Consider the following 72,089-nt stretch of genomic DNA (forward strand, 5'->3'; position numbering starts at 1 on the left):
TGCTCCCACACCATACCCAGAGGCTGATAACTGCTCCCACACCATACCCAGAGGCTGATCACTGCTCCCACACCATACCCAGAGACTGATCACTGCTGCCACACCATACCCAAAGACTGATCACTGCTCTCACACCATACCCAGAGGCTGATCACTGCTCCCACACCAAACCCAGAGACTGATCACTGCTCCCACACCATACCCAGAGACTGATCACTGCTCCAACACCATGCCCAGAGACTGATCACTGCTCCCACACCATACCCAGAGACTGATCACTGCTCCCACAACATACCCAGAGACTGATCACTGCTCCCACACCATACCCAGAGACTGATCACTGCTCCCACACCATACCCAGAGACTGATCACTGCTCCCACACCATACCCAGAGACTGATCACTGCTCCCACACCATACCCAGAGACTGATCACTACTCCCACACCATGCCCAGAGACTGATCACTGCTCCCACACCATGCCCAGAGGCTGATCACTGCTCCCACACCATGCCCAGAGGCTGATCACTGCTCCCACACCATACCCAGAGACTGATCACTGCTCCCACACCATACCCAGAGACTGATCACTGCACCCACACCATACCCAGAGACTGATCACTGCTCCCACACCATACCCAGAGGCTGATCACTGCTCCCACACCATACCCAGAGACTGATCACTGCTCCCACACCATACCCAGAGACTGATCACTGCTCCCACACCATACCCAGAGACTGATTACTGCTCCCACACCATACCCAGAGACAGATCACTGCTCCCACACCATACCCAGAGACAGATCACTGCTCCCACACCATACCCAGAGACTGATCACTGCTCCCACACCATACCCAGAGACTGATCACTGCTCCCACACCATACCCAGAGACTGATCACTGCTCCCACACCATACCCAGAGGCTGATCACTGCTCCCACACCATACCCAGAGGCTGATCACTGCTCCCACACCATGCCCAGAGGCTGATCACTGCTCCCACACCATACCCAGAGACTGATCACTGCTCCCACACCATACCCAGAGACTGATCACTGCTCCCACACCAAGCCCAGAGACTGATCACTGCTCCCACACCATACCCAGAGACTGATCACTGCTCCCACACCATACCCAGAGACTGATCACTGCTCCCACACCAAGCCCAGAGACTGATCACTGCTCCCACACCATACCCAGAGACTGATCACTGCTCCCACACCATACCCAGAGACTGATCACTGCTGCCACACCATACCCAGAGACGGATCACTGCTCTCACATCATACCCAGAGGCTGATCACTGCTCCCACACCAAACCCAGAGACTGATCACTGCTCCCACACCATACCCAGAGACTGATCACTGCTCCAACACCATGCCCAGAGACTGATCACTGCTCCAACACCATGAGACTGATCACTGCTCCCACACCATACCCAGAGGCTGATCACTGCTCCCACACCATACCCAGAGACTGATCACTGCTCCCACATCATACCCAGAGACTGATCACTGCTCCCACACCATACCCAGAGACAGATCACTGCTCCCACACCATACCCAGAGACAGATCACTGCTCCCACACCATACCCAGAGACTGATCACTGCTCCCACACCATACCCAGAGACTGATCACTGCTCCCACACCATACTCAGAGACTGATCACTGCTCCGACACCACACCCAGAGGCTGATCACTGCTCCCACACCAAACCCAGAGACTGATCACTACTCCCACACCATACCCAGAGACTGATCACTGCTCCCACACCATACCCAGAGGCTGATAACTGCTCCCACACCATACCCAGAGGCTGATCACTGCTCCCACACCATACCCAGAGACTGATCACTGCTGCCACACCATACCCAAAGACTGATCACTGCTCTCACACCATACCCAGAGGCTGATCACTGCTCCCACACCAAACCCAGAGACTGATCACTGCTCCCACACCATACCCAGAGACTGATCACTGCTCCAACACCATGCCCAGAGACTGATCACTGCTCCAACACCATGAGACTGATCACTGCTCCCACACCATACCCAGAGGCTGATCACTGCTCCCACACCATACCCAGAGGCTGATCACTGCTCCCACACCATGCCCAGAGGCTGATCACTGCTCCCACACCATACCCAGAGACTGATCACTGCTCCCACACCATACCCAGAGACTGATCACTGCTCCCACACCAAGCCCAGAGACTGATCACTGCTCCCACACCATACCCAGAGACTGATCACTGCTCCCACACCATACCCAGAGACTGATCACTGCTCCCACACCAAGCCCAGAGACTGATCACTGCTCCCACACCATACCCAGAGACTGATCACTGCTCCCGCACCATACCCAGAGACTGATCACTGCTGCCACACCATACCCAGAGACTGATCACTGCTCTCACATCATACCCAGAGGCTGATCACTGCTCCCACACCAAACCCAGAGACTGATCACTGCTCCCACACCATACCCAGAGACTGATCACTGCTCCAACACCATGCCCAGAGACTGATCACTGCTCCAACACCATGAGACTGATCACTGCTCCCACACCATACCCAGAGGCTGATCACTGCTCCCACACCATACCCAGAGACTGATCACTGCTCCCACATCATACCCAGAGACTGATCACTGCTCCCACACCATACCCAGAGACAGATCACTGCTCCCACACCATACCCAGAGACAGATCACTGCTCCACACCATACCCAGAGACTGATCACTGCTCCCACACCATACCCAGAGACTGATCACTGCTCCCACACCATACCCAGAGACTCATCACTGCTCCCACACCATACTCAGAGACTGATCACTGCTCCGACACCACACCCAGAGGCTGATCACTGCTCCCACACCAAACCCAGAGACTGATCACTGCTCCCACACCATACCCAGAGACTGATCACTGCTCCCACACCATACCCAGAGGCTGATAACTGCTCCCACACCATACCCAGAGGCTGATCACTGCTCCCACACCATACCCAGAGACTGATCACTGCTGCCACACCATACCCAAAGACTGATCACTGCTCTCACACCATACCCAGAGGCTGATCACTGCTCCCACACCAAACCCAGAGACTGATCACTGCTCCCACACCATACCCAGAGACTGATCACTGCTCCAACACCATGCCCAGAGACTGATCACTGCTCCCACACCATACCCAGAGACTGATCACTGCTCCCACAACATACCCAGAGACTGATCACTGCTCCCACACCATACCCAGAGACTGATCACTGCTCCCACACCATACCCAGAGACTGATCACTGCTCCCACACCATACCCAGAGACTGATCACTGCTCCCACACCATACCCAGAGACTGATCACTACTCCCACACCATGCCCAGAGACTGATCACTGCTCCCACACCATGCCCAGAGGCTGATCACTGCTCCCACACCATGCCCAGAGGCTGATCACTGCTCCCACACCATACCCAGAGACTGATCACTGCTCCCACACCATACCCAGAGACTGATCACTGCTCCCACACCATACCCAGAGACTGATCACTGCTCCCACACCATACCCAGAGGCTGATCACTGCTCCCACACCATACCCAGAGACTGATCACTGCTCCCACACCATACCCAGAGACTGATCACTGCTCCCACACCATACCCAGAGACTGATTACTGCTCCCACACCATACCCAGAGACAGATCACTGCTCCCACACCATACCCAGAGACAGATCACTGCTCCCACACCATACCCAGAGACTGATCACTGCTCCCACACCATACCCAGAGACTGATCACTGCTCCCACACCATACCCAGAGACTGATCACTGCTCCCACACCATACCCAGAGGCTGATCACTGCTCCCACACCATACCCAGAGGCTGATCACTGCTCCCACACCATGCCCAGAGGCTGATCACTGCTCCCACACCATACCCAGAGACTGATCACTGCTCCCACACCATACCCAGAGACTGATCACTGCTCCCACACCAAGCCCAGAGACTGATCACTGCTCCCACACCATACCCAGAGACTGATCACTGCTCCCACACCATACCCAGAGACTGATCACTGCTCCCACACCATACCCAGAGACTGATCACTGCTCCCACACCATACTCAGAGACTGATCACTGCTCCGACACCACACCCAGAGGCTGATCACTGCTCCCACACCAAACCCAGAGACTGATCACTGCTCCCACACCATACCCAGAGACTGATCACTGCTCCCACACCATACCCAGAGGCTGATAACAGCTCCCACACCATACCCAGAGGCTGATCACTGCTCCCACACCATACCCAGAGACTGATCACTGCTGCCACACCATACCCAAAGACTGATCACTGCTCTCACACCATACCCAGAGGCTGATCACTGCTCCCACACCAAACCCAGAGACTGATCACTGCTCCCACACCATACCCAGAGACTGATCACTGCTCCAACACCATGCCCAGAGACTGATCACTGCTCTAACACCATGAGACTGATCACTGCTCCCACACCATACCCAGAGGCTGATCACTGCTCCAACACTATGAGACTGATCACTGCTCCCACACCATACCCAGAGGCTGATCACTGCTCCCACACCATACCCAGAGACTGATCACTGCTCCCACATCATACCCAGAGACTGATCACTGCTCCCACACCATACCCAGAGACAGATCACTGCTCCCACACCATACCCAGAGACTGATCACTGCTCCCACACCATACCCAGAGACCGATCACTGCTCCCACACCATACCCAGAGACAGATCACTGCTCCCACACCATACCCAGAGACTGATCACTGCTCCCACACCATACCCAGAGACTGATCACTGCTCCCACACCATACCCAGAGACTGATCACTGCTCCCACACCATACCCAGAGACTGATCACTGCTCCCACACCATACTCAGAGACTGATCACTGCTCCGACACCACACCCAGAGGCTGATCACTGCTCCCACACCAAACCCAGAGACTGATCACTGCTCCCACACCATACCCAGAGACTGATCACTGCTCCCACACCATACCCAGAGGCTGATAACTGCTCCCACACCATACCCAGAGGCTGATCACTGCTCCCACACCATACCCAGAGACTGATCACTGCTGCCACACCATACCCAAAGACTGATCACTGCTCTCACACCATACCCAGAGGCTGATCACTGCTCCCACACCAAACCCAGAGACTGATCACTGCTCCCACACCATACCCAGAGACTGATCACTGCTCCAACACCATGCCCAGAGACTGATCACTGCTCCAACACCATGAGACTGATCACTGCTCCCACACCATACCCAGAGGCTGATCACTGCTCCAACACTATGAGACTGATCACTGCTCCCACACCATACCCAGAGGCTGATCACTGCTCCCACACCATACCCAGAGACTGATCACTGCTCCCACATCATACCCAGAGACTGATCACTGCTCCCACACCATACCCAGAGACAGATCACTGCTCCCACACCATACCCAGAGACTGATCACTGCTCCCACACCATACCCAGAGACCGATCACTGCTCCCACTCCATACCCAGAGACAGATCACTGCTCCCACACCATACCCAGAGACTGATCACTGCTCCCACAACATGCCCAGAGACTGATCACTGCTCCCACACCATACCCAGAGACTGATCACTGCTCCCACACCATGCCCAGAGGCTGATCACTGCTCCCACACCACGCCCAGAGGCTGATCACTGCTCCCACACCACACCCAGAGGCTGAGCACTGCTCCCACACCACACCCAAAGCTGATCACTGCTCCCACACCATACCCAGAGGCTGATCACTGCTCCCACACCATACCCAGAGACTGATCACTGCTCCCACACCATACCCAGAGACTGATCACTGCTCCCACACCATACCCAGAGACTGATCACTGCTCCCACACCATACCCAGAGACTGATCACTGCTCCCACACCATACCCAGAGACTGATCACTGCTCCCACACCATACCCAGAGGCTGATCACTGCTCCCACACCATACCCAGAGACTGATCACTGCTCCCACACCATACCCAGAGGCTGAGCACTGCTCCCACACCATACCCAGAGACTGATCACTGCTCCCACACCATACCCAGAGGCTGATCACTGCTCCCACACCATACCCAGAGACAGATCACTGCTCCCACACCATACCCAGAGACTGATCACTGCTCCCACACCATACCCAGAGACTGATCACTGCTCCCACACCATACCCAGAGGCTGATCACTGCTCCCACACCATACCCAGAGACTGATCACTGCTCCCACACCATACCCAGAGGCTGAGCACTGCTCCCACACCATACCCAGAGACTGATCACTGCTCCCACACCATACCCAGAGGCTGATCACTGCTCCCACACCATACCCAGAGACAGATCACTGCTCCCACACCATACCCAGAGACAGATCACTGCTCCCACACCATACCCAGAGGCTGATCACTGCTCCCACACCATACCCAGAGACTGATCACTGCTCCCACACCATACCCAGAGACTGATCACTGCTCCCAAACCATACCCAGAGACTGATCACTGCTCCCACACCATACCCAGAGACTGATCACTGCTCCCACACCACACCCAGAGGCTGATCACTGCTCCCACACCATACCCAGAGACTGATCACTGCTCCCACACCATACCCAGAGACTGAGCACTGCTCCCACACCATACCCAGAGACTGATCACTGCTCCCACACCATACCCAGAGACTGATCACTGCTCCCACACCATACCCAGAGACTGATCACTGCTCCCACACCATACCCAGAGACTGATCACTGCTCCCACACCATACCCAGAGACTGATCACTGCTCCCACACCATACCCAGAGGCTGATCACTGCTCCCACACCATACCCAGAGACTGATCACTGCTCCCACACCATACCCAGAGACTGATCACTGCTCCCACACCATACCCAGAGACTGATCACTACTCCCACACCATACCCAGGCCATGATCACTGCTCCCACAACATACCCAGAGACTGATCACTGCTCCCACACCATACCCAGAGACTGGTCACTGCTCCCACACCATACCCAGAGACTGATCACTGCTCCCACACCATGCCCAGAGGCTGATCACTGCTCCCACACCATGCCCAGAGGCTGATCACTGCTCCCACACCATACCCAGAGACTGATCACTGCTCCCACACCATACCCAGAGGCTGATCACTGCTCCCACACCATACCCAGAGACAGATCACTGCTCCCACACCATACCCAGAGACTGATCACTGCTCCCACACCATACCCAGAGACTGATCACTGCTCCCACACCATACCCAGAGACTGATCACTGCTCCCACACCATACCGAGAGGCTGATCACTGCTCCCACACCATACCCAGAGGCTGATCACTGCTCCCACACCATGCCCAGAGGCTGATCACTGCTCCCACACCATACCCAGAGACTGATCACTGCTCCCACACCATACCCAGAGACAGATCACTGCTCCCACACCAAGCCCAGAGACTGATCACTGCTCCCACACCATACCCAGAGACTGATCACTGCTCCCACACCATACCCAGAGACTGATCACTGCTCCCACACCAAGCCCAGAGACTGATCACTGCTCCCACACCATACCCAGAGACTGATCACTGCTCCCACACCATACCCAGAGACTGATCACTGCTGCCACACCATACCCAGAGACTGATCACTGCTCTCACACCATACCCAGAGGCTGATCACTGCTCCCACACCAAACCCAGAGACTGATCACTGCTCCCACACCATACCCAGAGACTGATCACTGCTCCAACACCATGCCCAGAGACTGATCACTGCTCCAACACCATGAGACTGATCACTGCTCCCACACCATACCCAGAGGCTGATCACTGCTCCCACACCATACCCAGAGACTGATCACTGCTCCCACATCATACCCAGAGACTGATCACTGCTCCCACACCATACCCAGAGACAGATCACTGCTCCCACACCATACCCAGAGACAGATCACTGCTCCACACCATACCCAGAGACTGATCACTGCTCCCACACCATACCCAGAGACTGATCACTGCTCCCACACCATACCCAGAGACTGATCACTGCTCCCACACCATACTCAGAGACTGATCACTGCTCCCACACCACACCCAGAGGCTGATCACTGCTCCCACACCAAACCCAGAGACTGATCACTGCTCCCACACCATACCCAGAGACTGATCACTGCTCCCACACCATACCCAGAGGCTGATAACTGCTCCCACACCATACCCAGAGGCTGATCACTGCTCCCACACCATACCCAGAGACTGATCACTGCTGCCACACCATACCCAAAGACTGATCACTGCTCTCACACCATACCCAGAGGCTGATCACTGCTCCCACACCAAACCCAGAGACTGATCACTGCTCCCACACCATACCCAGAGACTGATCACTGCTCCCACACCATACCCAGAGACAGATCACTGCTCCCACACCATACCCAGAGACAGATCACTGCTCCCACACCATACCCAGAGACTGACCACTGCTCCCACACCATACCCAGAGACTGATCACTGCTCCCACACCATACCCAGAGACTGATCACTGCTCCCACACCATACTCAGAGACTGATCACTGCTCCCACACCACACCCAGAGGCTGATCACTGCTCCCACACCAAACCCAGAGACTGATCACTGCTCCCACACCATACCCAGAGACTGATCACTGCTCCCACACCATACCCAGAGGCTGATAACTGCTCCCACACCATACCCAGAGGCTGATCACTGCTCCCACACCATACCCATAGACTGATCACTGCTCCCACACCATACCCAGAGACTGATCACTGCTCCCACACCATACCCAGAGACTGATCACTGCTCCCACACCATACCCAGAGACTGATCACTGCTCCCACACCATACCCAGAGACTGATCACTGCTCCCACACCATACCCAGAGACTGATCACTGCTCCCACACCATACCCAGAGACAGATCACTGCTTCCACACCATACCCAGAGACTGATCACTGCTCCCACACCATGCCCAGAGACTGATCACTGCTCCCACACCATACCCAGAGACTGATCACTGCTCCCACACCATGCCCAGAGGCTGATCACTGCTCCCACACCACGCCCAGAGGCTGATCACTGCTCCCACACCACACCCAGAGGCTGAGCACTGCTCCCACACCACACCCAGAGGCTGATCACTGCTCCCACACCATACCCAGAGGCTGATCACTGCTCCCACACCATACCCAGAGACTGATCACTGCTCCCACACCATACCCAGAGACTGATCACTGCTCCCACACCATACCCAGAGACTGATCACTGCTCCCACACCATACCCAGAGACTGATCACTGCTCCCACACCATACCCAGAGACTGATCACTGCTCCCACACCATACCCAGAGGCTGATCACTGCTCCCACACCATACCCAGAGACTGATCACTGCTCCCACACCATACCCAGAGGCTGAGCACTGCTCCCACACCATACCCAGAGACTGATCACTGCTCCCACACCATACCCAGAGGCTGATCACTGCTCCCACACCATACCCAGAGACAGATCACTGCTCCCACACCATACCCAGAGACAGATCACTGCTCCCACACCATACCCAGAGTCTGATCACTGCTCCCACACCATACCCAGAGACTGATCACTGCTCCCACACCATGCCCAGAGACTGATCACTGCTCCCACACCATACCCAGAGGCTGATCACTGCTCCCACACCATACCCAGAGACAGATCACTGCTCCCACACCATACCCAGAGGCTGATCACTGCTCCTACACCATACCCAGAGGCTGAGCACTGCTCCCACACCACACCCAGAGGCTGATCACTGCTCCCACACCATACCCAGAGGCTGATCACTGCTCCCACACCATACCCAGAGGCTGAGCACTGCTCCCACACCACACCCAGAGGCTGATCCCTGCTCCCACACAACACCCAGAGACTGATCACTGCTCCCACACCATGCCCAGAGACTGATCACTGCTCCCAAACCATACCCAGAGACTGATCACTGCTCCCACACCATACCCAGAGACTGATCACTGCTCCCACACCACACCCAGAGGCTGATCACTGCTCCCACACCATACCCAGAGACTGATCACTGCTCCCACACCATACCCAGAGACTGATCACTGCTCCCACACCATACCCAGAGGCTGATCACTGCTCCCACACCATACCCAGAGACTGATCACTGCTCCCACACCATGCCCAGAGACTGATCACTGCTCCCACACCATACCCAGTGACTGATCACTGCTCCCACACCATACCCAGAGGCTGATCACTGCTCCCACACCATACCCAGTGACTGATCACTGCTCCCACACCATACCCAGAGGCTGATCACTGCTCCCACACCATACCCAGTGACTGATCACTGCTCCCACACCATACCCAGAGGCTGATCACTGCTCCCACACCATACCCAGAGACTGATCACTGCTCCCACACCATACCCAGTGACTGATCACTGCTCCCACACCACACCCAGACGCTGATCACTGCTCCCACACCATACCCAGAGACTGATCACTGCTCCCACACCATACCCAGAGACTGATCACTGCTCCCACACCAAGCCCAGAGACTGATCACTGCTCCCACACCATACCCAGAGACTGATCACTGCTCCCATACCACACCCAGAGGCTGATCACTGCTCCCACACCATACCCAGAGACTGATCACTGCTCCCACACCATACCCAGAGACGGATCACTGCTCCCACACCATACCCAGAGACTGATCACTGCTCCCACACCATACCCAGAGACTGATCAATGCTCCCACACCATACCCAGAGACTGATCACTGCTCCCACACCATACCCAGAGGCTGATCACTGCTCCCACACCATACCCAGAGGCTGATCACTGCTCCCACACCATGCCCAGAGGCTGATCACTGCTCCCACACCATACCCAGAGACTGATCACTGCTCCCACACCATACCCAGAGACTGATCACTGCTCCCACACCAAGCCCAGAGACTGATCACTGCTCCCACACCATACCGAGAGACTGATCACTGCTCCCACACCAAGCCCAGAGACTGATCACTGCTCCCACACCATACCCTGAGGCTGATCACTGCTCCCACACCATGCCCAGAGGCTGATCACTGCTCCCACACCATGCCCAGAGGCTGATCACTGCTCCCACACCATACCCAGAGACTGATCACTGCTCCCACACCATACCCAGAGACTGATCACTGCTCCCACACCATACCCAGAGACTGATCACTACTCCCACACCATACCCAGAGGCTGATCACTGCTCCCACACCATACCCAGAGGCTGATCACTGCTCCCACACCATGCCCAGAGGCTGATCACTGCTCCCACACCATACCCAGAGACTGATCACTGCTCCCACACCATACCCAGAGACTGATCACTGCTCCCACACCATACCCAGAGACTGATCACTGCTCCCACACCATACCCAGAGACTGATCACTGCTCCCACACCAAGCCCAGAGACTGATCACTGCTCCCACACCATACCCAGAGACTGATCACTGCTCCCACACCATACCCAGAGACTGATCACTGCTCCCACACCTTGCCCAGAGACTGATCACTGCTCCCACACCATGCCCAGAGACTGATCACTGCTCCAACACCATACCCAGAGACTGATCACTGCTCCCACACCATACCCAGAGACTGATCACTGCTCCCACACCATACCCAGAGACTGATCACTGCTCCCACACCTTGCCCAGAGACTGATCACTGCTCCCACACCAAGCCCAGAGGCTGATCACTGCTCCCACACCATACCCAGAGACTGATCACTGCTCCCACACCATGCCCAGAGACGGATCACTGCTCCAACACCATGCCCAGAGACTGATCACTGCTCCCACACCATGCCCAGAGACTGATCACTGCTCCCACACCATACCCAGAGACTGATCACTGCTCCCACACCATACCCAGAGACTGATCACTGCTCCCACACCACACCCAGAGGCTGATCACTGCTCCCACACCATACCCAGAGACTGATCACTGCTCCCACACCATACCCAGAGACTGATCACTGCTCCCACACCATGACCAGAGACTGATCACTGCTCCAACACCATGAGGCTGATCACTGCTCCCACACCATACCCAGAGACTGATCACTGCTCCCACACCATACCCAGAGACTGATCACTGCTCCCACACCACACCCAGAGGCTGATCACTGCTCTCACACCATACCCAGAGACTGATCACTGCTCCCACACCATACCCAGAGACTGATCCCTGCTCCCACACCATACCCAGAGACTGATCACTGCTCCCACACCATACCCAGAGACTGATCGCTGCTCCCATACCATACCCAGAGACTGATCACTGCTCCCACACCATACCCAGAGACTGATCACTGCTCCCACACCATACCCAGAGACTGATCACTGCTCCCACAACATACCCAGAGACTGATCACTGCTCCCACACCATACCCAGAGACTGATCACTTCTCCCACACCATACCCAGAGACTGATCACTGCTCCCACACCATACCCAGAGACTGATCACTACTCCCACACCATACCCAGGCCATGATCACTGCTCCCACAACATACCCAGAGACTGATCACTGCTCCCACACCATACCCAGAGACTGGTCACTGCTCCCACACCATACCCAGAGACTGATCACTGCTCCCACACCATGCCCAGAGGCTGATCACTGCTCCCACACCATGCCCAGAGGCTGATCACTGCTCCCACACCATACCCAGAGACTGATCACTGCTCCCACACCATACCCAGAGGCTGATCACTGCTCCCACACCATACCCAGAGACTGATCACTGCTCCCACACCATACCCAGAGACTGATCACTGCTCCCACACCATACCCAGAGACTGATCACTGCTCCCACACCATACCCAGAGACTGATCACTGCTCCCACACCATACCCAGAGACTGATCACTGCTCCCACACCATACCCAGAGACTGATCACTGCTCCCACACCATACCCAGAGACAGATCACTGCTCCCACACCATACCCAGAGACAGATCACTGCTCCCACACCATACCCAGAGACTGATCACTGCTCCCACACCATACCCAGAGACGGATCACTGCTCCCACACCATACCCAGAGACTGATCACTGCTCCCACACCATACCCAGAGGCTGATCACTGCTCCCACACCATACCCAGAGGCTGATCACTGCTCCCACACCATGCCCAGAGGCTGATCACTGCTCCCACACCATACCCAGAGACTGATCACTGCTCCCACACCATACCCAGAGACTGATCACTGCTCCCACACCAAGCCCAGAGACTGATCACTGCTCCCACACCATACCCAGAGACTGATCACTGCTCCCACACCATACCCAGAGACTGATCACTGCTCCCACACCAAGCCCAGAGACTGATCACTGCTCCCACACCATACCCAGAGACTGATCACTGCTCCCACACCATACCCAGAGACTGATCACTGCTGCCACACCATACCCAGAGACTGATCACTGCTCTCACACCATACCCAGAGGCTGATCACTGCTCCCACACCAAACCCAGAGACTGATCACTGCTCCCACACCATACCCAGAGACTGATCACTGCTCCAACACCATGCCCAGAGACTGATCACTGCTCCAACACCATGAGACTGATCACTGCTCCCACACCATACCCAGAGGCTGATCACTGCTCCCACACCATACCCAGAGACTGATCACTGCTCCCACATCATACCCAGAGACTGATCACTGCTCCCACACCATACCCAGAGACAGATCACTGCTCCCACACCATACCCAGAGACAGATCACTGCTCCCACACCATACCCAGAGACTGATCACTGCTCCCACACCATACCCAGAGACTGATCACTGCTCCCACACCATACCCAGAGACTGATCACTGCTCCCACACCATACTCAGAGACTGATCACTGCTCCCACACCACACCCAGAGGCTGATCACTGCTCCCACACCAAACCCAGAGACTGATCACTGCTCCCACACCATACCCAGAGACTGATCACTGCTCCCACACCATACCCAGAGGCTGATAACTGCTCCCACACCATACCCAGAGGCTGATTACTGCTCCCACACCATACCCAGAGACAGATCACTGCTCCCACACCATACCCAGAGACTGATCACTGCTCCCACACCATACCCAGAGACTGATCACTGCTCCCACACCATACCCAGAGACTGATCACTGCTCCCACACCATACTCAGAGACTGATCACTGCTCCCACACCACACCCAGAGGCTGATCACTGCTCCCACACCAAACCCAGAGACTGATCACTGCTCCCACACCATACCCAGAGACTGATCACTGCTCCCACACCATACCCAGAGGCTGATAACTGCTCCCACACCATACCCAGAGGCTGATTACTGCTCCCACACCATACCCAGAGACAGATCACTGCTCCCACACCATACCCAGAGACTGATCACTGCTCCCACACCATACCCAGAGACTGATCACTGCTCCCACACCATACCCAGCGACTGATCACTGCTCCCACACCATACCCAGAGACTGATCACTGCTCCCACACCATACCCAGAGACTGATCACTGCTCTCACACCATACCCAGAGACAGATCACTGCTCCCACACCATACCCAGAGACAGATCACTGCTCCCACACCATACCCAGAGACTGATCACTGCTCCCACACCATGCCCAGAGACTGATCACTGCTCCCACACCATACCCAGAGACTGATCACTGCTCCCACACCATGCCCAGAGGCTGATCACTGCTCCCACACCATACCCAGAGGCTGAGCACTGCTCCCACACCACACCCAGAGGCTGATCACTGCTCCCACACCATACCCAGAGGCTGATCACTGCTCCCACACCATACCCAGAGACTGATCACTGCTCCCACACCATACCCAGAGACTGATCACTGCTCCAACACCATACCCAGAGACTGATCACTGCTCCCACACCATACCCAGAGACTGATCACTGCTCCCACACCATACCCAGAGACTGATCACTGCTCCCACACCATACCCAGAGGCTGATCACTGCTCCCACACCATACCCAGAGACTGATCCCTGCTCCCACACCATACCCAGAGGCTGAGCACTGCTCCCACACCATACCCAGAGACTGATCACTGCTCCCACACCATACCCAGAGGCTGATCACTGCTCCCACACCATACCCAGAGACAGATCACTGCTCCCACACCATACCCAGAGACAGATCACTGCTCCCACACCATACCCAGAGACTGATCACTGCTCCCACACCATACCCAGAGACTGATCACTGCTCCCACACCATACCCAGAAACTGATCACTGCTCCCACACCATACCCAGAGACTGATCACTGCTCCCACACCATACCCAGAGACTGATCACTGCTCCCACACCTTGCCCAGAGACTGATCACTGCTCCCACACCATGCCCAGAGACTGATCACTGCTCCAACACCATACCCAGAGACTGATCACTGCTCCCACACCATACCCAGAGACTGATCACTGCTCCCACACCATAGCCAGAGACTGATCACTGCTCCCACACCTTGCCCAGAGACTGATCACTGCTCCCACACCAAGCCCAGAGGCTGATCACTGCTCCCACACCATACCCAGAGACTGATCACTGCTCCCACACCATGCCCAGAGACTGATCACTGCTCCAACACCATGCCCAGAGACTGATCACTGCTCCCACACCATGCCCAGAGACTGATCACTGCTCCCACACCATACCCAGAGACTGATCACTGCTCCAACACCATGAGGCTGATCACTGCTCCCACACCATACCCAGAGACTGATCACTGCTCCCACACCATACCCAGAGACTGATCACTGCTCCCACACCACACCCAGAGGCTGATCACTGCTCTCACACCATACCCAGAGACTGATCACTGCTCCCACACCATACCCAGAGACTGATCCCTGCTCCCACACCATACCCAGAGACTGATCACTGCTCCCACACCATACCCAGAGACTGATCACTGCTCCCATACCATACCCAGAGACTGATCACTGCTCCCACACCATACCCAGGCCATGATCACTGCTCCCACAACATACCCAGAGACTGATCACTGCTCCCACACCATACCCAGAGACTGGTCACTGCTCCCACACCATACCCAGATACTGATCACTGCTCCCACACCATGCCCAGAGACTGATCACTGCTCCCACACCATACCCAGAGACTGATCACTGCTCCCGCACCATACCCAGAGGCTGATCACTGCTCCCACACCATACCCAGAGACTGATCACTGCTCCCACACCATACCCAGAGACTGATCACTGCTCCCACACCATACCCAGAGACTGATCACTGCTCCCACACCATACCCAGAGACTGATCACTGCTCCCACACCATACCCAGAGACTGATCACTACTCGCACACCATACCCAGAGGCTGATCACTGCTCCCACACCATACCCAGAGGCTGATCACTGCTCCCACACCATGCCCAGAGGCTGATCACTGCTCCCACACCATACCCAGAGACTGATCACTGCTCCCACACCATACCCAGAGACTGATCACTGCTCCCGCACCATACCCAGAGACTGATCACTGCTCCCACACCATACCCAGAGACTGATCACTGCTCCCACACCAAGCCCAGAGACTGATCACTGCTCCCACACCATACCCAGAGACTGATCACTGCTCCCACACCATACCCAGAGACTGATCACTGCTCCCACACCTTGCCCAGAGACTGATCACTGCTCCCACACCATGCCCAGAGACTGATCACTGCTCCAACACCATACCCAGAGACTGATCACTGCTCCCACACCATGCCCAGAGACTGATCACTGCTCCCACACCATACCCAGAGACTGATCACTGCTCCCACACCTTGCCCAGAGACTGATCACTGCTCCCACACCAAGCCCAGAGGCTGATCACTGCTCCCACACCATACCCAGAGACTGATCACTGCTCCCACACCATGCCCAGAGACTGATCACTGCTCCAACACCATGCCCAGAGACTGATCACTGCTCCCACACCATGCCCAGAGACTGATCACTGCTCCCACACCATACCCAGAGACTGATCACTGCTCCCACACCATACCCAGAGACTGATCACTGCTCCCACACCACACCCAGAGGCTGATCACTGCTCCCACACCATACCCAGAGACTGATCACTGCTCCCACACCATACCCAGAGACTGATCACTGCTCCCACACCATGACCAGAGACTGATCACTGCTCCAACACCATGAGGCTGATCACTGCTCCCACACCATACCCAGAGACTGATCACTGCTCCCACACCATACCCAGAGACTGATCACTGCTCCCACACCACACCCAGAGGCTGATCACTGCTCTCACACCATACCCAGAGACTGATCACTGCTCCCACACCATACCCAGAGACTGATCCCTGCTCCCACACCATACCCAGAGACTGATCACTGCTCCCACACCATACCCAGAGACTGATCACTGCTCCCATACCATACCCAGAGACTGATCACTGCTCCCACACCATACCCAGAGACTGATCACTGCTCCCACAACATACCCAGAGACTGATCACTGCTCCCACACCATACCCAGAGACTGATCACTGCTCCCACACCATACCCAGAGACTGATCACTGCTCCCACACCATACCCAGAGACTGATCACTGCTCCCACACCATACCCAGAGACTGATCACTACTCCCACACCATACCCAGGCCATGATCACTGCTCCCACAACAGACCCAGAGACTGATCACTGCTCCCACACCATACCCAGAGACTGGTCACTGCTCCCACACCATACCCAGAGACTGATCACTGCTCCCACACCATGCCCAGAGGCTGATCACTGCTCCCACACCATGCCCAGAGGCTGATCACTGCTCCCACACCATACCCAGAGACTGATCACTGCTCCCACACCATACCCAGAGGCTGATAACTGCTCCCACACCATACCCAGAGACTGATCACTGCTCCCACACCATACCCAGAGACTGATCACTGCTCCCACACCATACCCAGAGACTGATCACTGCTCCCACACCATACCCAGAGGCTGATCACTGCTCCCACACCATACCCAGAGACTGATCACTGCTCCCACACCATACCCAGAGACTGATCACTGCTCCCACACCATACCCAGAGACTGATCACTGCTCCCACACCATGCCCAGAGACTGATCACTGCTCCAACACCATACCCAGAGACTGATCACTGCTCCCACACCATACCCAGAGACTGATCACTGCTCCCACACCATAGCCAGAGACTGATCACTGCTCCCACACCTTGCCCAGAGACTGATCACTGCTCCCACACCAAGCCCAGAGGCTGATCACTGCTCCCACACCATACCCAGAGACTGATCACTGCTCCCACACCATGCCCAGAGACTGATCACTGCTCCAACACCATGCCCAGAGACTGATCACTGCTCCCACACCATGCCCAGAGACTGATCACTGCTCCCACACCATACCCAGAGACTGATCACTGCTCCCACACCATACCCAGAGACTGATCACTGCTCCCACACCACACCCAGAGGCTGATCACTGCTCCCACACCATACCCAGAGACTGATCACTGCTCCCACACCATACCCAGAGACTGATCACTGCTCCCACACCATGACCAGAGACTGATCACTGCTCCAACACCATGAGGCTGATCACTGCTCCCACACCATACCCAGAGACTGATCACTGCTCCCACACCATACCCAGAGACTGATCACTGCTCCCACACCACACCCAGAGGCTGATCACTGCTCTCACACCATACCCAGAGACTGATCACTGCTCCCACACCATACCCAGAGACTGATCCCTGCTCCCACACCATACCCAGAGACTGATCACTGCTCCCACACCATACCCAGAGACTGATCACTGCTCCCATACCATACCCAGAGACTGATCACTGCTCCCACACCATACCCAGAGACTGATCACTACTCCCACACCATACCCAGGCCATGATCACTGCTCCCACAACATACCCAGAGACTGATCACTGCTCCCACACCATACCCAGAGACTGGTCACTGCTCCCACACCATACCCAGAGACTGATCACTGCTCCCACACCATACCCAGAGACTGATCACTGCTCCCACACCATACCCAGAGACTGATCACTGCTCCCACACCATACCCAGAGGCTGATCACTGCTCCCACACCATACCCAGAGGCTGATCACTGCTCCCACACCATGCCCAGAGGCTGATCACTGCTCCCACACCATACCCAGAGACTGATCACTGCTCCCACACCATACCCAGAGACTGATCACTGCTCCCACACCAAGCCCAGAGACTGATCACTGCTCCCACACCATACCCAGAGACTGATCACTGCTCCCACACCACACCCAGAGGCTGATCACTGCTCCCACACCATACCCAGAGACTGATCACTGCTCCCACACCATACCCAGAGACTGATCACTGCTCCCACACCATGACCAGAGACTGATCACTGCTCCAACACCATGAGGCTGATCACTGCTCCCACACCATACCCAGAGACTGATCACTGCTCCCACACCATACCCAGAGACTGATCACTGCTCCCACACCACACCCAGAGGCTGATCACTGCTCTCACACCATACCCAGAGACTGATCACTGCTCCCACACCATACCCAGAGACTGATCCCTGCTCCCACACCATACCCAGAGACTGATCACTGCTCCCACACCATACCCAGAGACTGATCACTGCTCCCATACCATACCCAGAGACTGATCACTGCTCCCACACCATACCCAGAGACTGATCACTGCTCCCACACCATACCCAGAGACTGATCACTGCTCCCACAACATACCCAGAGACTGATCACTGCTCCCACACCATACCCAGAGACTGATCACTGCTCCCACACCATACCCAGAGACTGATCACTGCTCCCACACCATACCCAGAGACTGATCACTGCTCCCACACCATACCCAGAGACTGATCACTACTCCCACACCATACCCAGGCCATGATCACTGCTCCCACAACAGACCCAGAGACTGATCACTGCTCCCACACCATACCCAGAGACTGGTCACTGCTCCCACACCATACCCAGAGACTGATCACTGCTCCCACACCATGCCCAGAGGCTGATCACTGCTCCCACACCATGCCCAGAGGCTGATCACTGCTCCCACACCATACCCAGAGACTGATCACTGCTCCCACACCATACCCAGAGGCTGATCACTGCTCCCACACCATACCCAGAGACTGATCACTGCTCCCACACCATACCCAGAGACTGATCACTGCTCCCACACCATACCCAGAGACTGATCACTGCTCCCACACCATACCCAGAGGCTGATCACTGCTCCCACACCATACCCAGAGACTGATCACTGCTCCCACACCATACCCAGAGACTGATCACTGCTCCCACACCATACCCAGAGACTGATCACTGCTCCCACACCATGCCCAGAGACTGATCACTGCTCCAACACCATACCCAGAGACTGATCACTGCTCCCACACCATACCCAGAGACTGATCACTGCTCCCACACCATAGCCAGAGACTGATCACTGCTCCCACACCTTGCCCAGAGGCTGATCACTGCTCCCACACCATACGCAGAGACTGATCACTGCTCCCACACCATGCCCAGAGACTGATCACTGCTCCAACACCATGCCCAGAGACTGATCACTGCTCCCACACCATGCCCAGAGACTGATCACTGCTCCCACACCATACCCAGAGACTGATCACTGCTCCCACACCATACCCAGAGACTGATCACTGCTCCCACACCACACCCAGAGGCTGATCACTGCTCCCACACCATACCCAGAGACTGATCACTGCTCCCACACCATACCCAGAGACTGATCACTGCTCCCACACCATGACCAGAGACTGATCACTGCTCCAACACCATGAGGCTGATCACTGCTCCCACACCACACCCAGAGACTGATCACTGCTCCCACACCATACCCAGAGACTGATCACTGCTCCCACACCACACCCAGAGGCTGATCACTGCTCTCACACCATACCCAGAGACTGATCACTGCTCCCACACCATACCCAGAGACTGATCCCTGCTCCCACACCATACCCAGAGACTGATCACTGCTCCCACACCATACCCAGAGACTGATCACTGCTCCCATACCATACCCAGAGACTGATCACTGCTCCCACACCATACCCAGAGACTGATCACTACTCCCACACCATACCCAGGCCATGATCACTGCTCCCACAACATACCCAGAGACTGATCACTGCTCCCACACCATACCCAGAGACTGGTCACTGCTCCCACACCATACCCAGAGACTGATCACTGCTCCCACACCATACCCAGAGACTGATCACTGCTCCCACACCATACCCAGAGACTGATCACTGCTCCCACACCATACCCAGAGGCTGATCACTGCTCCCACACCATACCCAGAGGCTGATCACTGCTCCCACACCATGCCCAGAGGCTGATCACTGCTCCCACACCATACCCAGAGACTGATCACTGCTCCCACACCATACCCAGAGACTGATCACTGCTCCCACACCAAGCCCAGAGACTGATCACTGCTCCCACACCATACCCAGAGACTGATCACTGCTCCCACACCATACCCAGAGACTGATCACTGCTCCCACACCAAGCCCAGAGACTGATCACTGCTCCCACACCATACCCAGAGACTGATCACTGCTCCCACACCATACCCAGAGACTGATCACTGCTGCCACACCATACCCAGAGACTGATCACTGCTCTCACACCATACCCAGAGGCTGATCACTGCTCCCACACCAAACCCAGAGACTGATCACTGCTCCCACACCATACCCAGAGACTGATCACTGCTCCAACACCATGCCCAGAGACTGATCACTGCTCCAACACCATGAGACTGATCACTGCTCCCACACCATACCCAGAGGCTGATCACTGCTCCCACACCATACCCAGAGACTGATCACTACTCCCACATCATACCCAGAGACTGATCACTGCTCCCACACCATACCCAGAGACAGATCATTGCTCCCACACCATACCCAGAGACAGATCACTGCTCCCACACCATACCCAGAGACTGATCACTGCTCCCACACCATACCCAGAGACTGATCACTGCTCCCACACCATACCCAGAGACTGATCACTGCTCCCACACCATACTCAGAGACTGATCACTGCTCCCACACCACACCCAGAGGCTGATCACTGCTCCCACACCAAACCCAGAGACTGATCACTGCTCCCACACCATACCCAGAGACTGATCACTGCTCCCACACCATACCCAGAGGCTGATAACTGCTCCCACACCATACCCAGAGGCTGATCACTGCTCCCACACCATACCCCGAGACTGATCACTGCTCCCACACCATACCCAGAGACTGATCACTGCTCCCACACCATACCCAGAGACTGATCACTGCTCCCACACCATACCCAGAGACTGATCACTGCTCCCACACCATACCCAGAGACTGATCACTGCTCCCACACCATACCCAGAGACTGATCACTGCTCCCACACCATACCCAGAGACAGATCACTGCTCCCACACCATACCCAGAGACAGATCACTGCTCCCACACCATACCCAGAGACTGATCACTGCTCCCACACCATGCCCAGAGACTGATCACTGCTCCCACACCATACCCAGAGACTGATCACTGCTCCCACACCATGCCCAGAGGCTGATCACTGCTCCCACACCATACCCGGAGACAGATCACTGCTCCCACACCATACCCAGAGACAGATCACTGCTCCCACACCATGCCCAGAGACTGATCACTGCTCCCACACCATACCCAGAGGCTGATCACTGCTCCGACACCATACCCAGAGGCTGATCACTGCTCCCACACCATACCCAGAGGCTGAGCACTGCTCCCACACCACACCCAGAGGCTGATCACTGCTCCCACACCATACCCAGAGGCTGATCACTGCTCCCACACCATACCCAGAGACAGATCACTGCTCCCACACCATACCCAGAGACAGATCACTGCTCCCACACCATACCCAGAGACTGATCACTGCTCCCACACCATGCCCAGAGACTGATCACTGCTCCCACACCATACCCAGAGACTGATCACTGCTCCCACACCATGCCCAGAGGCTGATCACTGCTCCCACACCACGCCCAGAGGCTGAGCACTGCTCCCACACCACACCCAGAGGCTGATCACTGCTCCCACACCATACCCAGAGGCTGATCACTGCTCCCACACCATACCCAGAGACTGATCACTGCTCCCACACCATACCCAGAGACTGATCACTGCTCCCACACCATACCCAGAGACTGATCACTGCTCCCACACCATACCCAGAGACTGATCACTGCTCCCACACCATACCCAGAGACTGATCACTGCTCCCACACCATACCCAGAGGCTGATCACTGCTCCCACACCATACCCAGAGACTGATCACTGCTCCCACACCATACCCAGAGGCTGAGCACTGCTCCCACACCAGACCCAGAGACTGATCACTGCTCCCACACCATACCCAGAGGCTGATCACTGCTCCCACACCATACCCAGAGACAGATCACTGCTCCCACACCATACCCAGAGATAGATCACTGCTCCCACACCATACCCAGAGACTGATCACTGCTCCCACACCATACCCAGAGACTGATCACTGCTCCCACACCATACCCAGAGACTGATCACTGCTCCCACACCATACCCAGAGACAGATCACTGCTCCCACACCATACCCAGAGACAGATGACTGCTCCCACACCATGCCCAGAGACTGATCACTGCTCCCACACCATACCCAGAGGCTGATCACTGCTCCCACACCATACCCAGAGGCTGATCACTGCTCCCACACCACACCCAGAGGCTGAGCACTGCTCCCACACCACACCCAGAGGCTGATCACTGCTCCCACACCATACCCAGAGGCTGATCACTGCTCCCACACCATACCCAGAGGCTGAGCACTGCTCCCACACCACACCCAGAGGCTGATCCCTGCTCCCACACCACACCCAGAGACTGATCACTGCTCCCACACCATGCCCAGAGACTGATCACTGCTCCCAAACCATACCCAGAGACTGATCACTGCTCCCACACCTTACCCAGAGACTGATCACTGCTCCCACACCATGCCCAGAGGCTGATCACTGCTCCCACACCATACCCAGAGACTGATCACTGCTCCCACACCATACCCAGAGACTGATCACTGCTCCCACACCATACCCAGAGGCTGATCACTGCTCCCACACCATACCCAGAGACTGATCACTGCTCCCACACCATGCCCAGAGACTGATCACTGCTCCCACACCATACCCAGTGACTGATCACTGCTCCCACTCCATACCCAGAGGCTGATCACTGCTCCCACACCATACCCAGTGACTGATCACTGCTCCCACACCATACCCAGAGGCTGATCACTGCTCCCACACCATACCCAGTGACTGATCACTGCTCCCACACCATACCCAGAGGCTGATCACTGCTCCCACACCTTGCCCAGAGACTGATCACTGCTCCCACACCATGCCCAGAGACTGATCACTGCTCCAACACCATACCCAGAGACTGATCACTGCTCCCACACCATACCCAGAGACTGATCACTGCTCCCACACCAGAGCCAGAGACTGATCACTGCTCCCACACCTTGCCCAGAGACTGATCACTGCTCCCACACCAAGCCCAGAGGCTGATCACTGCTCCCACACCATACCCAGAGACTGATCACTGCTCCCACACCATGCCCAGAGACTGATCACTGCTCCAACACCATGCCCAGAGACTGATCACTGCTCCCACACCATGCCCAGAGACTGATCACTGCTCCCACACCATACCCAGAGACTGATCACTGCTCCCACACCATACCCAGAGACTGATCACTGCTCCCACACCACACCCAGAGGCTGATCACTGCTCCCACACCATACCCAGAGACTGATCACTGCTCCCACACCATACCCAGAGACTGATCACTGCTCCCACACCATGACCAGAGACTGATCACTGCTCCAACACCATGAGGCTGATCACTGCTCCCACACCATACCCAGAAACTGATCACTGCTCCCACACCATACCCAGAGACTGATCACTGCTCCCACACCACACCCAGAGGCTGATCACTGCTCTCACACCATACCCAGAGACTGATCACTGCTCCCACACCATACCCAGAGACTGATCCCTGCTCCCACACCATACCCAGAGACTGATCACTGCTCCCACACCATGCCCAGAGACTGATCACTGCTCCCATACCATACCCAGAGACTGATCACTGCTCCCACACCATACCCAGAGACTGATCACTACTCCCACACCATACCCAGGCCATGATCACTGCTCCCACAACATACCCAGAGACTGATCACTGCTCCCACACCATACCCAGAGACTGGTCACTGCTCCCACACCATACCCAGAGACTGATCACTGCTCCCACACCATGCCCAGAGGCTGATCACTGCTCCCACACCATGCCCAGAGGCTGATCACTGCTCCCACACCATACCCAGAGACTGATCACTGCTCCCACACCATACCCAGAGGCTGATCACTGCTCCCACACCATACCCAGAGACTGATCACTGCTCCCACACCATACCCAGAGACTGATCACTGCTCCCACACCATACCCAGAGACTGATCACTGCTCCCGCACCATACCCAGAGGCTGATCACTGCTCCCACACCATACCCAGAGACTGATCACTGCTCCCACACCATACCCAGAGACTGATCACTGCTCCCACACCATACCCAGAGACTGATCACTGCTCCCACACCATACCCAGAGACAGATCACTGCTCCCACACCATACCCAGAGACAGATCACTGCTCCCACACCATACCCAGAGACTGATCACTGCTCCCACACCATACCCAGAGACTGATCATTGCTCCCACACCATACCCAGAGACTGATCACTGCTCCCACACCATACCCAGAGGCTGATCACTGCTCCCACACCATACCCAGAGGCTGATCACTGCTCCCACACCATGCCCAGAGGCTGATCACTGCTCCCACACCATACCCAGAGACTGATCACTGCTCCCACACCATACCCAGAGACTGATCACTGCTCCCACACCAAGCCCAGAGACTGATCACTGCTCCCACACCATACCCAGAGACTGATCACTGCTCCCACACCATACCCAGAGACTGATCACTGCTCCCACACCAAGCCCAGAGACTGATCACTGCTCCCACACCATACCCAGAGACTGATCACTGCTCCCACACCATACCCAGAGACTGATCACTGCTGCCACACCATACCCAGAGACTGATCACTGCTCTCACACCATACCCAGAGGCTGATCACTGCTCCCACACCAAACCCAGAGACTGATCACTGCTCCCACACCATACCCAGAGACTGATCACTGCTCCAACACCATGCCCAGAGACTGATCACTGCTCCAACACCATGAGACTGATCACTGCTCCCACACCATACCCAGAGGCTGATCACTGCTCCCACACCATACCCAGAGACTGATCACTACTCCCACATCATACCCAGAGACTGATCACTGCTCCCACACCATACCCAGAGACAGATCATTGCTCCCACACCATACCCAGAGACAGATCACTGCTCCCACACCATACCCAGAGACTGATCACTGCTCCCACACCATACCCAGAGACTGATCACTGCTCCCACACCATACCCAGAGACTGATCACTGCTCCCACACCATACTCAGAGACTGATCACTGCTCCCACACCACACCCAGAGGCTGATCACTGCTCCCACACCAAACCCAGAGACTGATCACTGCTCCCACACCATACCCAGAGACTGATCACTGCTCCCACACCATACCCAGAGGCTGATAACTGCTCCCACACCATACCCAGAGGCTGATCACTGCTTCCACACCACACCCAGAGACTGATCACTGCTCCCACACCATACCCAGAGACTGATCACTGCTCCCACACCATACCCAGAGACTGATCACTGCTCCCACACCATACCCAGAGACTGATCACTGCTCCCACACCATACCCAGAGACTGATCACTGCTCCCACACCATACCCAGAGACTGATCACTGCTCCCACACCATACCCAGAGACAGATCACTGCTCCCACACCATACCCAGAGACAGATCACTGCTCCCACACCATACCCAGAGACTGATCACTGCTCCCACACCATGCCCAGAGACTGATCACTGCTCCCACACCATACCCAGAGACTGATCACTGCTCCCACACCATGCCCAGAGGCTGATCACTGCTCCCACACCATACCCAGAGACAGATCACTGCTCCCACACCATACCCAGAGACAGATCACTGCTCCCACACCATGCCCAGAGACTGATCACTGCTCCCACACCATACCCAGAGGCTGATCACTGCTCCCACACCATACCCAGAGGCTGATCACTGCTCCCACACCATACCCAGAGGCTGAGCACTGCTCCCACACCACACCCAGAGGCTGATCACTGCTCCCACACCATACCCAGAGGCTGATCACTGCTCCCACACCATACCCAGAGACAGATCACTGCTCCCACACCATACCCAGAGACAGATCACTGCTCCCACACCATACCCAGAGACTGATCACTGCTCCCACACCATGCCCAGAGACTGATCACTGCTCCCACACCATACCCAGAGACTGATCACTGCTCCCACACCATGCCCAGAGGCTGATCACTGCTCCCACACCACGCCCAGAGGCTGAGCACTGCTCCCACACCACACCCAGAGGCTGATCACTGCTCCCACACCATACCCAGAGGCTGATCACTGCTCCCACACCATACCCAGAGACTGATCACTGCTCCCACACCATACCCAGAGACTGATCACTGCTCCCACACCATACCCAGAGACTGATCACTGCTCCCACACCATACCCAGAGACTGATCACTGCTCCCACACCATACCCAGAGACTGATCACTGCTCCCACACCATACCCAGAGGCTGATCACTGCTCCCACACCATACCCAGAGACTGATCACTGCTCCCACACCATACCCAGAGGCTGAGCACTGCTCCCACACCAGACCCAGAGACTGATCACTGCTCCCACACCATACCCAGAGGCTGATCACTGCTCCCACACCATACCCAGAGACAGATCACTGCTCCCACACCATACCCAGAGATAGATCACTGCTCCCACACCATACCCAGAGACTGATCACTGCTCCCACACCATACCCAGAGACTGATCACTGCTCCCACACCATACCCAGAGACTGATCACTGCTCCCACACCATACCCAGAGACAGATCACAGCTCCCACACCATACCCAGAGACAGATCACTGCTCCCACACCATGCCCAGAGACTGATCACTGCTCCCACACCATACCCAGAGGCTGATCACTGCTCCCACACCATACCCAGAGGCTGATCACTGCTCCCACACCACACCCAGAGGCTGAGCACTGCTCCCACACCACACCCAGAGGCTGATCACTGCTCCCACACCATACCCAGAGGCTGATCACTGCTCCCACACCATACCCAGAGGCTGAGCACTGCTCCCACACCACACCCAGAGGCTGATCCCTGCTCCCACACCACACCCAGAGACTGATCACTGCTCCCACACCATGCCCAGAGACTGATCACTGCTCCCAAACCATACCCAGAGACTGATCACTGCTCCCACACCATACCCAGAGACTGATCACTGCTCCCACACCATGCCCAGAGGCTGATCACTGCTCCCACACCATACCCAGAGACTGATCACTGCTCCCACACCATACCCAGAGACTGATCACTGCTCCCACACCAAGCCCAGATACTGATCACTGCTCCCACACCATACCCAGAGACTGATCACTGCTCCCATACCACACCCAGAGGCTGATCACTGCTCCCACACCAAACCCAGAGACTGATCACTGCTCCCACACCATACCCAGAGACTGATCACTGCTCCCACACCATACCCAGAGACTGATCACTGCTCCCACAGCATGCCCAGAGACTGATCACTGCTCCAACACCATGAGGCTGATCACTGCTCCCACACCATACCCAGAGACTGATCACTGCTGCCACACCATACCCAGAGGCTGATCACTGCTCCCGCACCATGCCCAGAGACTGATCACTGCTCCCACACCATACCCAGAGACTGATCTCTGCTCTCACACCATACCCAGAGACGGATCACTGCTCCCACACCATACCCAGAGACTGATCACTGCTCTCACACCATACCCAGAGACTGATCACTGCTCCCACACCATGCCCAGAGGCTGATCACTGCTCCCACACCATACCCAGAGGCTGATCACTGCTCCCACACCATGCCCAGAGGCTGATCACTGCTCTCACACCATACCCAGAGACTGATCACTGCTCCCACACCATACCCAGAGGCTGATCACTGCTCCCACACCATACCAACAGACTGATCACTGCTCCCACACCAAGCCCAGAGACTGATCACTGCTCCCAAACCATACCCAGAGGCTGATCACTGCTCCCACACCATACCCAGAGACTGATCACTGCTCCCACACCATACCCAGAGACTGATCACTGCTCCAAAACCATGAGGCTGATCACTGCTCCCACACCATACCCAGAGACTGATCACTGCTCCCACACCATACCCAGAGGCTGATCACTGCTCCCACACCAAACCCAGAGACTGATCACTGCTCCCACACCATACCCAGAGGCTGATCACTGCTCCCACACCATACCCAGAGACTGATCACTGCTCCCACACCATGCCCAGAGACTGATCACTGCTCCCACACCATACCCAGAGGCTGATCACTGCTCCCACACCATACCCAGAGACTGATCACTGCTCCCACACCATAGCCAGAGACTGATCACTGCTCCAACACCATGAGGCTGATCACTGCTCCCACACCATGCACAGAGTCTGATCACTGCTCCTACACCAAGCCCAGAGACTGATCACTGCTCCCACACCATACCCAGAGACTGATCACTGCTCCCACACCATATCCAGAGACTGATCACTGCTCCCACACCACACCCAGAGGCTGATCACTGCTCCCACACCATACCCAGAGACTGATCACTGCTCCCACACCATACCCAGAGGCTGATCACTGCTCCCACACCATACCCAGAGACTGATCACTGCTCCCACACCATACCCAGAGACTGATCCCTGCTCTCACACCATACCCAGAGACTGATCACTGCTCCCACACCATACCCAGAGGCTGATCACTGCTCCCACACCATACCCAGAGGCTGATCACTGCTCCCACACCATACCCAGAGACTGATCACTGCTCCCACACCATACCCAGAGGCTGATCACTGCTCCCACACCATACCCAGAGACAGATCACTGCTCCCACACCATACCCAGAGACTGATCCCTGCTCTCACACCATACCCAGAGACTGATCACTGCTCCCACACCATACCCAGAGGCTGATCACTGCTCCCACACCATACCCAGAGACTGATCACTGCTCCCACACCATACCCAGAGGCTGATCACTGCTCCCACACCATGCCCAGAGACTGATAACTGCTCCCACACCATGCCCAGAGACTGATCACTGCTCCCACACCATACCCAGAGACTGATCACTGCTCTCACACCATACCCAGAGGCTGATCACTGCTCCCACACCATACCCAGAGACTGATCACTGCTCCCACACCATACCCAGAGGCTGATCACTGCTCCCACACCATACCCAGAGACTGATCACTGCTCCCACACCATACCCAGAGGCTGATCACTGCTCCCACACCATACCCAGAGACTGATCACTGCTCCCACACCATACCCAGAGACTGATCACTGCTCCAATACCATGAGGCTGATCACTGCTCCCACACCATACCCAGAGACTGATCACTGCTCCCACACCATAGCCAGAGACTGATCACTGCTCCAACACCATGAGGCTGATCACTGCTCCCACACCATGCACAGAGGCTGATCACTGCTCCTACACCAAGCCCTGAGACTGATCACTGCTCCCACACCATACCCAGAGACTGATCACTGCTCCCACACCATATCCAGAGACTGATCACTGCTCCCACACCACACCCAGAGGCTGATCACTGCTCCCACACCATACCCAGAGACTGATCACTGCTCCCACACCATACCCAGAGGCTGATCACTGCTCCCACACCATACCCAGAGACTGATCACTGCTCCCACACCATACCCAGAGACTGATCCCTGCTCTCACACCATACCCAGAGACTGATCACTGCTCCCACACCATACCCAGAGGCTGATCACTGCTCCCACACCAAACCCAGAGGCTGACCACTGCTCCCACACCATACCCAGAGACTGATCACTGCTCCCACACCATACCCAGAGGCTGATCACTGCTCCAACACCATACCCAGAGACTGATCACTGCTCCCACACCATACCCAGAGACTGATCCCTGCTCTCACACCATACCCAGAGACTGATCACTGCTCCCACACCATACCCAGAGGCTGATCACTGCTCCCACACCAGACCCAGAGACTGATCACTGCTCCCACACCATACCCAGAGACTGATCACTGCTCCCACACCATACCCAGAGGCTGAGCACTGCTCCCACACCAGACCCAGAGACTGATCACTGCTCCCACACCATACCCAGAGGCTGATCACTGCTCCCACACCATACCCAGAGACAGATCACTGCTCCCACACCATACCCAGAGATAGATCACTGCTCCCACACCATACCCAGAGACTGATCACTGCTCCCACACCATACCCAGAGACTGATCACTGCTCCCACACCATACCCAGAGACTGATCACTGCTCCCACACCATACCCAGAGACAGATCACAGCTCCCACACCATACCCAGAGACAGATCACTGCTCCCACACCATGCCCAGAGACTGATCACTGCTCCCACACCATACCCAGAGGCTGATCACTGCTCCCACACCATACCCAGAGGCTGATCACTGCTCCCACACCACACCCAGAGGCTGAGCACTGCTCCCACACCACACCCAGAGGCTGATCACTGCTCCCACACCATACCCAGAGGCTGATCACTGCTCCCACACCATACCCAGAGACAGATCACTGCTCCCACACCATACCCAGAGACTGATCACTGCTCCCACACCATGCCCAGAGACTGATCACTGCTCCCACACCATACCCAGAGACTGATCACTGCTCCCACACCATGCCCAGAGGCTGATCACTGCTCCCACACCATACCCAGAGACAGATCACTGCTCCCACACCATACCCAGAGACAGATCACTGCTCCCACACCATGCCCAGAGACTGATCACTGCTCCCACACCATACCCAGAGGGTGATCACTGCTCCCACACCATACCCAGAGGCTGATCACTGCTCCCACACCATACCCAGAGGCTGAGCACTGCTCCCACACCACACCCAGAGGCTGATCACTGCTCCCACACCATACCCAGAGGCTGATCACTGCTCCCACACCATACCCAGAGACAGATCACTGCTCCCACACCATACCCAGAGACAGATCACTGCTCCCACACCATACCCAGAGACTGATCACTGCTCCCACACCATGCCCAGAGACTGATCACTGCTCCCACACCATACCCAGAGACTGATCACTGCTCCCACACCATGCCCAGAGGCTGATCACTGCTCCCACACCACGCCCAGAGGCTGAGCACTGCTCCCACACCACACCCAGAGGCTGATCACTGCTCCCACACCATACCCAGAGGCTGATCACTGCTCCCACACCATACCCAGAGACTGATCACTGCTCCCACACCATACCCAGAGACTGATCACTGCTCCCACACCATACCCAGAGACTGATCACTGCTCCCACACCATACCCAGAGACTGATCACTGCTCCCACACCATACCCAGAGACTGATCACTGCTCCCACACCATACCCAGAGGCTGATCACTGCTCCCACACCATACCCAGAGACTGATCACTGCTCCCACACCATACCCAGAGGCTGAGCACTGCTCCCACACCAGACCCAGAGACTGATCACTGCTCCCACACCATACCCAGAGGCTGATCACTGCTCCCACACCATACCCAGAGACAGATCACTGCTCCCACACCATACCCAGAGATAGATCACTGCTCCCACACCATACCCAGAGACTGATCACTGCTCCCACACCATACCCAGAGACTGATCACTGCTCCCACACCATACCCAGAGACTGATCACTGCTCCCACACCATACCCAGAGACAGATCACAGCTCCCACACCATACCCAGAGACAGATCACTGCTCCCACACCATGCCCAGAGACTGATCACTGCTCCCACACCATACCCAGAGGCTGATCACTGCTCCCACACCATACCCAGAGGCTGATCACTGCTCCCACACCACACCCAGAGGCTGAGCACTGCTCCCACACCACACCCAGAGGCTGATCACTGCTCCCACACCATACCCAGAGGCTGATCACTGCTCCCACACCATACCCAGAGGCTGAGCACTGCTCCCACACCACACCCAGAGGCTGATCCCTGCTCCCACACCACACCCAGAGACTGATCACTGCTCCCACACCATGCCCAGAGACTGATCACTGCTCCCAAACCATACCCAGAGACTGATCACTGCTCCCACACCATACCCAGAGACTGATCACTGCTCCCACACCATGCCCAGAGGCTGATCACTGCTCCCACACCATACCCAGAGACTGATCACTGCTCCCACACCATACCCAGAGACTGATCACTGCTCCCACACCAAGCCCAGATACTGATCACTGCTCCCACACCATACCCAGAGACTGATCACTGCTCCCATACCACACCCAGAGGCTGATCACTGCTCCCACACCAAACCCAGAGACTGATCACTGCTCCCACACCATACCCAGAGACTGATCACTGCTCCCACACCATACCCAGAGACTGATCACTGCTCCCACAGCATGCCCAGAGACTGATCACTGCTCCAACACCATGAGGCTGATCACTGCTCCCACACCATACCCAGAGACTGATCACTGCTGCCACACCATACCCAGAGGCTGATCACTGCTCCCGCACCATGCCCAGAGACTGATCACTGCTCCCACACCATACCCAGAGACTGATCTCTGCTCTCACACCATACCCAGAGACGGATCACTGCTCCCACACCATACCCAGAGACTGATCACTGCTCTCACACCATACCCAGAGACTGATCACTGCTCCCACACCATGCCCAGAGGCTGATCACTGCTCCCACACCATACCCAGAGGCTGATCACTGCTCCCACACCATGCCCAGAGGCTGATCACTGCTCTCACACCATACCCAGAGACTGATCACTGCTCCCACACCATACCCAGAGGCTGATCACTGCTCCCACACCATACCAACAGACTGATCACTGCTCCCACACCAAGCCCAGAGACTGATCACTGCTCCCAAACCATACCCAGAGGCTGATCACTGCTCCCACACCATACCCAGAGACTGATCACTGCTCCCACACCATACCCAGAGACTGATCACTGCTCCAAAACCATGAGGCTGATCACTGCTCCCACACCATACCCAGAGACTGATCACTGCTCCCACACCATACCCAGAGGCTGATCACTGCTCCCACACCAAACCCAGAGACTGATCACTGCTCCCACACCATACCCAGAGGCTGATCACTGCTCCCACACCATACCCAGAGACTGATCACTGCTCCCACACCATGCCCAGAGACTGATCACTGCTCCCACACCATACCCAGAGGCTGATCACTGCTCCCACACCATACCCAGAGACTGATCACTGCTCCCACACCATAGCCAGAGACTGATCACTGCTCCAACACCATGAGGCTGATCACTGCTCCCACACCATGCACAGAGGCTGATCACTGCTCCTACACCAAGCCCAGAGACTGATCACTGCTCCCACACCATACCCAGAGACTGATCACTGCTCCCACACCATATCCAGAGACTGATCACTGCTCCCACACCACACCCAGAGGCTGATCACTGCTCCCACACCATACCCAGAGACTGATCACTGCTCCCACACCATACCCAGAGGCTGATCACTGCTCCCACACCATACCCAGAGACTGATCACTGCTCCCACACCATACCCAGAGACTGATCCCTGCTCTCACACCATACCCAGAGACTGATCACTGCTCCCACACCATACCCAGAGGCTGATCACTGCTCCCACACCATACCCAGAGGCTGATCACTGCTCCCACACCATACCCAGAGACTGATCACTGCTCCCACACCATACCCAGAGGCTGATCACTGCTCCCACACCATACCCAGAGACAGATCACTGCTCCCACACCATACCCAGAGACTGATCCCTGCTCTCACACCATACCCAGAGACTGATCACTGCTCCCACACCATACCCAGAGGCTGATCACTGCTCCCACACCATACCCAGAGACTGATCACTGCTCCCACACCATACCCAGAGGCTGATCACTGCTCCCACACCATGCCCAGAGACTGATAACTGCTCCCACACCATGCCCAGAGACTGATCACTGCTCCCACACCATACCCAGAGACTGATCACTGCTCTCACACCATACCCAGAGGCTGATCACTGCTCCCACACCATACCCAGAGACTGATCACTGCTCCCACACCATACCCAGAGGCTGATCACTGCTCCCACACCATACCCAGAGACTGATCACTGCTCCCACACCATACCCAGAGGCTGATCACTGCTCCCACACCATACCCAGAGACTGATCACTGCTCCCACACCATACCCAGAGACTGATCACTGCTCCAATACCATGAGGCTGATCACTGCTCCCACACCATACCCAGAGACTGATCACTGCTCCCACACCATAGCCAGAGACTGATCACTGCTCCAACACCATGAGGCTGATCACTGCTCCCACACCATGCACAGAGGCTGATCACTGCTCCTACACCAAGCCCTGAGACTGATCACTGCTCCCACACCATACCCAGAGACTGATCACTGCTCCCACACCATATCCAGAGACTGATCACTGCTCCCACACCACACCCAGAGGCTGATCACTGCTCCCACACCATACCCAGAGACTGATCACTGCTCCCACACCATACCCAGAGGCTGATCACTGCTCCCACACCATACCCAGAGACTGATCACTGCTCCCACACCATACCCAGAGACTGATCCCTGCTCTCACACCATACCCAGAGACTGATCACTGCTCCCACACCATACCCAGAGGCTGATCACTGCTCCCACACCAAACCCAGAGGCTGATCACTGCTCCCACACCATACCCAGAGACTGATCACTGCTCCCACACCATACCCAGAGGCTGATCACTGCTCCCACACCATACCCAGAGACTGATCACTGCTCCCACACCATACCCAGAGACTGATCCCTGCTCTCACACCATACCCAGAGACTGATCACTGCTCCCACACCATACCCAGAGGCTGATCACTGCTCCCACACCAGACCCAGAGACTGATCACTGCTCCCACACCATACCCAGAGACTGATCACTGCTCCCACACCATACCCAGAGGCTGAGCACTGCTCCCACACCAGACCCAGAGACTGATCACTGCTCCCACACCATACCCAGAGGCTGATCACTGCTCCCACACCATACCCAGAGACAGATCACTGCTCCCACACCATACCCAGAGATAGATCACTGCTCCCACACCATACCCAGAGACTGATCACTGCTCCCACACCATACCCAGAGACTGATCACTGCTCCCACACCATACCCAGAGACTGATCACTGCTCCCACACCATACCCAGAGACAGATCACAGCTCCCACACCATACCCAGAGACAGATCACTGCTCCCACACCATGCCCAGAGACTGATCACTGCTCCCACACCATACCCAGAGGCTGATCACTGCTCCCACACCATACCCAGAGGCTGATCACTGCTCCCACACCACACCCAGAGGCTGAGCACTGCTCCCACACCACACCCAGAGGCTGATCACTGCTCCCACACCATACCCAGAGGCTGATCACTGCTCCCACACCATACCCAGAGACAGATCACTGCTCCCACACCATAGCCAGAGACTGATCACTGCTCCCACACCATGCCCAGAGACTGATCACTGCTCCCACACCATACCCAGAGACTGATCACTGCTCCCACACCATGCCCAGAGGCTGATCACTGCTCCCACACCATACCCAGAGACAGATCACTGCTCCCACACCATACCCAGAGACAGATCACTGCTCCCACACCATGCCCAGAGACTGATCACTGCTCCCACACCATACCCAGAGGCTGATCACTGCTCCCACACCATACCCAGAGGCTGATCACTGCTCCCACACCATACCCAGAGGCTGAGCACTGCTCCCACACCACACCCAGAGGCTGATCACTGCTCCCACACCATACCCAGAGGCTGATCACTGCTCCCACACCATACCCAGAGACAGATCACTGCTCCCACACCATACCCAGAGACAGATCACTGCTCCCACACCATACCCAGAGACTGATCACTGCTCCCACACCATGCCCAGAGACTGATCACTGCTCCCACACCATACCCAGAGACTGATCACTGCTCCCACACCATGCCCAGAGGCTGATCACTGCTCCCACACCACGCCCAGAGGCTGAGCACTGCTCCCACACCACACCCAGAGGCTGATCACTGCTCCCACACCATACCCAGAGGCTGATCACTGCTCCCACACCATACCCAGAGACTGATCACTGCTCCCACACCATACCCAGAGACTGATCACTGCTCCCACACCATACCCAGAGACTGATCACTGCTCCCACACCATACCCAGAGACTGATCACTGCTCCCACACCATACCCAGAGACTGATCACTGCTCCCACACCATACCCAGAGGCTGATCACTGCTCCCACACCATACCCAGAGACTGATCACTGCTCCCACACCATACCCAGAGGCTGAGCACTGCTCCCACACCAGACCCAGAGACTGATCACTGCTCCCACACCATACCCAGAGGCTGATCACTGCTCCCACACCATACCCAGAGACAGATCACTGCTCCCACACCATACCCAGAGATAGATCACTGCTCCCACACCATACCCAGAGACTGATCACTGCTCCCACACCATACCCAGAGACTGATCACTGCTCCCACACCATACCCAGAGACTGATCACTGCTCCCACACCATACCCAGAGACAGATCACAGCTCCCACACCATACCCAGAGACAGATCACTGCTCCCACACCATGCCCAGAGACTGATCACTGCTCCCACACCATACCCAGAGGCTGATCACTGCTCCCACACCATACCCAGAGGCTGATCACTGCTCCCACACCACACCCAGAGGCTGAGCACTGCTCCCACACCACACCCAGAGGCTGATCACTGCTCCCACACCATACCCAGAGGCTGATCACTGCTCCCACACCATACCCAGAGGCTGAGCACTGCTCCCACACCACACCCAGAGGCTGATCCCTGCTCCCACACCACACCCAGAGACTGATCACTGCTCCCACACCATGCCCAGAGACTGATCACTGCTCCCAAACCATACCCAGAGACTGATCACTGCTCCCACACCATACCCAGAGACTGATCACTGCTCCCACACCATGCCCAGAGGCTGATCACTGCTCCCACACCATACCCAGAGACTGATCACTGCTCCCACACCATACCCAGAGACTGATCACTGCTCCCACACCAAGCCCAGATACTGATCACTGCTCCCACACCATACCCAGAGACTGATCACTGCTCCCATACCACACCCAGAGGCTGATCACTGCTCCCACACCAAACCCAGAGACTGATCACTGCTCCCACACCATACCCAGAGACTGATCACTGCTCCCACACCATACCCAGAGACTGATCACTGCTCCCACAGCATGCCCAGAGACTGATCACTGCTCCAACACCATGAGGCTGATCACTGCTCCCACACCATACCCAGAGACTGATCACTGCTGCCACACCATACCCAGAGGCTGATCACTGCTCCCGCACCATGCCCAGAGACTGATCACTGCTCCCACACCATACCCAGAGACTGATCTCTGCTCTCACACCATACCCAGAGACGGATCACTGCTCCCACACCATACCCAGAGACTGATCACTGCTCTCACACCATACCCAGAGACTGATCACTGCTCCCACACCATGCCCAGAGGCTGATCACTGCTCCCACACCATACCCAGAGGCTGATCACTGCTCCCACACCATGCCCAGAGGCTGATCACTGCTCTCACACCATACCCAGAGACTGATCACTGCTCCCACACCATACCCAGAGGCTGATCACTGCTCCCACACCATACCAACAGACTGATCACTGCTCCCACACCAAGCCCAGAGACTGATCACTGCTCCCAAACCATACCCAGAGGCTGATCACTGCTCCCACACCATACCCAGAGACTGATCACTGCTCCCACACCATACCCAGAGACTGATCACTGCTCCAAAACCATGAGGCTGATCACTGCTCCCACACCATACCCAGAGACTGATCACTGCTCCCACACCATACCCAGAGGCTGATCACTGCTCCCACACCAAACCCAGAGACTGATCACTGCTCCCACACCATACCCAGAGGCTGATCACTGCTCCCACACCATACCCAGAGACTGATCACTGCTCCCACACCATGCCCAGAGACTGATCACTGCTCCCACACCATACCCAGAGGCTGATCACTGCTCCCACACCATACCCAGAGACTGATCACTGCTCCCACACCATAGCCAGAGACTGATCACTGCTCCAACACCATGAGGCTGATCACTGCTCCCACACCATGCACAGAGGCTGATCACTGCTCCTACACCAAGCCCAGAGACTGATCACTGCTCCCACACCATACCCAGAGACTGATCACTGCTCCCACACCATATCCAGAGACTGATCACTGCTCCCACACCACACCCAGAGGCTGATCACTGCTCCCACACCATACCCAGAGACTGATCACTGCTCCCACACCATACCCAGAGGCTGATCACTGCTCCCACACCATACCCAGAGACTGATCACTGCTCCCACACCATACCCAGAGACTGATCCCTGCTCTCACACCATACCCAGAGACTGATCACTGCTCCCACACCATACCCAGAGGCTGATCACTGCTCCCACACCATACCCAGAGGCTGATCACTGCTCCCACACCATACCCAGAGACTGATCACTGCTCCCACACCATACCCAGAGGCTGATCACTGCTCCCACACCATACCCAGAGACAGATCACTGCTCCCACACCATACCCAGAGACTGATCCCTGCTCTCACACCATACCCAGAGACTGATCACTGCTCCCACACCATACCCAGAGGCTGATCACTGCTCCCACACCATACCCAGAGACTGATCACTGCTCCCACACCATACCCAGAGGCTGATCACTGCTCCCACACCATGCCCAGAGACTGATAACTGCTCCCACACCATGCCCAGAGACTGATCACTGCTCCCACACCATACCCAGAGACTGATCACTGCTCTCACACCATACCCAGAGGCTGATCACTGCTCCCACACCATACCCAGAGACTGATCACTGCTCCCACACCATACCCAGAGGCTGATCACTGCTCCCACACCATACCCAGAGACTGATCACTGCTCCCACACCATACCCAGAGGCTGATCACTGCTCCCACACCATACCCAGAGACTGATCACTGCTCCCACACCATACCCAGAGACTGATCACTGCTCCAATACCATGAGGCTGATCACTGCTCCCACTCCATACCCAGAGACTGATCACTGCTCCCACACCATAGCCAGAGACTGATCACTGCTCCAACACCATGAGGCTGATCACTGCTCCCACACCATGCACAGAGGCTGATCACTGCTCCTACACCAAGCCCTGAGACTGATCACTGCTCCCACACCATACCCAGAGACTGATCACTGCTCCCACACCATATCCAGAGACTGATCACTGCTCCCACACCACACCCAGAGGCTGATCACTGCTCCCACACCATACCCAGAGACTGATCACTGCTCCCACACCATACCCAGAGGCTGATCACTGCTCCCACACCATACCCAGAGACTGATCACTGCTCCCACACCATACCCAGAGACTGATCCCTGCTCTCACACCATACCCAGAGACTGATCACTGCTCCCACACCATACCCAGAGGCTGATCACTGCTCCCACACCAAACCCAGAGGCTGATCACTGCTCCCACACCATACCCAGAGACTGATCACTGCTCCCACACCATACCCAGAGGCTGATCACTGCTCCCACACCATACCCAGAGGCTGATCACTGCTCCCACACCATACCCAGAGACTGATCACTGCTCCCACACCATACCCAGAGGCTGATCACTGCTCCCACACCATGCCCAGAGACTGATAACTGCTCCCACACCATGCCCAGAGACTGATCACTGCTCCCACACCATACCCAGAGACTGATCACTGCTCTCACACCATACCCAGAGGCTGATCACTGCTCCCACACCAGACCCAGAGACTGATCACTGCTCCCACACCATACCCAGAGGCTGATCACTGCTCCCACACCATACCCAGAGACTGATCACTGCTCCCACACCATACCCAGAGGCTGATCACTGCTCCCACACCATACCCAGAGACTGATCACTGCTCCCACACCATACCCAGAGACTGATCACTGCTCCAATACCATGAGGCTGATCACTGCTCCCACTCCATACCCAGAGACTGATCACTGCTCCCACACCATAGCCAGAGACTGATCACTGCTCCAACACCATGAGGCTGATCACTGCTCCCACACCATGCACAGAGGCTGATCACTGCTCCTACACCAAGCCCTGAGACTGATCACTGCTCCCACACCATACCCAGAGACTGATCACTGCTCCCACACCATATCCAGAGACTGATCACTGCTCCCACACCACACCCAGAGGCTGATCACTGCTCCCACACCATACCCAGAGACTGATCACTGCTCCCACACCATACCCAGAGGCTGATCACTGCTCCCACACCATACCCAGAGACTGATCACTGCTCCCACACCATACCCAGAGACTGATCCCTGCTCTCACACCATACCCAGAGACTGATCACTGCTCCCACACCATACCCAGAGGCTGATCACTGCTCCCACACCAAACCCAGAGGCTGATCACTGCTCCCACACCATACCCAGAGACTGATCACTGCTCCCACACCATACCCAGAGGCTGATCACTGCTCCCACACCATACCCAGAGACTGATCACTGCTCCCACACCATACCCAGAGACTGATCCCTGCTCTCACACCATACCCAGAGACTGATCACTGCTCCCACACCATACCCAGAGGCTGATCACTGCTCCCACACCAGACCCAGAGACTGATCACTGCTCCCACACCATACCCAGAGACTGATCACTGCTCCCACACCATACCCAGAGGCTGAGCACTGCTCCCACACCAGACCCAGAGACTGATCACTGCTCCCACACCATACCCAGAGGCTGATCACTGCTCCCACACCATACCCAGAGACAGATCACTGCTCCCACACCATACCCAGAGATAGATCACTGCTCCCACACCATACCCAGAGACTGATCACTGCTCCCACACCATACCCAGAGACTGATCACTGCTCCCACACCATACCCAGAGACTGATCACTGCTCCCACACCATGCCCAGAGACAGATCACAGCTCCCACACCATACCCAGAGACAGATCACTGCTCCCACACCATGCCCAGAGACTGATCACTGCTCCCACACCATACCCAGAGGCTGATCACTGCTCCCACACCATACCCAGAGGCTGATCACTGCTCCCACACCACACCCAGAGGCTGAGCACTGCTCCCACACCACACCCAGAGGCTGATCACTGCTCCCACACCATACCCAGAGGCTGATCACTGCTCCCACACCATACCCAGAGGCTGAGCACTGCTCCCACACCACACCCAGAGGCTGATCCCTGCTCCCACAACACACCCAGAGACTGATCACTGCTCCCACACCATGCCCAGAGACTGATCACTGCTCCCAAACCATACCCAGAGACTGATCACTGCTCCCACACCATACCCAGAAACTGATCACTGCTCCCACACCATGCCCAGAGGCTGATCACTGCTCCCACACCATACCCAGAGACTGATCACTGCTCCCACACCATACCCAGAGACTGATCACTGCTCCCACACCAAGCCCAGATACTGATCACTGCTCCCACACCATACCCAGAGACTGATCACTGCTCCCATACCACACCCAGAGGCTGATCACTGCTCCCACACCAAACCCAGAGACTGATCACTGCTCCCACACCATACCCAGAGACTGATCACTGCTCCCACACCATACCCAGAGACTGATCACTGCTCCCACAGCATGCCCAGAGACTGATCACTGCTCCAACACCATGAGGCTGATCACTGCTCCCACACCATACCCAGAGACTGATCACTGCTGCCACACCATACCCAGAGGCTGATCACTGCTCCCGCACCATGCCCAGAGACTGATCACTGCTCCCACACCATACCCAGAGACTGATCTCTGCTCTCACACCATACCCAGAGACTGATCACTGCTCCCACACCATGCCCAGAGGCTGATCACTGCTCCCACACCATACCCAGAGACTGATCACTGCTCCCACACCATACCCAGAGACTGATCACTGCTCCCACACCAAGCCCAGATACTGATCACTGCTCCCACACCATACCCAGAGACTGATCACTGCTCCCATACCACACCCAGAGGCTGATCACTGCTCCCACACCAAACCCAGAGGCTGATCACTGCTCCCACACCATACCCAGAGACTGATCACTGCTCCCACACCATACCCAGAGGCTGATCACTGCTCCCACACCATACCCAGAGACTGATCACTGCTCCCACACCATACCCAGAGACTGATCCCTGCTCTCACACCATACCCAGAGACTGATCCCTGCTCTCACACCATACCCAGAGACTGATCACTGCTCCCACACCATACCCAGAGGCTGATCACTGCTCCCACACCATACCCAGAGACTGATCACTGCTCCCACACCATACCCAGAGGCTGAGCACTGCTCCCACACCAGACCCAGAGACTGATCACTGCTCCCACACCATACCCAGAGGCTGATCACTGCTCCCACACCATACCCAGAGACAGATCACTGCTCCCACACCATACCCAGAGATAGATCACTGCTCCCACACCATACCCAGAGACTGATCACTGCTCCCACACCATACCCAGAGACTGATCACTGCTCCCACACCATACCCAGAGACTGATCACTGCTCCCACACCATACCCAGAGACAGATCACAGCTCCCACACCATACCCAGAGACAGATCACTGCTCCCACACCATGCCCAGAGACTGATCACTGCTCCCACACCATACCCAGAGGCTGATCACTGCTCCCACACCATACCCAGAGGCTGATCACTGCTCCCACACCACACCCAGAGGCTGAGCACTGCTCCCACACCACACCCAGAGGCTGATCACTGCTCCCACACCATACCCAGAGGCTGATCACTGCTCCCACACCATACCCAGAGGCTGAGCACTGCTCCCACACCACACCCAGAGGCTGATCCCTGCTCCCACAACACACCCAGAGACTGATCACTGCTCCCACACCATGCCCAGAGACTGATCACTGCTCCCAAACCATACCCAGAGACTGATCACTGCTCCCACACCATACCCAGAGACTGATCACTGCTCCCACACCATGCCCAGAGGCTGATCACTGCTCCCACACCATACCCAGAGACTGATCACTGCTCCCACACCATACCCAGAGACTGATCACTGCTCCCACACCAAGCCCAGATACTGATCACTGCTCCCACACCATACCCAGAGACTGATCACTGCTCCCATACCACACCCAGAGGCTGATCACTGCTCCCACACCAAACCCAGAGACTGATCACTGCTCCCACACCATACCCAGAGACTGATCACTGCTCCCACACCATACCCAGAGACTGATCACTGCTCCCACAGCATGCCCAGAGACTGATCACTGCTCCAACACCATGAGGCTGATCACTGCTCCCACACCATACCCAGAGACTGATCACTGCTGCCACACCATACCCAGAGGCTGATCACTGCTCCCGCACCATGCCCAGAGACTGATCACTGCTCCCACACCATACCCAGAGACTGATCTCTGCTCTCACACCATACCCAGAGACGGATCACTGCTCCCACACCATACCCAGAGATTGATCACTGCTCTCACACCATACCCAGAGACTGATCACTGCTCCCACACCATGCCCAGAGGCTGATCACTGCTCCCACACCATACCCAGAGGCTGATCACTGCTCCCACACCATGCCCAGAGGCTGATCACTGCTCTCACACCATACCCAGAGACTGATCACTGCTCCCACACCATACCCAGAGGCTGATCACTGCTCCCACACCATACCAACAGACTGATCACTGCTCCCACACCAAGCCCAGAGACTGATCACTGCTCCCAAACCATACCCAGAGGCTGATCACTGCTCCCACACCATACCCAGAGACTGATCACTGCTCCCACACCATACCCAGAGACTGATCACTGCTCCAATACCATGAGGCTGATCACTGCTCCCACACCATACCCAGAGACTGATCACTGCTCCCACACCATACCCAGAGGCTGATCACTGCTCCCACACCAAACCCAGAGACTGATCACTGCTCCCACACCATACCCAGAGGCTGATCACTGCTCCCACACCATACCCAGAGACTGATCACTGCTCCCACACCATGCCCAGAGACTGATCACTGCTCCCACACCATACCCAGAGGCTGATCACTGCTCCCACACCATACCCAGAGACTGATCACTGCTCCCACACCATAGCCAGAGACTGATCACTGCTCCAACACCATGAGGCTGATCACTGCTCCCACACCATGCACAGAGGCTGATCACTGCTCCTACACCAAGCCCAGAGACTGATCACTGCTCCCACACCATACCCAGAGACTGATCACTGCTCCCACACCATATCCAGAGACTGATCACTGCTCCCACACCACACCCAGAGGCTGATCACTGCTCCCACACCATACCCAGAGACTGATCACTGCTCCCACACCATACCCAGAGGCTGATCACTGCTCCCACACCATACCCAGAGACTGATCACTGCTCCCACACCATACCCAGAGACTGATCCCTGCTCTCACACCATACCCAGAGACTGATCACTGCTCCCACACCATACCCAGAGGCTGATCACTGCTCCCACACCATACCCAGAGGCTGATCACTGCTCCCACACCATACCCAGAGACTGATCACTGCTCCCACACCATACCCAGAGGCTGATCACTGCTCCCACACCATACCCAGAGACTGATCACTGCTCCCACACCATACCCAGAGACTGATCCCTGCTCTCACACCATACCCAGAGACTGATCACTGCTCCCACACCATACCCAGAGGCTGATCACTGCTCCCACACCATACCCAGAGACTGATCACTGCTCCCACACCATACCCAGAGGCTGATCACTGCTCCCACACCATGCCCAGAGACTGATAACTGCTCCCACACCATGCCCAGAGACTGATCACTGCTCCCACACCATACCCAGAGACTGATCACTGCTCTCACACCATACCCAGAGGCTGATCACTGCTCCCACACCATACCCAGAGACTGATCACTGCTCCCACACCATACCCAGAGGCTGATCACTGCTCCCACACCATACCCAGAGACTGATCACTGCTCCCACACCATACCCAGAGGCTGATCACTGCTCCCACACCATACCCAGAGACTGATCACTGCTCCCACACCATACCCAGAGACTGATCACTGCTCCAATACCATGAGGCTGATCACTGCTCCCACACCATACCCAGAGACTGATCACTGCTCCCACACCATAGCCAGAGACTGATCACTGCTCCAACACCATGAGGCTGATCACTGCTCCCACACCATGCACAGAGGCTGATCACTGCTCCTACACCAAGCCCTGAGACTGATCACTGCTCCCACACCATACCCAGAGACTGATCACTGCTCCCACACCATATCCAGAGACTGATCACTGCTCCCACACCACACCCAGAGGCTGATCACTGCTCCCACACCATACCCAGAGACTGATCACTGCTCCCACACCATACCCAGAGGCTGATCACTGCTCCCACACCATACCCAGAGACTGATCACTGCTCCCACACCATACCCAGAGACTGATCCCTGCTCTCACACCATACCCAGAGACTGATCACTGCTCCCACACCATACCCAGAGGCTGATCACTGCTCCCACACCAAACCCAGAGGCTGATCACTGCTCCCACACCATACCCAGAGACTGATCACTGCTCCCACACCATACCCAGAGACTGATCCCTGCTCTTACACCATACCCAGAGACTGATCACTGCTCCCACACCATACCCAGAGGCTGATCACTGCTCCCACACCAGACCCAGAGACTGATCACTGCTCCCACACCATACCCAGAGGCTGATCACTGCTCCCACACCATGCCCAGAGACTGATAACTGCTCCCACACCATGCCCAGAGACTGATCACTGCTCCCACACCATACCCAGAGACTGATCACTGCTCCCACACCATACCCAGAGACTGATCACTGCTCCAATACCATGAGGCTGATCACTGCTCCCACACCATACCCAGAGACTGATCACTGCTCCCACACCATAGCCAGAGACTGATCACTGCTCCAACACCATGAGGCTGATCACTGCTCCCACACCATGCACAGAGGCTGATCACTGCTCCTACACCAAGCCCTGAGACTGATCACTGCTCCCACACCATACCCAGAGACTGATCACTGCTCCCACACCATATCCAGAGACTGATCACTGCTCCCACACCACACCCAGAGGCTGATCACTGCTCCCACACCATACCCAGAGGCTGATCACTGCTCCCACACCATACCCAGAGACTGATCACTGCTCCCACACCATACCCAGAGACTGATCCCTGCTCTCACACCATACCCAGAGACTGATCACTGCTCCCACACCATACCCAGAGGCTGATCACTGCTCCCACACCAAACCCAGAGGCTGATCACTGCTCCCACACCATACCCAGAGACTGATCACTGCTCCCACACCATACCCAGAGGCTGATCACTGCTCCCACACCATACCCAGAGACTGATCACTGCTCCCACACCATACCCAGAGACTGATCCCTGCTCTCACACCATACCCAGAGACTGATCACTGCTCCCACACCATACCCAGAGGCTGATCACTGCTCCCACACCAGACCCAGAGACTGATCACTGCTCCCACACCATACCCAGAGGCTGATCACTGCTCCCACACCATGCCCAGAGACTGATAACTGCTCCCACACCATGCCCAGAGACTGATCACTGCTCCCACACCATACCCAGAGACTGATCACTGCTCCCACACCATACCCAGAGGCTGATCACTGCTCCCACACCATACCCAGAGACTGATCACTGCTCCCACACCATACCCAGAGGCTGATCACTGCTCCCACACCATACCCAGAGACTGATCACTGCTCCCACACCATACCCAGAGACAAATCACTGCTCCCACACCATACCCAGAGACAGATCACTGCTCCCACACCATGCCCAGAGACTGATCACTGCTCCCACACCATACCCAGAGGCTGATCACTGCTCCCACACCATTGCCAGAGGCTGATCACTGCTCCCACACCATACCCAGAGGCTGAGCACTGCTCCCACACCACACCCAGAGGCTGATCCCTGCTCCCACACCACACCCAGAGACTGATCACTGCTCCCACACCATGCCCAGAGACTGATCACTGCTCCCAAACCATACCCAGAGACTGATCACTGCTCCCACACCATACCCAGAGACTGATCACTGCTCCCACACCATGCCCAGAGGCTGATCACTGCTCCCACACCATACCCAGAGACTGATCACTGCTCCCACACCATACCCAGAGACTGATCACTGCTCCCACACCATACCCAGAGGCTCATCACTGCTCCCACACCATACCCAGAGACTGATCACTGCTCCCACACCATGCCCAGAGACTGATCACTGCTCCCACACCATACCCAGTGACTGATCACTGCTCCCACACCATACCCAGAGGCTGATCACTGCTCCCACACCATACCCAGTGACTGATCACTGCTCCCACACCATACCCAGAGGCTGATCACTGCTCCCACACCATACCCAGAGGCTGATCACTGCTCCCACACCATACCCAGAGACTGATCACTGCTCCCACACCATACCCAGTGACTGATCACTGCTCCCACACCATACCCAGAGGCTGAACACTGCTCCCACACCATACCCAGAGACTGATCACTGCTCCCACACCATACCCAGAGACTGATCACTGCTCCCACACCAAGCCCAGATACTGATCACTGCTCCCACACCATACCCAGAGACTGATCACTGCTCCCATACCACACCCAGAGGCTGATCACTGCTCCCACACCAAACCCAGAGACTGATCACTGCTCCCACACCATACCCAGAGACTGATCACTGCTCCCACACCATACCCAGAGACTGATCACTGCTCCCACAGCATGCCCAGAGACTGATCACTGCTCCAACACCATGAGGCTGATCACTGCTCCCACACCATACCCAGAGACTGATCACTGCTCCCACACCATACCCAGAGACTGATCACTGCTGCCACACCATACCCAGAGCCTGATCACTGCTCCCGCACCATGCCCAGAGACTGATCACTGCTCCCACACCATACCCAGAGACTGATCTCTGCTCTCACACCATACCCAGAGACTGATCACTGCTCCCACACCATACCCAGAGACTGATCACTGCTCTCACACCATACCCAGAGACTGATCACTGCTCCCACACCATGCCCAGAGGCTGATCACTGCTCCCACACCATACCCAGAGGCTGATCACTGCTCCCACACCATGCCCAGAGGCTGATCACTGCTCTCACACCATACCCAGAGACTGATCACTGCTCCCACACCATACCCAGAGGCTGATCACTGCTCCCACACCATACCAACAGACTGATCACTGCTCCCACACCAAGCCCAGAGACTGATCACTGCTCCCACACCATACCCAGAGGCTGATCACTGCTCCCACACCATACCCAGAGACTGATCACTGCTCCCACACCATACCCAGAGACTGATCACTGCTCCAACACCATGAGGCTGATCACTGCTCCCACACCATACCCAGAGACTGATCACTGCTCCCACACCATACCCAGAGGCTGATAACTGCTCCAACACCATACCCAGAGGCTGATCACTGCTCCCACACCATACCCAGAGACTGATCACTGCTCCCACACCATACCCAGAGACTGATCACTGCTCCCACACCATTCCCAGAGACAGATCACTGCTCCCACACCATACCCAGAGACTGATCACTGCTCCCACACCATGCCCAGAGACTGATCACTGCTCCCACACCATACCCAGAGACTGATCACTGCTCCCACACCATGCCCAGAGGCTGATCACTGCTCCCACACCATGCCCAGAGGATGATCACTGCTCCCACACCATACCCAGAGGCTGAGCACTGCTCCCACACCATACCCAGAGACAGATCACTGCTCCCACACCATACCCAGAGACAGATCACTGCTCCCACACCATGCCCAGAGACTGATCACTGCTCCCACACCATACCCAGAGGCTGATCACTGCTCCCACACCATACCCAGAGGCTGATCACTGCTCCCACACCATACCCAGAGGCTGAGCACTGCTCTCACACCACACCCAGAGACTGATCACTGCTCCCACACCAAGCCCAGATACTGATCACTGCTCCCACACAATACCCAGAGACTGATCACTGCTCCCATACCACACCCAGAGGCTGATCACTGCTCCCACACCAAACCCAGAGACTGATCACTGCTCCCACACCATACCCAGAGACTGATCACTGCTCCCACACCATACCCAGAGACTGATCACTGCTCCCACAGCATGCCCAGAGACTGATCACTGCTCCAACACCATGAGGCTGATCACTGCTCCCACACCATACCCAGAGACTGATCACTGCTGCCACACCATACCCAGAGGCTGATCACTGCTCCCGCACCATGCCCAGAGACTGATCACTGCTCCCACACCATACCCAGAGACTGATCTCTGCTCTCACACCATACCCAGAGACGGATCACTGCTCCCACACCATACCCAGAGGCTGATCACTGCTCCCACACCATGCCCAGAGGCTGATCACTGCTCCCGCACCATGCCCAGAGACTGATCACTGCTCTCACACCATACCCAGAGACTGATCACTGCTCCCACACCATGCCCAGAGGCTGATCACTGCTCCCACACCATACCCAGAGGCTGATCACTGCTCCCACACCATGCCCAGAGGCTGATCACTGCTCTCACACCATACCCAGAGACTGATCACTGCTCCCACACCATACCCAGAGGCTGATCACTGCTCCCACACCATACCAACAGACTGATCACTGCTCCCACACCAAGCCCAGAGACTGATCACTGCTCCCAAACCATACCCAGAGGCTGATCACTGCTCCCACACCATACCCAGAGACTGATCACTGCTCCCACACCATACCCAGAGGCTGATCACTGCTCCCACACCATACCCAGAGGCTGATCACTGCTCCCACACCATACCCAGAGACTGATCACTGCTCCCACACCATACCCAGAGACTGATCACTGCTCCAACACCATGAGGCTGATCACTGCTCCCACACCATACCCAGAGACTGATCACTGCTCCCACACCATACCCAGAGGCTGATAACTGCTCCCACACCATACCCAGAGGCTGATAACTGCTCCCCCACCATACCCAGAGACTGATCACTGCTCCCACACCATACCCAGAGACTGATCACTGCTCCCACACCATACCCAGAGACTGATCACTGCTCCCACACCATACCCAGAGACTGATCACTGCTCCCACACCATACCCAGAGACTGATCACTGCTCCCACACCATACCCAGAGACTGATCACTGCTCCCACACTATACCCAGAGACAGATCACTGATCCCACACCATACCCAGAGACAGATCACTGCTCCCACACCATACCCAGAGACTGATCACTGCTCCCACACCATGCCCAGAGACTGATCACTGCTCCCACACCATACCCAGAGACTGATCACTGCTCCCACACCATGCCCAGAGGCTGATCACTGCTCCCACACCATGCCCAGAGGATGATCACTGCTCCCACACCATACCCAGAGGCTGAGCACTGCTCCCACACCATACCCAGAGACAGATCACTGCTCCCACACCATACCCAGAGACAGATCACTGCTCCCACACCATGCCTAGAGTCTGATCACTGCTCCCACACCATACCCAGAGGCTGATCACTGCTCCCACACCATACCCAGAGGCTGCTCACTGCTCCCACACCATACCCAGAGGCTGAGCACTGCTCCCACACCACACCCAGAGACTGATCACTGCTCCCACACCAAGCCCAGATACTGATCACTGCTCCCACACAATACCCAGAGACTGATCACTGCTCCCATACCACACCCAGAGGCTGATCACTGCTCCCACACCATACCCAGAGACTGATCACTGCTCCCACACCATACCCAGAGACTGATCACTGCTCCCACAGCATGCCCAGAGACTGATCACTGCTCCCGCACCATGCCCAGAGACTGATCACTGCTCCCACACCATACCCAGAGACTGATCTCTGCTCTCACACCATACCCAGAGACGGATCACTGCTCCCACACCATACCCAGAGGCTGATCACTGCTCCCACACCATGCCCAGAGGCTGATCACTGCTCCCGCACCATGCCCAGAGACTGATCACTGCTCTCACACCATACCCAGAGACTGATCACTGCTCCCACACCATGCCCAGAGGCTGATCACTGCTCCCACACCATACCCAGAGGCTGATCACTGCTCCCACACCATGCCCAGAGGCTGATCACTGCTCTCACACCATACCCAGAGACTGATCACTGCTCCCACACCATAGCCAGAGGCTGATCACTGCCCACACCATACCAACAGACTGATCACTGCTCCCACACCAAGCCCAGAGACTGATCACTGCTCCCAAACCATACCCAGAGGCTGATCACTGCTCCCACACCATACCCAGAGACTGATCACTGCTCCCACACCATACCCAGAGACTGATCACTGCTCCAATACCATGAGGCTGATCACTGCTCCCACACCATACCCAGAGACTGATCACTGCTCCCACACCATACCCAGAGGCTGATCACTGCTCCCACACCAAACCCAGAGACTGATCACTGCTCCCACACCATACCCAGAGGCTGATCACTGCTCCCACACCATACCCAGAGACTGATCACTGCTCCCACACCATGCCCAGAGACTGATCACTGCTCCCACACCATACCCAGAGGCTGATCACTGCTCCCACACCATACCCAGAGACTGATCACTGCTCCCACACCATAGCCAGAGACTGATCACTGCTCCAACACCATGAGGCTGATCACTGCTCCCACACCATGCACAGAGGCTGATCACTGCTCCTACACCAAGCCCAGAGACTGATCACTGCTCCCACACCATACCCAGAGACTGATCACTGCTCCCACACCATATCCAGAGACTGATCACTGCTCCCACACCACACCCAGAGGCTGATCACTGCTCCCACACCATACCCAGAGACTGATCACTGCTCCCACACCATACCCAGAGGCTGATCACTGCTCCCACACCATACCCAGAGACTGATCACTGCTCCCACACCATACCCAGAGACTGATCCCTGCTCTCACACCATACCCAGAGACTGATCACTGCTCCCACACCATACCCAGAGGCTGATCACTGCTCCCACACCATACCCAGAGGCTGATCACTGCTCCCACACCATACCCAGAGACTGATCACTGCTCCCACACCATACCCAGAGGCTGATCACTGCTCCCACACCATACCCAGAGACTGATCACTGCTCCCACACCATACCCAGAGACTGATCCCTGCTCTCACACCATACCCAGAGACTGATCACTGCTCCCACACCATACCCAGAGGCTGATCACTGCTCCCACACCATACCCAGAGACTGATCACTGCTCTCACACCATACCCAGAGGCTGATCACTGCTCCCACACCATGCCCAGAGACTGATAACTGCTCCCACACCATGCCCAGAGACTGATCACTGCTCCCACACCATACCCAGAGACTGATCACTGCTCCCACACCATACCCAGAGGCTGATCACTGCTCCCACACCATACCCAGAGACTGATCACTGCTCCCACACCATACCCAGAGTCTGATCACTGCTCCCACACCATACCCAGAGACTGATCACTGCTCCCACACCATACCCAGAGACTGATCACTGCTCCCACACCATACCCAGAGACTGATCACTGCTCCCACACCATACCCAGAGACAGATCACTGCTCCCACACCATATCCAGAGACAGATCACTGCTCCCACACCATGCCCAGAGACTGATCACTGCTCCCACACCATACCCAGAGGCTGATCACTGCTCCCACACCATACCCAGAGGCTGATCACTGCTCCCACACCATACCCAGAGGCTGAGCACTGCTCCCACACCACACCCAGAGGCTGATCCCTGCTCCCACACCACACCCAGAGACTGATCACTGCTCCCACACCATGCCCAGAGACTGATCACTGCTCCCAAACCATACCCAGAGACTGATCACTGCTCCCACACCATACCCAGAGACTGATCACTGCTCCCACACCATGCCCAGAGGCTGATCACTGCTCCCACACCATACCCAGAGACTGATCACTGCTCCCACACCATACCCAGAGACTGATCACTGCTCCCACACCATACCCAGAGGCTGATCACTGCTCCCACACCATACCCAGAGACTGATCACTGCTCCCACACCATGCCCAGAGACTGATCACTGCTCCCACACCATACCCAGTGACTGATCACTGCTCCCACACCATACCCAGAGGCTGATCACTGCTCCCACACCATACCCAGTGACTGATCACTGCTCCCACACCATACCCAGAGGCTGATCACTGCTCCCACACCATACCCAGTGACTGATCACTGATCCCACACCATACCCAGAGGCTGATCACTGCTCCCACACCATACCCAGAGACTGATCACTGCTCCCACACCATACCCAGTGACTGATCACTGCTCCCACACCATACCCAGAGGCTGAACACTGCTCCCACACCATACCCAGAGACTGATCACTGCTCCCACACCATACCCAGAGACTGATCACTGCTCCCACACCAAGCCCAGATACTGATCACTGCTCCCACACCATACCCAGAGACTGATCACTGCTCCCATACCACACCCAGAGGCTGATCACTGCTCCCACACCAAACCCAGAGACTGATCACTGCTCCCACACCATACCCAGAGACTGATCACTGCTCCCACACCATACCCAGAGACTGATCACTGCTCCCACAGCATGCCCAGAGACTGATCACTGCTCCAACACCATGAGGCTGATCACTGCTCCCACACCATACCCAGAGACTGATCACTGCTCCCACACCATACCCAGAGACTGATCACTGCTGCCACACCATACCCAGAGGCTGATCACTGCTCCCGCACCATGCCCAGAGACTGATCACTGCTCCCACACCATACCCAGAGACTGATCTCTGCTCTCACACCATACCCAGAGACTGATCACTGCTCCCACACCATACCCAGAGACTGATCACTGCTCTCACACCATACCCAGAGACTGATCACTGCTCCCACACCATGCCCAGAGGCTGATCACTGCTCCCACACCATACCCAGAGGCTGATCACTGCTCCCACACCATGCCCAGAGGCTGATCACTGCTCTCACACCATACCCAGAGACTGATCACTGCTCCCACACCATACCCAGAGGCTGATCACTGCTCCCACACCATACCAACAGACTGATCACTGCTCCCACACCAAGCCCAGAGACTGATCACTGCTCCCACACCATACCCAGAGGCTGATCACTGCTCCCACACCATACCCAGGGACTGATCACTGCTCCCACACCATACCCAGAGACTGATCACTGCTCCAACACCATGAGGCTGATCACTGCTCCCAGACCATACCCAGAGACTGATCACTGCTCCCACACCATACCCAGACGCTGATAACTGCTCCCACACCATACCCAGAGGCTGATCACTGCTCCCACACCATACCCAGAGACTGATCACTGCTCCCACACCATACCCAGAGACTGATCACTGCTCCCACACCATACCCAGAGACTGATCACTGCTCCCACACCATACCCAGAGACTGATCACTGCTCCCACACCATACCCAGAGACTGATCACTGCTCCCACACCATACCCAGAGACTGATCACTGCTCCCACACCATACCCAGAGACAGATCACTGCTCCCACACCATACCCAGAGACAGATCACTGCTCCCACACCATACCCAGAGACTGATCACTGCTCCCACACCATGCCCAGAGACTGATCACTGCTCCCACACCATACCCAGAGACTGATCACTGCTCCCACACCATGCCCAGAGGCTGATCACTGCTCCCACACCATGCCCAGAGGATGATCACTGCTCCCACACCATACCCAGAGGCTGAGCACTGCTCCCACACCATACCCAGAGACAGATCACTGCTCCCACACCATACCCAGAGACAGATCACTGCTCCCACACCATGCCCAGAGACTGATCACTGCTCCCACACCATACCCAGAGGCTGATCACTGCTCCCACACCATACCCAGAGGCTGATCACTGCTCCCACACCATACCCAGAGGCTGATCACTGCTCCCACACCATACCCAGAGACTGATCACTGCTCCCACACCATGCCCAGAGACTGATCACTGCTCCCACACCATACCCAGTGACTGATCACTGCTCCCACACCATACCCAGAGGCTGATCACTGCTCCCACACCATACCCAGTGACTGATCACTGCTCCCACACCATACCCAGAGGCTGATCACTGCTCCCACACCATACCCAGTGACTGATCACTGATCCCACACCATACCCAGAGGCTGATCACTGCTCCCACACCATACCCAGAGACTGATCACTGCTCCCACACCATACCCAGTGACTGATCACTGCTCCCACACCATACCCAGAGGCTGAACACTGCTCCCACACCATACCCAGAGACTGATCACTGCTCCCACACCATACCCAGAGACTGATCACTGCTCCCACACCAAGCCCAGATACTGATCACTGCTCCCACACCATACCCAGAGACTGATCACTGCTCCCATACCACACCCAGAGGCTGATCACTGCTCCCACACCAAACCCAGAGACTGATCACTGCTCCCACACCATACCCAGAGACTGATCACTGCTCCCACACCATACCCAGAGACTGATCACTGCTCCCACAGCATGCCCAGAGACTGATCACTGCTCCAACACCATGAGGCTGATCACTGCTCCCACACCATACCCAGAGACTGATCACTGCTCCCACACCATACCCAGAGACTGATCACTGCTGCCACACCATACCCAGAGGCTGATCACTGCTCCCGCACCATGCCCAGAGACTGATCACTGCTCCCACACCATACCCAGAGACTGATCTCTGCTCTCACACCATACCCAGAGACTGATCACTGCTCCCACACCATACCCAGAGACTGATCACTGCTCTCACACCATACCCAGAGACTGATCACTGCTCCCACACCATGCCCAGAGGCTGATCACTGCTCCCACACCATACCCAGAGGCTGATCACTGCTCCCACACCATGCCCAGAGGCTGATCACTGCTCTCACACCATACCCAGAGACTGATCACTGCTCCCACACCATACCCAGAGGCTGATCACTGCTCCCACACCATACCAACAGACTGATCACTGCTCCCACACCAAGCCCAGAGACTGATCACTGCTCCCACACCATACCCAGAGGCTGATCACTGCTCCCACACCATACCCAGGGACTGATCACTGCTCCCACACCATACCCAGAGACTGATCACTGCTCCAACACCATGAGGCTGATCACTGCTCCCAGACCATACCCAGAGACTGATCACTGCTCCCACACCATACCCAGACGCTGATAACTGCTCCCACACCATACCCAGAGGCTGATCACTGCTCCCACACCATACCCAGAGACTGATCACTGCTCCCACACCATACCCAGAGACTGATCACTGCTCCCACACCATACCCAGAGACTGATCACTGCTCCCACACCATACCCAGAGACTGATCACTGCTCCCACACCATACCCAGAGACTGATCACTGCTCCCACACCATACCCAGAGACTGATCACTGCTCCCACACCATACCCAGAGACAGATCACTGCTCCCACACCATACCCAGAGACAGATCACTGCTCCCACACCATACCCAGAGACTGATCACTGCTCCCACACCATGCCCAGAGACTGATCACTGCTCCCACACCATACCCAGAGACTGATCACTGCTCCCACACCATGCCCAGAGGCTGATCACTGCTCCCACACCATGCCCAGAGGATGATCACTGCTCCCACACCATACCCAGAGGCTGAGCACTGCTCCCACACCATACCCAGAGACAGATCACTGCTCCCACACCATACCCAGAGACAGATCACTGCTCCCACACCATGCCCAGAGACTGATCACTGCTCCCACACCATACCCAGAGGCTGATCACTGCTCCCACACCATACCCAGAGGCTGATCACTGCTCCCACACCATACCCAGAGGCTGAGCACTGCTCCCACACCACACCCAGAGACTGATCACTGCTCCCACACCAAGCCCAGATACTGATCACTGCTCCCACACCATACCCAGAGACTGATCACTGCTCCCATACCACACCCAGAGGCTGATCACTGCTCCCACACCAAACCCAGAGACTGATCACTGCTCCCACACCATACCCAGAGACTGATCACTGCTCCCACACCATACCCAGAGACTGATCACTGCTCCCACACCATACCCAGAGGCTGATCACTGCTCCCGCACCATGCCCAGAGACTGATCACTGCTCCCACACCATACCCAGAGACTGATCTCTGCTCTCACACCATACCCAGAGACGGATCACTGCTCCCACACCATACCCAGAGACTGATCACTGCTCTCACACCATACCCAGAGACTGATCACTGCTCCCACACCATGCCCAGAGGCTGATCACTGCTCCCACACCATACCCAGAGGCTGATCACTGCTCCCACACCATGCCCAGAGGCTGATCACTGCTCTCACACCATACCCAGAGACTGATCACTGCTCCCACACCATACCCAGAGGCTGATCACTGCTCCCACACCATACCCAGAGACTGATCACTGCTCCCACACTAAGCCCAGAGACTGATCACTGCTCCCAAACCATACCCAGATGCTGATCACTGCTCCCACACCATACCCAGAGACTGATCACTGCTCCCACACCATACCCAGAGACTGATCACTGCTCCAATACCATGAGGCTGATCACTGCTCCCACACCATACCCAGAGACTGATCACTGCTCCCACACCATACCCAGAGGCTGATCACTGCTCCGACACCAAACCCAGAGACTGATCACTGCTCCCACACCATACCCAGAGGCTGATCACTGCTCCCACACCATACCCAGAGGCTGATCACTGCTCCCACACCATACCCAGAGGCTGATCACTGCTCCCACACAACACACAGAGACTGATCACTGCTCCCACACCATACCCAGAGACTGATCACTGCTCCCACACCAAGCCCAGAGACTGATCACTGCTCCCACACCAAGCCCAGAGGCTGATCACTGCTCCCACACCATACCCAGAGACTGATCACTGCTCCCACACCATACCCAGAGGCTGATCACTGATCCCACACCAAACCCAGAGACTGATCACTGCTCCCACACCACACCCAGAGGCTGATCACTGCTCCCACACCATACCCAGAGGCTGATCACTGCTCCCACACCATACCCAGTGACTGATCACTGCTCCCACACCATACCCAGAGGCTGATCACTGCTCCCACACCATACCCAGAGACTGATCACTGCTCCCACACCATACCCAGAGACTGATCACTGCTCCCACACCATACCCAGAGGCTAATCACTGCTCCAACACCATAATCAGAGGCTGATCACTGCTCTCACACCATATCCAGAGGCTGATCACTGCTCCCACACCATACCCAGAGGCTGATCACTGCTCCCACACCAAGCCGAGAGACTGATCACTGCTCCCACACAATACCCAGAGACTGATCACTGCTCCCATACCACACCCAGAGGCTGATCACTGCTCCCACACCATACCCAGAGACTGATCACTGCTCCCACACCATACCCAGAGACTGATCACTGCTCCCACAGCATGCCCAGAGACTGATCACTGCTCCCGCACCATGCCCAGAGACTGATCACTGCTCCCACACCATACCCAGAGACTGATCTCTGCTCTCACACCATACCCAGAGACGGATCACTGCATCCACACCATACCCAGAGGCTGATCACTGCTCCCACACCATGCCCAGAGGCTGATCACTGCTCCCGCACCATGCCCAGAGACTGATCACTGCTCTCACACCATACCCAGAGACTGATCACTGCTCCCACACCATGCCCAGAGGCTGATCACTGCTCCCACACCATACCCAGAGGCTGATCACTGCTCCCACACCATGCCCAGAGGCTGATCACTGCTCTCACACCATACCCAGAGACTGATCACTGCTCCCACACCATACCCAGAGGCTGATCACTGCCCACACCATACCAACAGACTGATCACTGCTCCCACACCAAGCCCAGAGACTGATCACTGCTCCCAAACCATACCCAGAGGCTGATCACTGCTCCCACACCATACCCAGAGACTGATCACTGCTCCCACACCATACCCAGAGACTGATCACTGCTCCAATACCATGAGGCTGATCACTGCTCCCACACCATACCCAGAGACTGATCACTGCTCCCACACCATACCCAGAGGCTGATCACTGCTCCCACACCAAACCCAGAGACTGATCACTGCTCCCACACCATACCCAGAGGCTGATCACTGCTCCCACACCATACCCAGAGACTGATCACTGCTCCCACACCATGCCCAGAGACTGATCACTGCTCCCACACCATACCCAGAGGCTGATCACTGCTCCCACACCATACCCAGAGACTGATCACTGCTCCCACACCATAGCCAGAGACTGATCACTGCTCCAACACCATGAGGCTGATCACTGCTCCCACACCATGCACAGAGGCTGATCACTGCTCCTACACCAAGCCCAGAGACTGATCACTGCTCCCACACCATACCCAGAGACTGATCACTGCTCCCACACCATGTCCAGAGAATGATCACTGCTCCCACACCACACCCAGAGGCTGATCACTGCTCCCACACCATACCCAGAGACTGATCACTGCTCCCACACCATACCCAGAGGCTGATCACTGCTCCCACACCATACCCAGAGGCTGATCACTGCTCCCACACCATACCCAGAGGCTGATCACTGCTCCCACACCATACCCAGAGACTGATCACTGCTCCCACACCATACCCAGAGGCTGATCACTGCTCCCACACCATACCCAGAGACTGATCACTGCTCCCACACCATACCCAGAGACTGATCCCTGCTCTCACACCATACCCAGAGACTGATCACTGCTCCCACACCATACCCAGAGGCTGATCACTGCTCCCACACCATACCCAGAGACTGATCACTGCTCCCACACCATACCCAGACGCTGATCACTGCTCCCACACCATGCCCAGAGACTGATAACTGCTCCCACACCATGCCCAGAGACTGATCACTGCTCCCACACCATACCCAGAGACTGATCACTGCTCTCACACCATACCCAGAGGCTGATCACTGCTCCCACACCATACCCAGAGACTGATCACTGCTCCCACACCATAGCCAGAGACTGATCACTGCTCCAACACCATGAGGCTGATCACTGCTCCCACACCATGCACAGAGGCTGATCACTGCTCCTACACCAAGCCCAGAGACTGATCACTGCTCCCACACCATACCCAGAGACTGATCACTGCTCCCACACCATATCCAGAGACTGATCACTGCTCCCACACCACACCCAGAGGCTGATCACTGCTCCCACACCATACCCAGAGACTGATCACTGCTCCCACACCATACCCAGAGGCTGATCACTGCTCCCACACCATACCCAGAGACTGATCACTGCTCCCACACCATACCCAGAGACTGATCCCTGCTCTCACACCATACCCAGAGACTGATCACTGCTCCCACACCATACCCAGAGGCTGATCACTGCTCCCACACCATACCCAGAGGCTGATCACTGCTCCCACACCATACCCAGAGACTGATCACTGCTCCCACACCATACCCAGAGGCTGATCACTGCTCCCACACCATACCCAGAGACTGATCACTGCTCCCACACCATACCCAGAGACTGATCCCTGCTCTCACACCATACCCAGAGACTGATCACTGCTCCCACACCATACCCAGAGGCTGATCACTGCTCCCACACCATACCCAGAGACTGATCACTGCTCTCACACCATACCCAGAGGCTGATCACTGCTCCCACACCATGCCCAGAGACTGATAACTGCTCCCACACCATGCCCAGAGACTGATCACTGCTCCCACACCATACCCAGAGACTGATCACTGCTCCCACACCATACCCAGAGGCTGATCACTGCTCCCACACCATACCCAGAGACTGATCACTGCTCCCACACCATACCCAGAGTCTGATCACTGCTCCCACACCATACCCAGAGACTGATCACTGCTCCCACACCATACCCAGAGACTGATCACTGCTCCCACACCATACCCAGAGACTGATCACTGCTCCCACATCATACCCAGAGACAGATCACTGCTCCCACACCATATCCAGAGACAGATCACTGCTCCCACACCATGCCCAGAGACTGATCACTGCTCCCACACCATACCCAGAGGCTGATCACTGCTCCCACACCATACCCAGAGGCTGATCACTGCTCCCACACCATACCCAGAGGCTGAGCACTGCTCCCACACCACACCCAGAGGCTGATCCCTGCTCCCACACCACACCCAGAGACTGATCACTGCTCCCACACCATGCCCAGAGACTGATCACTGCTCCCAAACCATACCCAGAGACTGATCACTGCTCCCACACCATACCCAGAGACTGATCACTGCTCCCACACCATGCCCAGAGGCTGATCACTGCTCCCACACCATACCCAGAGACTGATCACTGCTCCCACACCATACCAAGAGACTGATCACTGCTCCCACACCATACCCAGAGGCTGATCACTGCTCCCACACCATACCCAGAGACTGATCACTGCTCCCACACCATGCCCAGAGACTGATCACTGCTCCCACACCATACCCAGTGACTGATCACTGCTCCCACACCATACCCAGAGGCTGATCTCTGCTCCCACACCATACCCAGTGACTGATCACTGCTCCCACACCATACCCAGAGGCTGATCACTGCTCCCACACCATACCCAGTGACTGATCACTGATCCCACACCATACCCAGAGGCTGATCACTGCTCCCACACCATACCCAGAGACTGATCACTGCTCCCACACCATACCCAGTGACTGATCACTGCTCCCACACCATACCCAGAGGCTGAACACTGCTCCCACACCATACCCAGAGACTGATCACTGCTCCCACACCATACCCAGAGACTGATCACTGCTCCCACACCAAGCCCAGATACTGATCACTGCTCCCACACCATACCGAGAGACTGATCACTGCTCCCATACCACACCCAGAGGCTGATCACTGCTCCCACACCAAACCCAGAGACTGATCACTGCTCCCACACCATACCCAGAGACTGATCACTGCTCCCACACCATACCCAGAGACTGATCACTGCTCCCACAGCATGCCCAGAGACTGATCACTGCTCCAACACCATGAGGCTGATCACTGCTCCCACACCATACCCAGAGACTGATCACTGCTCCCACACCATACCCAGAGACTGATCACTGCTGCCACACCATACCCAGAGGCTGATCATTGCTCCCGCACCATGCCCAGAGACTGATCACTGCTCCCACACCATACCCAGAGACTGATCTCTGCTCTCACACCATACCCAGAGACTGATCACTGCTCCCACACCATACCCAGAGACTGATCACTGCTCTCACACCATACCCAGAGACTGATCACTGCTCCCACACCATGCCCAGAGGCTGATCACTGCTCCCACACCATACCCAGAGGCTGATCACTGCTCCCACACCATGCCCAGAGCCTGATCACTGCTCTCACACCATACCCAGAGACTGATCACTGCTCCCACACCATACCCAGAGGCTGATCACTGCTCCCACACCATACGAACAGACTGATCACTGCTCCCACACCAAGCCCAGAGACTGATCACTGCTCCCACACCATACCCAGAGGCTGATCACTGCTCCCACACCATACCCAGAGACTGATCACTGCTCCCACACCATACCCAGAGACTGATCACTGCTCCAACACCATGAGGCTGATCACTGCTCCCACACCATACCCAGAGACTGATCACTGCTCCCACACCATACCCAGACGCTGATAACTGCTCCCACACCATACCCAGAGGCTGATCACTGCTCCCACACCATACCCAGAGACTGATCACTGCTCCCACACCATACCCAGAGACTGATCACTGCTCCCACACCATACCCAGAGACTGATCACTGCTCCCACACCATACCCAGAGACTGATCACTGCTCCCACACCATACCCAGAGACTGATCACTGCTCCCACACCATACCCAGAGACTGATCACTGCTCCCACACCATACCCAGAGACAGATCACTGCTCCCACACCATACCCAGAGACAGATCACTGCTCCCACACCATACCCAGAGACTGATCACTGCTCCCACACCATGCCCAGAGACTGATCACTGCTCCCACACCATACCCAGAGACTGATCACTGCTCCCACACCATGCCCAGAGGCTGATCACTGCTCCCACACCATGCCCAGAGGATGATCACTGCTCCCACACCATACCCAGAGGCTGAGCACTGCTCCCACACCATACCCAGAGACAGATCACTGCTCCCACACCATACCCAGAGACAGATCACTGCTCCCACACCATGCCCAGAGACTGATCACTGCTCCCACACCATACCCAGAGGCTGATCACTGCTCCCACACCATACCCAGAGGCTGATCACTGCTCCCACACCATACCCAGAGGCTGAGCACTGCTCCCACACCACACCCAGAGACTGATCACTGCTCCCACACCAAGCCCAGATACTGATCACTGCTCCCACACCATACCCAGAGACTGATCACTGCTCCCATACCACACCCAGAGGCTGATCACTGCTCCCACACCAAACCCAGAGACTGATCACTGCTCCCACACCATACCCAGAGACTGATCACTGCTCCCACACCATACCCAGAGACTGATCACTGCTCCCACAGCATGCCCAGAGACTGATCACTGCTCCAACACCATGAGGCTGATCACTGCTCCCACACCATACCCAGAGACTGATCACTGCTGCCACACCATACCCAGAGGCTGATCACTGCTCCCGCACCATGCCCAGAGACTGATCACTGCTCCCACACCATACCCAGAGGCTGATCACTGCTCCCACACCATACCCAGAGGCTGATCACTGCTCCCGCACCATGCCCAGAGACTGATCACTGCTCCCACACCATACCCAGAGACTGATCACTGCTGCCACACCATACCCAGAGGCTGATCACTGCTCCCGCACCATGCCCAGAGACTGATCACTGCTTCCACACCATGCCCAGAGACTGATCACTGCTTCCACACAATACCCAGAGACTGATCACTGCTCCCACACCATACCCAGAGACTGATCACTGCTCTCACACCATACCCAGAGACTGATCACTGCTCCCACACCATACCCAGAGACTGATGACTGCTCCCACACCATGCCCAGAGACTGATCACTGCTCCCACACCATACCCAGAGACTGATCACTGCTCCCACGCCATGCCCAGAGACTGATCACTGCTCCCACACCATACCCAGAGACTGATCACTGCTCCCACACCATACCCAGAGACTGATCACTGCTCCCACACCATACTCAGAGACTGATCACTGCTCCCACACCATACCCAGAGACTGATCACTGCTCCCACACCATACCCAGAGGCTGAGCACTGCTCCCACACCATACCCACAGGCTGATCACTGCTCCCACACCATACGCAGAGACTGATCACTGCTCCCACACCATACCCAGAGGCTGATCACTGCTCCCACACCATACCCAGAGACTGATCACAGCTCCCACACCATACCCAGAGACTGATTACTGCTCCCACACCATGCCCAGAGACTGATCACTGCTCCCACACTATGCCCAGAGACTGAGCACTGCTCCCAAACTATACCCAGAGACTGATCACTGCTCCCACACGAAACCCAGAGGCTGATCACTGCTCCCACACGAGACCCAGAGGCTGATCACTGCTCCCACACCATACCCACAGGCTGATCACTGCTCCCACACCATACCCAGAGACTGATCACTGCTCCCACACCATACCCAGCGGCTGATTACTGCTCCCACACCATACCCAGAGACTGATCACTGCTCCCATACCATACCCAGAGGCGGGTCACTGCTCCCACACCATACCCAGAGGCTGATCACTGCTCCCGCACCAATCCCAGAGACTGCTCACTGCTCCCACACCATGAGGCTGATCACTGCTCCCACACCATACCCAGAGGCTGATCACTGCTCCCACACCATACCCAGAGGCTGATCACTGCTCCCACACCATACCCAGAGGCTGATCACTGCTCCCACACCATACCCAGAGGCTGATCACTGCTCCCACACCATACCCAGAGGCTGATCACTGCTCCCACACCATACCCAGAGGCTGATCACTGCTCCCACACCATACTCAGAGGCTGATCACTGCTCCCACACCAAGCCCAGAGACTGATCACTGCTCCCACACAAAACCTAGAGGCTGATTACTGCTCCCACACCATACCCAGAGACTGATCACTGTTCCCACACCATACCGAGAGACTGATCACTGCTCCCACACCATACCCAGAGGCTGATCACTGCTCCCACACCATGCCCAGAGACTGATCACTGCTTCCACACAATACCCAGAGGCTGATCACTGCTCCCACACCATATCCAGAGGCTGATCACTGCTCCCACACCATACCCAGAGACTGATCACTGCTCCCACACCATACCCAGAGACTGATCACTGCTCCCATACCATGCCCAGAGACTGATCACTGCTCCCACACCATACCCAGAGACTGATCACTGCTCCCATACCATACCCAGAGACTGATCACTGCTCCCATACCATACCCAGAGACTGATCACTGCTTCCATACCATACCCAGAGAATGATTACTGCTCCCACACCATACCCAGAGACTGATCACTGCTCCCACACCATACCCAGAGACTGATCACTGGTCCCACACCATACCCAGAGACTGATCACTGCTCCCACACCATACCCAGAGACTGATCACTGCTCCCACACCATACCCAGAGACTGATCACTGCTCCCACACCTTACCCAGAGACTAATCACTGCTCCCACACCATACCCAGAGAATGATCACTGCTCCCATACCATACCCAGAGGCGGGTCACTGCTCCCACACCATACCCAGAGGCTGATCACTGCTCCCGCACCATTCCCAGAGACTGCTCACTGCTCCCACACCATACCCAGAGACTGATCACTGCTCCCACACCATACCCAGAGACTGATCACTGCTCCCATACCATACCCAGAGGCTGATCACTGCTCCCACACCATACCCAGAGACTGATCACTGCTCCCACACCATACCCAGAGACTGATCACTGCTCCCACACCATACCCAGAGACTGATCACTGCTCCCACACCATACCCAGAGACTGATCACTGCTCCCATACCATACCCAGAGACTGATCACTGCTCCCATACCATACCCAGAGGCTGATCACTGCTCCCACACCATACCCAGAGACTGATCACTGCTCCCATACCATACCCAGAGGCGGGTCACTGCTCCCACACCATACCCAGAGGCTGATCACTGCTCCCACACCATACCCAGAGGCTGATCACTGCTCCCACACCATACTCAGAGGCTGATCACTGCTCCCACACCAAGCCCAGAGACTGATCACTGCTCCCACACCATACCCAGAGACTGATCACTGCTCCCACACCATACCCAGAGACTGATCACTGCTCCCACACCATGCCCAGAGACTGATCACTGCTCCCACACCATACCCAGAGACTGATCACTGCTCCCACACCATACCCAGAGACTGATCACTGCTCCCACACCATACCCAGAGACTGATCACTGCTCCCACACCATACCTAGAGACTGATCAATGCTCCCACACCATATCCAGAGACTGATCACTGCTCCCACACCACACCCAGAGACTGATCACTGCTCCCACACCATACCCAGAGACTGATCACTGCTCCCACACCATACCCAGAGACTGATCACTGCTCCCACACCATACCCAGAGACTGATCACTGCTCCCACACCATACCCAGCGGCTGATCACTGCTCCCGCACCATACCCAGAGACTGATCACTGCTCCCGCACCATGAGGCTGATCACTGCTCCCACACCATACCCAGAGACTGATCACTGCTCCCACACCATACCCAGAGACTGATCACTGCTCCCACACCATACCCAGAGACTGATCACTGCTCCCACACCACACCCAGAGACTGATCACTGCTCCCACACCTTACCCAGAGACTGATCACTGCTCCCACACCATACCCAGAGGCTGATCACTGCTCCCACACATTGCCCAGAGACTGATCACTGCTCCCACACCATACCCAGAGACTGATCACTGCTCCCACACCATGAGACTTATCACTGATCCCACACCATACCCAGGGACTGATCACTGCTCCCACACCATACCCAGAGAATGATTACTGCTCCCACACCATACCCAGAGACTGATCACTGCTCCCACACCATACCCAGAGACTGATCACTGCTCCCATACCATACCCAGAGAATGATTACTGCTCCCACACCATACCCAGAGGCTGATCACTGCTCCCACACCATACCCAGAGACTGATCACTGCTCTCACACCATACCCAGAGGCTGATCACTGCTCCCACACCATGCCCAGAGACTGATAACTGCTCCCACACCATGCCCAGAGACTGATCACTGCTCCCACACCATACCGAGAGACTGATCACTGCTCCCATACCACACCCAGAGGCTGATCACTGCTCCCACACCAAACCCAGAGACTGATCACTGCTCCCACACCATACCCAGAGACTGATCACTGCTCCCACACCATACCCAGAGACTGATCACTGCTCCCACAGCATGCCCAGAGACTGATCACTGCTCCAACACCATGAGGCTGATCACTGCTCCCACACCATACCCAGAGACTGATCACTGCTCCCACACCATACCCAGAGACTGATCACTGCTGCCACACCATACCCAGAGGCTGATCATTGCTCCCGCACCATGCCCAGAGACTGATCACTGCTCCCACACCATACCCAGAGACTGATCTCTGCTCTCACACCATACCCAGAGACTGATCACTGCTCCCACACCATACCCAGAGACTGATCACTGCTCTCACACCATACCCAGAGACTGATCACTGCTCCCACACCATGCCCAGAGGCTGATCACTGCTCCCACACCATACCCAGAGGCTGATCACTGCTCCCACACCATGCCCAGAGCCTGATCACTGCTCTCACACCATACCCAGAGACTGATCACTGCTCCCACACCATACCCAGAGGCTGATCACTGCTCCCACACCATACGAACAGACTGATCACTGCTCCCACACCAAGCCCAGAGACTGATCACTGCTCCCACACCATACCCAGAGGCTGATCACTGCTCCCACACCATACCCAGAGACTGATCACTGCTCCCACACCATACCCAGAGACTGATCACTGCTCCAACACCATGAGGCTGATCACTGCTCCCACACCATACCCAGAGACTGATCACTGCTCCCACACCATACCCAGACGCTGATAACTGCTCCCACACCATACCCAGAGGCTGATCACTGCTCCCACACCATACCCAGAGACTGATCACTGCTCCCACACCATACCCAGAGACTGATCACTGCTCCCACACCATACCCAGAGACTGATCACTGCTCCCACACCATACCCAGAGACTGATCACTGCTCCCACACCATACCCAGAGACTGATCACTGCTCCCACACCATACCCAGAGACTGATCACTGCTCCCACACCATACCCAGAGACAGATCACTGCTCCCACACCATACCCAGAGACAGATCACTGCTCCCACACCATACCCAGAGACTGATCACTGCTCCCACACCATGCCCAGAGACTGATCACTGCTCCCACACCATACCCAGAGACTGATCACTGCTCCCACACCATGCCCAGAGGCTGATCACTGCTCCCACACCATGCCCAGAGGATGATCACTGCTCCCACACCATACCCAGAGGCTGAGCACTGCTCCCACACCATACCCAGAGACAGATCACTGCTCCCACACCATACCCAGAGACAGATCACTGCTCCCACACCATGCCCAGAGACTGATCACTGCTCCCACACCATACCCAGAGGCTGATCACTGCTCCCACACCATACCCAGAGGCTGATCACTGCTCCCACACCATACCCAGAGGCTGAGCACTGCTCCCACACCACACCCAGAGACTGATCACTGCTCCCACACCAAGCCCAGATACTGATCACTGCTCCCACACCATACCCAGAGACTGATCACTGCTCCCATACCACACCCAGAGGCTGATCACTGCTCCCACACCAAACCCAGAGACTGATCACTGCTCCCACACCATACCCAGAGACTGATCACTGCTCCCACACCATACCCAGAGACTGATCACTGCTCCCACAGCATGCCCAGAGACTGATCACTGCTCCAACACCATGAGGCTGATCACTGCTCCCACACCATACCCAGAGACTGATCACTGCTGCCACACCATACCCAGAGGCTGATCACTGCTCCCGCACCATGCCCAGAGACTGATCACTGCTCCCACACCATACCCAGAGGCTGATCACTGCTCCCACACCATACCCAGAGGCTGATCACTGCTCCCGCACCATGCCCAGAGACTGATCACTGCTCCCACACCATACCCAGAGACTGATCACTGCTGCCACACCATACCCAGAGGCTGATCACTGCTCCCGCACCATGCCCAGAGACTGATCACTGCTTCCACACCATGCCCAGAGACTGATCACTGCTTCCACACAATACCCAGAGACTGATCACTGCTCCCACACCATACCCAGAGACTGATCACTGCTCTCACACCATACCCAGAGACTGATCACTGCTCCCACACCATACCCAGAGACTGATGACTGCTCCCACACCATGCCCAGAGACTGATCACTGCTCCCACACCATACCCAGAGACTGATCACTGCTCCCACGCCATGCCCAGAGACTGATCACTGCTCCCACACCATACCCAGAGACTGATCACTGCTCCCACACCATACCCAGAGACTGATCACTGCTCCCACACCATACTCAGAGACTGATCACTGCTCCCACACCATACCCAGAGACTGATCACTGCTCCCACACCATACCCAGAGGCTGAGCACTGCTCCCACACCATACCCACAGGCTGATCACTGCTCCCACACCATACGCAGAGACTGATCACTGCTCCCACACCATACCCAGAGGCTGATCACTGCTCCCACACCATACCCAGAGACTGATCACAGCTCCCACACCATACCCAGAGACTGATTACTGCTCCCACACCATGCCCAGAGACTGATCACTGCTCCCACA

The sequence above is a fragment of the Pristiophorus japonicus genome, unplaced genomic scaffold, assembly GCF_044704955.1.
Source record: "Pristiophorus japonicus isolate sPriJap1 unplaced genomic scaffold, sPriJap1.hap1 HAP1_SCAFFOLD_366, whole genome shotgun sequence".
Lineage (NCBI taxonomy): Eukaryota > Metazoa > Chordata > Chondrichthyes > Pristiophoridae > Pristiophorus > Pristiophorus japonicus.